Source organism: Paramormyrops kingsleyae, chromosome 16, assembly GCF_048594095.1.
Source record: "Paramormyrops kingsleyae isolate MSU_618 chromosome 16, PKINGS_0.4, whole genome shotgun sequence".
Lineage (NCBI taxonomy): Eukaryota > Metazoa > Chordata > Actinopteri > Osteoglossiformes > Mormyridae > Paramormyrops > Paramormyrops kingsleyae.
The window spans coordinates 21,480,066-21,548,622 of NC_132812.1; the positions used below are offsets into that span (position 1 = coordinate 21,480,066).

The 68,557-nt window shown below is 44.5% G+C and overlaps 8 protein-coding genes across 11 annotated transcripts in view; 5 read left to right on the forward strand and 3 right to left on the reverse strand.

The window, feature by feature from the left end:
* The first annotated feature begins 3,580 nt into the window (after nt 1-3,580).
* On the forward strand, nt 3,581-8,322 carry gtpbp8 (GTP binding protein 8). Its single transcript, XM_023839956.1, has 7 exons — nt 3,581-3,685; nt 4,162-4,519; nt 5,492-5,590; nt 5,696-5,826; nt 6,001-6,100; nt 6,705-6,823; nt 8,093-8,322. The coding sequence occupies exons 2-7, from the start codon at nt 4,196-4,198 to the stop codon at nt 8,193-8,195; spliced, it is 876 nt and encodes a 291-aa protein (XP_023695724.1). The 5' UTR covers nt 3,581-3,685; nt 4,162-4,195; the 3' UTR covers nt 8,196-8,322.
* Nucleotides 8,323-8,607: 285 nt separating this feature from the next.
* On the forward strand, nt 8,608-13,902 carry slc10a2 (solute carrier family 10 member 2). The gene is made up of 6 exons (XM_023839937.2): nt 8,608-9,392; nt 10,672-10,790; nt 11,377-11,465; nt 11,691-11,866; nt 11,975-12,132; nt 12,265-13,902. The coding sequence occupies exons 1-6, from the start codon at nt 8,983-8,985 to the stop codon at nt 12,396-12,398; spliced, it is 1,086 nt and encodes a 361-aa protein (XP_023695705.2). The 5' UTR covers nt 8,608-8,982; the 3' UTR covers nt 12,399-13,902.
* On the reverse strand, nt 13,897-19,816 carry nepro (nucleolus and neural progenitor protein). The gene is made up of 9 exons (XM_023839936.2): nt 19,540-19,816; nt 18,861-19,015; nt 18,503-18,591; nt 18,031-18,159; nt 17,299-17,376; nt 16,859-17,172; nt 15,917-15,984; nt 15,235-15,461; nt 13,897-15,143 (listed from the first exon to the last, which is right to left on the reverse strand). The coding sequence occupies exons 1-9, from the start codon at nt 19,622-19,624 to the stop codon at nt 14,777-14,779; spliced, it is 1,512 nt and encodes a 503-aa protein (XP_023695704.1). The 5' UTR covers nt 19,625-19,816; the 3' UTR covers nt 13,897-14,776.
* Nucleotides 19,817-21,155: 1,339 nt separating this feature from the next.
* tex30 (testis expressed 30) lies at nt 21,156-23,104 on the reverse strand. The gene is made up of 5 exons (XM_023840135.2): nt 22,950-23,104; nt 22,461-22,697; nt 22,279-22,330; nt 21,766-21,977; nt 21,156-21,403 (listed from the first exon to the last, which is right to left on the reverse strand). Exons 1-5 carry the CDS (start codon nt 22,965-22,967, stop codon nt 21,227-21,229), a joined length of 696 nt encoding a protein of 231 aa, XP_023695903.2. The 5' UTR covers nt 22,968-23,104; the 3' UTR covers nt 21,156-21,226.
* A 972-nt stretch (nt 23,105-24,076) lies between these two features.
* Nucleotides 24,077-33,376, reverse strand: poglut2 (protein O-glucosyltransferase 2). The gene is made up of 10 exons (XM_023840149.2): nt 32,836-33,376; nt 31,879-32,084; nt 31,542-31,747; nt 31,223-31,300; nt 30,752-30,924; nt 29,704-29,941; nt 27,910-28,119; nt 26,661-26,750; nt 24,902-25,006; nt 24,077-24,395 (listed from the first exon to the last, which is right to left on the reverse strand). The coding sequence occupies exons 1-10, from the start codon at nt 33,069-33,071 to the stop codon at nt 24,378-24,380; spliced, it is 1,560 nt and encodes a 519-aa protein (XP_023695917.2). The 5' UTR covers nt 33,072-33,376; the 3' UTR covers nt 24,077-24,377.
* An 8,922-nt stretch (nt 33,377-42,298) lies between these two features.
* LOC111858293 (dipeptidyl peptidase 4-like) lies at nt 42,299-57,534 on the forward strand. 3 transcript variants are annotated; one of them, XM_023839933.1, is made up of 26 exons: nt 42,299-42,375; nt 43,175-43,259; nt 45,502-45,597; nt 45,861-45,955; nt 46,052-46,126; nt 46,222-46,274; nt 46,525-46,597; nt 46,764-46,884; nt 47,204-47,358; nt 47,686-47,783; nt 47,973-48,102; nt 48,226-48,264; nt 48,440-48,538; nt 48,836-48,906; nt 49,293-49,346; nt 49,551-49,675; nt 49,834-49,884; nt 49,990-50,088; nt 50,669-50,738; nt 50,933-51,127; nt 51,513-51,567; nt 51,967-52,066; nt 52,217-52,275; nt 52,571-52,643; nt 53,252-53,325; nt 57,024-57,534. In XM_023839933.1, the coding sequence occupies exons 1-26, from the start codon at nt 42,316-42,318 to the stop codon at nt 57,123-57,125; spliced, it is 2,307 nt and encodes a 768-aa protein (XP_023695701.1). In that variant the 5' UTR covers nt 42,299-42,315; the 3' UTR covers nt 57,126-57,534. The 3 variants fall into 3 exon arrangements, with proteins under 3 accessions (XP_023695701.1, XP_023695702.1, XP_023695703.1); XM_023839934.2 differs by lacking the exon at nt 42,299-42,375 and adding an exon at nt 42,702-42,960 and having other exon boundaries at nt 43,172-43,259; XM_023839935.2 differs by lacking the exon at nt 42,299-42,375 and adding an exon at nt 42,703-42,960.
* A 1,022-nt stretch (nt 57,535-58,556) lies between these two features.
* On the forward strand, nt 58,557-60,743 carry LOC111858394 (glucagon-2-like). Its single transcript, XM_023840146.2, has 4 exons — nt 58,557-58,808; nt 58,968-59,070; nt 59,273-59,434; nt 60,487-60,743. Exons 2-4 carry the CDS (start codon nt 58,976-58,978, stop codon nt 60,605-60,607), a joined length of 378 nt encoding a protein of 125 aa, XP_023695914.1. The 5' UTR covers nt 58,557-58,808; nt 58,968-58,975; the 3' UTR covers nt 60,608-60,743.
* Nucleotides 60,744-66,189: 5,446 nt separating this feature from the next.
* Nucleotides 66,190-68,557, forward strand: part of LOC111858323 (serine/threonine-protein kinase pim-1-like) — a 3,125-nt gene continuing 757 nt past the window's right edge. The window contains exons 1-7 of one of the 2 annotated variants that reach the window (XM_072700790.1): nt 66,208-66,570; nt 66,974-67,068; nt 67,212-67,256; nt 67,340-67,718; nt 67,920-68,096; nt 68,190-68,310; nt 68,443-68,498. In XM_072700790.1, the coding sequence (XP_072556891.1) occupies nt 66,390-66,570; nt 66,974-67,068; nt 67,212-67,256; nt 67,340-67,718; nt 67,920-68,096; nt 68,190-68,287 (975 nt within the window). In that variant the 5' untranslated portion in view covers nt 66,208-66,389 and the 3' untranslated portion in view covers nt 68,288-68,310; nt 68,443-68,498. Of the gene's footprint in view, nt 66,571-66,973; nt 67,069-67,211; nt 67,257-67,339; nt 67,719-67,919; nt 68,097-68,189; nt 68,311-68,442; nt 68,499-68,557 lie in introns of both variants that reach the window. The other variant, XM_072700791.1, reaches the window with a different exon arrangement.

The window sequence follows — 68,557 nt, forward strand, 5'->3', positions numbered from 1 at the left end:
CTGAAGATGGACTAAGTGTAGGAATGAGGATTAGTTCAATTTCCAGCTTAGGTACTGGAAGTCTGTTGGTACATGAAGGACCTTCCACGCAAGGATTAGCGTGGTGCACTGAGTGTTTCTTCCCTGACCCCAGGGGCACGCAGGTGGGGGAGGGGGGGGGGGGGTGTAAATCAGCGGCGTTCCAGGCTGACAGTGCGGCGGGAGGAGATCCTGAACTTTCCGGGGAAACCTGATGAAGCACAGAGACAATCTGGAGATGGAGATAAATTTCTGTTGGGGGGGGGGGGGGTCAGAAAGAGAACAGGGGATCCAGGAGATGTTGCACTTCAAGCCAATCTAAGGGGAAACCCTCAAGTCGCCAAGGCTCCTGGGACGGGCACATGGTTAAGGAGAGGACTGGACTCAGTGGTTTAAGAAGACTGCTGCTTCAGAAAGTCATTTTGAGTGTTTATCCAGTATGGGAAGCAAAGTGGTTCAGTGTGCAGCACTGTCGCGTCACACCTCTAGTGTCACAGGTTCAAATTTCACCTGTCTGTGCGAGTGGAGTTTGCATGTCCTCCTTGTGTTTTCTCCCACGGTACAGAGACACGCATCGGGAACCCGCCTGTAGCGTGTAACGCTGGGTGCGCCCCGTGACGGACAGGCACCCTGTCCAAGCTTGAGCATAATCGGATTCCCCCGCCACGCCCTCCCTCAGGTGTGTCATCAAACGCTGCTTACAGACACAGCCCCGCCCCACTAACCACCATGGCTTTGGTGTCAATGCTAGAAAGCCCCGACTCTTGGCAGCGGGGCTAAAATCAATAGACTGACCAGCAGGTGTCAGCTCTCTAATACCCCCACAAACAGCAGGGCTAGATATTTACGCTGTTTTTAAGTCAGTCGGTTTACGGAAACAAAGGGGGAAAAGTGAGTGTGTGCCGTTCAGAGTTATAAAAAGAGCCTTGCGTCGTACATTAGATCATGATTTATCAACCCCCCCTCAACTGACAACCTCTCCCCCCCCCCCCCCCCAACATCCTCCATTCCAGGAGTACTAATACTCAGAGCTTGGCTCTGGTACAGCTCTGAAGGTGCATTTTGAAGAGCTCAGATGCCAGATCTACTGTCTCCTCCCTCCAGGCCTTCTTATCTTCCCAAAAAACCACCCCCCCCCCCCCCCCCGGCCCGGTACACCCCCTCCCCCCCCCCCCCCCACATCTTTGTGAAACAAGATTATCCAGCATTACCGCTGTAAGGCACAATGATTTAGAGGCCTAGGTAAGTTCTATCACTTATAACAAGCAGTGGATATAGAAGCGGGGGTGTGGGGGGGGGACGATCCAGACGTGGTTTCAGGGGACAAGGGGCTGAGCATCAGGTTAGCTCTTAATCGCAGAGGCTGCTGCAGGAGCCCGTATGTTTTTCTGATGACAGAGGCGGCCTGCCGGAGGCGGGGCTGTGGAGGCGCAGGGGCGTGACCTCCCAAATCCTTTTACTCACTTTTGACAAACTGCCCCCCCCCATGCATCACACAGCACAATGGAGGGAGACTGCACTCACACGGCCGATTGTCACCGTGACAACACGGGGTGGCAAGGCCGCAGCGAGGAAACAGACAGCCACTCTGGTTAACATGCAAATGAAGCTGGTAATAGAGCAGAGGGGGCGGGAAGGGGGCGGGAAGGTCAGACAGGTGATAATTCAACGTCAGGTTAGCAGCGAAAACCACCGGGGAGGCGAGGGGGGGGGGGTGACCTTTGCACCTCCGTCACCAAAATGTCTGCAGCTGGGCACTTTCCCTTCATTTCAGCCTTGCGCCCTTTGCCAGCCCCCCTCCCCAACTCAAAAATCCAATAAATCTCCCAAAAGAGTGAGAAGCTCCCAACCAGAACCAAGCAACATGAGAGGCGACCGGGCCCAGGTGACTGTTGAGCTGATTCTATTTTGTGATTTATTCCATCGTTATTGATAAGCGCCCCACAGTGATGAAACACCTTCAAAGACCAAAATGGCCGCTTGCTGCAGAGAGATTGATTGGCCTGCTGTTTGATCCCTGCCGTTATGCGGTGAACCGGAACACCCGTGGCCTCAGGCTATCGTCTAAACATTTTCATATAAGGGTCGTCCTTAACCCTGCAAGAACAGGGAACACAAGCGGAACAGGGAATGACAAATCATGTCAGACCAGTGACCTCGGTGCCTCAGCATTTGGTAATAGTAAATTACTGCAAAGCATCATAACGTGTCACTGCAGGCACGGATTATGTGAGACAACTAATCTGCCGGGCTTTTCAGCAAGGCTTTTGTAAATTTAAAAACAACATTACAGGCGAATAGAAAACCAGATGCAACAGCCGAATCACTGCAAACACTCCTAGCTATCAATGAAGGCCAAGGCACTTACTGTAGATGGTTTTCTGGTGCTCCACTGCCATCTACTGCCAGGTCGTGTAAATGTGCAGTTGTAAAATGAATCACACCGGGAAGGTAGCTTTCGGTCTTGAAAAGCGACAGTGTGCCAGAGGAAATATCTTCAGTTCTTATAACAGTGGGTAGATTCAGGGAGGGGCCGTTTTTCCAGAAGTGTAACCTTTCCTGGGTTAAATTCCATTGCGGGCCGGGCAGCACTGGGGTCAGCCATGACTGGACAGCCAATACCTACATGGAATCTAAATGGTTCCTAAATCCACTGTTTAAGGGTACATGGAATCCCAACATGATAGGGTTACAATACCCCCAACACACACACACACACACACACATTAAAACGCCACTGAAATCAAACTTTAGTTCATCGGATGACTCGGGTTTGTGATAGTAGTACAATGCCTTGATAGTAAATGCATGATGATCTAACCCCCTTCTTGGCTTATTTCCCTGCCAGTGCTCAGTTCAGCTCATTAAATCTTCAATTTAATCCCTTTTCAAGGGCACTAATCCTATGTGAGGGGATACTGGATGAGTGACATGGAACGCGAAACTGCGCACTTGATAAACAAAACGTCTTTTGATGGCTTGAGTCATTTTTATGTATCGAGTTTCATTACGGGGGTATTATAAAAAGCTCAAGGAGGTTCTTTAGATTGATATTTATCAACTCTGAGAGGTCTAGTTTCCATAGTATTATCTATGTTTATAGTGCCATCATTATCTGTCAGTTTATGTTAGTCTTTTTTTCATAATCTTAATCGCTAAAACGCTGCCCTGCGATGATGGGAAAAATGTAAAAACGTTTTAAATGAACGGGGAAGACTTCTCGTCTACAACTAATGAAGTCAACCTTAACTGAGTAATTATCCATATATAAAATGGGAGTGCGTTTTGAAATATAACTCTGACAACTGTACATATGATTAAAAAAACACTTATCTTATGCAACTACAGTATAATATGTACTATACGTCGTGGCCCAAAACCATAAAGTTTTTTATACGCACTGGCTGATGCATATTTATCGTTTATGCCCCACATGTCTTGTTGAGTGAGGCATCTCTGTATATTGTACAATTCCGTTAGTCACTCTTTATTAAATAAAGTGACAGTGATCCATTTATTGCCGTTAGCAAAGTTCGCGGTACTATTATACGGTGTCGCTGTTTCAGGGGGACAGAAAAAAATGTAACACCGTCCACTGAACGCGTGAATGGGAGTCATGTGTGATAAGTGAAAGAGAGAGAGATGCGTGTGTAGTGCAGTGTTTCAGGTATCGTGACACTCTCTTTCTTAATTGTGTTCAGAGCAGTATTAAGTTTAGTCATTATCTCAGATCGATAGTTCGCCTTGCTTTAATGACATGCATGCATACGTCTAAAACAGCCAAAGACTGACAACCGGTTACATTCTTCAGTTAATTTAACGATGTGGTTCCATAATGGTATATCTCAGTAGAAATCTACGGACTCCTTGACGCGAAATTTGTCTTTTAACATGTTTTGAATTTATGCTAAGGCTGTCGAACATTCGGGTGTTGAAGCAAAGTAGGAAGTGAATCTAAAAACTCATACGTGACTTAGTGACAAGGTCACGTTGTTGACTCATTTGGCGTAACACATAACATCAGCTTATGTTTTCGGGCCTAATGTCTGCGTGACTTCTCCATACTGGTGACAGGGACGCCCATGACATGCTGACAATTGTCTTTCTGTACATCATGCTGTGCCCCTTGGTCTTCGTTTGCAGCGTATACAGCCCTGAAAGGGTGCACCCCTACGAGATGCTCACCATTAAGATTTGGGTATTGCTTCAGCCCAGGACTCTTTTAAGGGGTGTCCCTAGGTCCTGGGCCCACAGGCTGGCGTCCTTGCAGAGCGCCTCCAAGCTTCCTGAGAAGAAGCTGCAGGCTCTGCTTTTTCCGCTGAGTGCTTTGGAAGGTCAGCTCACCAGTGGGTTCAGCATAGCCGACTTGCAGCTGTTCGAGCCAAGCATGGGGGATATCGCCCGGGCCGAGAGGCTCTTCTGCCCGTCCGCCAAACACAAGATTGATTACTTCTCATCAGCAGTTAGGATGGATCACGCCCCATTAATAAGACAGCCAGAGGTACTCCTGGGGGCTGTGTGGGAGGGAGGGAGGCAAGGACCAGGCAGGTTGGGGTACATGTAGGGGGGGGGGGGTCATAGAGTTTTGACTTTCACGCCACTTGGGGGTTCTGGTATATAAAGTTTGCCCAGTTTTTCCAGTCATTAATCTGAGGTACCTCTCCAGAAATTAAAACCATCATTCAAGTTAACTCCTCCTGAGGATGACCTTGGTCCCCCCTGGTAGAGAGCAAGAATTCTCCTCAGTGCACGAAACATTTGCCTGCTAAGAGGGACTTTTCTGTGCTTCCTTTGACAGCACTTGGGTTTGGGCCTGATTGGAGGTACGATGTATGCGTACACTTTGATGACTGGTTTTACTAGTGTATTGATATGTTCCATTTACCATAGTACCAGCTACTGAAGTCATCTGACTGTGAGTTAGTCTGAGTGATGTCCAGCATGAACCCACCTGTTATATCTATTACAGTCTGTGTCAGGATGACAAAAAAACTCCAATGACAGAATTTACAGTTAGATGTCTTAAGCTGTAGCCAGTTAAATATCCAGTGTCATCTTTATTAGCCTACAGTTGTGTGTTGATGAAATGTTTTATAAGTCATCGCCCAGTAAAAAAATCAGCGACTTAAACTACAGTAATTAGCTATTATTAAATGCATGAGTGAAAAGAGCACTTATAAGACCTAATTATGGGGGAAACAAAGGGAGTTGCTGTGTCATTTGGCAACTAGAGGGTATCAACGATGCTTAGCTCAGTGGGGTAGGATGCTGTGGCCATGATTGTAAGGTCACTGGTTCAAATCCCAGGATCAGCAGAGTGATTTTACTGTTGGGCATGGAGCAGGGCTTGGGTAAAAGTATCTGCTGATTTAATGTAAATGCTGTAATGTGGGTAGTGTGAACATGAGCTGTGAACAGCTTGTTGGATAAAAGGAGTCAACTGGAAAACCTGGTGCCCGCTCCCAACTCCCAGGTGTGCTTCATCGGCCGGAGCAACGTCGGAAAGTCGTCCCTGATCAGAGTCCTCTTCTCCCTCGCTCCCGACGTGGAGATCAGGGTCTCCAAGACTCCGGTGAGGGAGACATTCTGTCGCCGGAGGGCCGAGGGAGGGTGGGAGTTCATCAGATTTCTGTGTCTCGGTATCTTGTATTCTTCGTTTCCTCTCATCCGCGTGCAGGGCCACACGAAGAAGATGAATTTTTTCACCGTGGGCAAGGCGTTCACCTTGGTAGACATGCCAGGCTATGGGTACAAGGCTCCCAAGGACTTTGTGGAAATGGTGGAGTCCTACCTGGAAACGAGGAGAAAGTATGAAACAGCACAGTTCATGGAAAGCGTTGCAGATCTGTCTTTTTTTTATTATTTTGTACGGGGGCAGCTGAAGGAGGCGGCCAAGCTGCAGATACTGGGAATGTCTCAGTTCTGTTCCATATGAGCATATTAGCACTTTTTTGCTTCCTGTATACTGTTTGTGTCTTCCAGCCTGGTGAGGACCTTCCTATTGGTCGATGGGGCGGTGGGAATACAGGAAGCGGACAGGGTTGCCATAGAGATGTGTAATGAGTTTGGCCTTCCCTTTGTGGTGAGTGACATTGTCACCTGTCTGTTTTTGTTACTGGAGTAGTTGTGTTCATTTGCCAGACCACATTTGTATGGCTACGAGAGACCAAAAATGCCAAGAAAAAGAAATTAAAAGGTTGTAGTTTATGTGCTTCTGTGCTTTGCCACACATTCAATTATCTTTTTTTCTATTTTTTTCCCAACTTTTATTTAATACCATCAGACTTGATGTTACTCATGGGGCAGTGGTGGCTTAATAGTTAGGGAAGTGCACTTGTAATAGAAATATTGCTGGTTTGAATCCCTGACCAGCAAGGTAACACTGAGGTACCCTGGGTGCTGAATTAACTGCCCCCTGCTGTCACGTTGTCACATATGAGTTAAATGCAGAGAACACATTTTGTTGTTTGTGGTGTGTCAACAATGACAACTAATCAGTTTCAGTTACGTGGTAATTAAAAAGTTTTAACCTAAATATAAATATGTCCACTGTCTCAGAGTTAAATGCCGCAGGTCAGTAGGATCCTAAGCAGTGCCTCTACCTGGCCAGCAGGGGGCAGAGCACAAGCACGTTCCTGGTTTTGGTTTCTCCATTGTACTGTTTTCCCTTTGGTTTAATGTCACAGATCGTAATGACAAAGATTGACAAGAGCCGACAGGGGGCGCTGCTGAGCAATCTGCTACAGGTGCGGGAAGTCATCAAAACTCACACGGTGTGCTGTTATCCCCAGCCGTTCCTCGCCAGGTAGGGGCAATAGCGGCACTCTGAGGAGGAGTGTGTAATCATTCTGTGGGAGGTGTGTATCTTTAGGGTTGATTGAGGTGCACTTCAAATACTGGGCATGTCCTGCTGATAGTAGTGCAGAGGATTTAGGAAAGTCTGGTTTTCAGCAAATTTCGTATTTTATGTTTTTCAGGAAGGGTATTGAATAATGTGAAAGGTTGTGATTTATTTAGGATTTCAAAACCCAAGGTACTTGATCCAAGGCAAGAGGGGTGATAGGTTATTAATCCCTGCATTCCACAAGGCCAGGGCAGTCAGTTTGGGGAGGTGGGGGGGGGGGGGTTGCCAGAAGGTTCCGTGTTCGAGGCCGTTACCCTTTATAATCTGCACAAGCACACAGATTCTGGTCATATTTGAGCGGGTGATTAAATCTGACGTCGACACCCAATTTATGGGGCGCTGCAAGAGAGTTATGAAAAGATCCCGACAGAGCGGGCAGATACCAAGTGGATGGGCCGCCGCGAGGATAAAGGCGAGGTGATTAATCTGGGAAGGAATGCGCCTTTGACGTGCCGTGGAGATAACAGCGGCGGCTTCCAGCGAGAGCCTGGGGTCTGCGCCACACTGCAGTGGGGAGCCAGAGGAACTGGGATACACCTGTAAGAAGGTCCATGCCAGGAAGACCTCAGCTGATCTCTGGTGCTGAGAGAAAGGAGGGAAACAGGAACGAGGCTGAAAGGGTTAGGGTTAGGCTTAGGCTTAGGGTTAGGCTTAGGTTTAGGCTTAGGCTTAGGGTTAGCATCGCCCAGGGGCGTGTTAAAAGCCCAGAGCAGATTCCTCGCTTGGGGAGGACGGGCTGATCCCATACGTCACATACCTGCTCCTAAGCGCTTTGGCCACGAATTGGGTGAGGAGGAATTTAGGGCAGCGCAGAAGGGCTGATACATGTACAGCAGTGAGAGTTTGAAATAATATTCCTAGGCATAATCCTTAGATTAATATGCGTCGACACTTTTATATAAACACCAGTTAAATATCCAGACAAGCAGGACTGGGGAAAAGCTTCCTGTCACAGGTGAAGATTTCTTATAATCTTTAGTGTGAGCGGTGAGTAACACAGGGGTCTGACGCATAGAGGAGCAGCACAGTGACGGGGATTCAGCCGTCTTCTGTACACTTATCTGTTTGTATCTTTGTATACATCCACCCCCATCTGTCCCTCAGGATGTGTGGTAAATGACAAAATTGACAGTCTGACATTAACTGCTACTGCTGTTTGTGGTTTAACAGCTCTACCCAGTACACGGGGGTCCATGTGCTGCGCTGCTTCATCGCCCATGTGACCGGCAACCTTCCCCTGAGCGGTGATGCTGAGCAGAAACCTTCTCATTGACTAATTACAGCAGAGATTATTTATGTCTGTTAATTTGTCTTTTATCCCATCAATAAAGCTCTCCCTAGAGGAAATGTCATGTAATGAATATATGTTATCTATTTTTTCCAATAAAATGTAAAGAAGATTTTTGTTGGGTGATGAATTTTAACGTTTCTGATGGTCGTTGGTCACATGGGGGCAGTAGCGTGCGACTCTGAGGTCTGAATGGGATCTAGCTGCCTGTTTCTGCAATGAGTGACAGGATTGAGTAAGTGGTCATTAAACAGTGTCACAAGTTTGTTTCCCACACGGAGAGAGGTGTCCCTGAGTCTCGTCACAGTTTTATGTTTTTTTTTTCACTTTACTCATCTTGCTTCCTGCTAACTCCTGCCGCTGATGTTCGGCTGACCTTCGGCTCGGGGGGGGGGGGGGTGCAGGCAGAGTGACAGCAGCGCGACACAACGAGGACAGTAAAACCCAAGGAGATAGCTGATAAATGACGACATAAAAGCGAAGGTACGAAGCGGTCAAATTTTTTTGTGAACTCTGTGACAGTGGCCTTGTAAAATGACACCGGTTAATTTTTAGTTTGGATTGTCGCATATATACACATTTTGCTTTAATTGTGGGCGGGCAAGTGGATAAAGGGAGACGGATGCAGGAAGATCTTTGCAGGGCATAGAGCTGTAGATGTCAGACACCAGCTAGTCGGAGCTTGGGTGTAGAACACACACGGTCAGCAGAAGATTCTGGGAAAAAAGTCCCTAACCCCTCAGGCTCTGAACTACACGCCCACATCTTCAACATGCGGGAGTACGCCACCTTCCAAACGAACGCTTCGACGCCCACCATCTGCCCCGTCAATGCCACGGTTTGCCAGGGCTCCGCTTGCCTAGAGCCCACCGGCAGCAGCTTCAACGAGATCCTGGGCAAGGTCATGGGCATCGTCCTGACGATCCTGCTGGCCATAGTCATGTTCTCCATGGGCTGCAACGTGGAGCTGAGCAAGCTGTGGGGCCACATCCGCCGGCCCTGGGGCATCATGGTGGGCGTCCTCTGCCAGTTTGGCATCATGCCCCTCACCGGTTACGCCCTGGCTCTGGCCTTCAACGTGATGCCCATGCAGGCCGTGGTCATCCTCATCATGGGCTGCTGTCCCGGCGGAACAAGCTCCAACATCCTCACCTACTGGCTGGACGGTGACATGGATCTCAGGTAGGATTCAGTCTGGTAGTAAAATGGCTTGTCTAAGATGTTTGCACCATGTGAACTTTATTCAGTTAGTCAGTCACCTTCTATCTGTTTCTGCCCGCCAGTTTGTGTGCTCGCAGTGGTACGAAAGCTAAACTATATTTTTGCCAAAACCAGCAATATTTTGGGTGGGGGAGACTTTGGCCCTTCATAAGAATGTTTATACCAGTTTATGATGGTTTTTAGTGGCCTGATAGAGAGTCACTGATCACTTTGAACAGTATAAAATAATTGGCTACTCAGCTAATTGTTCAGTTTTTTAATATAATTTCTAATTAATTTGATTACAAAGAATTTCTTTCTTTTTTTTTTAAGTTTTTTATTTTAAATAGTCTTTTGGAGATCATAGAACTTGACTTTAATTCCAGCTTAACCCTAATTAGAATTTAGAGATCAGTTGTCATTGTCGACACACCACAGCACATCATGTCCTCTGCCTTTAACCCATGTGACATCATGACATAGCAGGGGGCAGCTAATTCAGCACCTGGGGAGCAGTGCTTGGGGGGGGGGACCTTGCTCAGGGTACCTCAGTGGTGCCTTGCTGGTCGGGGATTCAAACCTGCAATCTTTCAATTACAAGTGCACTTCCCTAACCATTAAGCCACCACTGCTGCATTAATGCAGCCATTTTTTAGTTGCAAAAATTTTAAATAATGCCGTAACAACTGTAACAAATTTTACTTTTTAAAATCTGTAGGTTCATTAACATGTAAATCATTACCTTCAAACAGTCCAAACTTCAACAGTCAAAGATTAATTTAAGAGCTTTCTAAGTTTCCCAGTACCTGACTGTATAGTGAAACCACTCCTAATTTAGCCGCCCAGGTCTGTTCTAACAACCAGGTGATTAAGCATGACCACGCATGACTGAGGTGGTCGATAAGCTAGGTGGTATAGGTTCGAATCACCTCCCTGTCCTTGTGTGTGCAATTTGTCTGTGTGGGTTTCCTCCCCCAGTCCAAAAACATGCAGTTTAACTGGTGTCTCTAAATCGCATTTAGTGTGAGTGCATGCGCGGCGAAGGAATGGCATCCCATCCAAAGTGCTCCCTCTTTTGGGACTTTTTGCTTCTTGGGCTGGCTCACCAAACCATGAAAGGGAGAAGCAGTTATGGATGGATGGATGGACGCATGCATGTTTCCCAGAGATGCACCATTTCAGCATATCCTGCATATAGACTGCCTCCTCTGGTACCCTGGCGATCCGGGTGATGGAGCAGCTGTGTTTGCCTTTGGTTTAGTGTCAGCATGACGGCCTGCGCCTCCATCCTAGCCATGGGTATGATGCCTCTGTGCCTCCTCATCTATACCTCCTCCTGGACCTCCTCTGATACCATCCAGATCCCCTACGACAGCATAGGTATGTCTGCCACTAACACCAGACTCAGTTCATGGAATATAGAGTGTATTTTTAAATAGTGCCCAAGGCACTTTACATGTGTGTGTTGTGATACATCACAACATCAGTAAGACAGAAGTATACAAAAACAGGGAAAAGGAAGGAGAGAGGGAGAGGGACAAGGAGAGAGGGAGAGAGAGAGAGAGGGGGGGGGGGGGGGACAAGACAACGGAGGAGAGGAACCAAAAATGCCCAAGCAGGGAGATTAAAAACTTCTGGGGGTCCAAGTTCAACTACCCCCCCCCTTGCTAAAGGCAAGGTTTAAACTGTGGTTGTGGTCAAAGCCAAAGGCTCTCTATGACTCCATTCACCATGCCGGCCTGTGTAAGGTGGCGCATTGAAGGCTGCACCCACAATCCATCTAGATCTTCCACAGGAATATGAACGTCCAGTTAACACACTATTCAAACGTATTACCTGCTCACAGCACACATACCCTTCAACTCTCCCGGGACGTGGTACGTATCTCCTACCCGCCATTATAGTTGGCATTTTCCCTTTGCCACATTAAGGTTTCTTATTCCCAGTATGTGGTTTCTTTGTTCAGGTATCACCCTGGTATCGCTGCTGATCCCTGTCAGCCTGGGCATGTACGTCAAACACAGGTGGCCCAAGACGAGCAAGAAGATCCTGAAGGTGAGGTTCTGCCACCAAGGGGACGGCGTCTCAGCATCTGCGGTGGGCTGGATGACCCCATAATGTTCAGACATCTGTCAGAAACCTTGAGCATGTTTAAAGAAGAGTATCCCACTTTCAGAGTGCCCCACTTTTTGTGAGGGACACTGTTTAATAATCCTGGAGGCTTTGCCCCCCCCCCCCCCCCCAACTGGGTGGACTAGCAGCATGTGCGTTGGTCTGCAGGTAGGATCTGTCTTGGGGTTCTTGCTCATCGTCATCATCGCAGTGGTGGGAGGCATACTCTACCAGTCCTCTTGGGTCATCTCTCCTGCCCTGTGGATCATCGGCGCCATCTTCCCGCTGCTGGGCTTCAGTCTGGGATTCCTGCTGGCACGCCTTGTGGGTCAGCCCTGGGTGAGGTAAGCTGCCCCCCCAGGTCCACCTCCGCTTACCATAATGATGTATGCGGCCATACCGAGTTTATTTCTTGACACCTACACTAGCTGACCAGCTGTCCGTCTCCCTAGGTGTCGCACCATAGCTTTGGAAACGGGCTTCCAGAACACCCAGCTGTGCAGCACTATCGTGCAGCTCTCTTTCTCCCCAGAGGATCTCGAGGTCATGTTCTCCTTCCCACTCATCTACAGCATCTTCCAGATAGTGATGGTCATCGTGGTGGTAGGAGGTACGTAATAATCAGCTGTAGCACTGACATCGTTACGTCCATTCAAACGTAGGATTCCGCACACATGGGTTCCAGGGAATGGAGACATTTAGAGAAGCATGGCTGCAGATTTCGGTTTTGTTCTTCCTTCAGGTTACCGGCTGTATTTGCGGTGTGCGGCTCAGGACGCGACAGGCAGCACAGAGAAGCAGGCATACACCATGGAAAACGGAGGATTCCAGCACGACACCAACGATATCCCCACGGGCAAGTTTACACAGCTGTGACTGGAAGGTCCCCTGCAGGGAGACCCTGTGGCAATGGAGCATGAGTATCACTACCCTTTCAACCTCACACTGCCCCCTGTTGTCTGGGAGGGTGTACTGCTAAGCAACTTTCATCATATCATTGCCTGGCATTTACCCAGAAATATAATTAGTTGCAGTTTGCCAATTTATGCAGAATAAATTTAGGTTAAGTACCCCCTCCTCAAAGGCACAACAGCAGAGACCCTCTGGGATTAAAATAAGCTAGTTTCCCTGAGTCATTTTCTGCGCTAAATTTAGCATTTGTCTCGATCGCAAGCATGCAGGGCATCAGTCGGTAATCAGGGCATAAGGGTGGTGGAGGAACAAGCCAAGCCTCAGGGTCACATGACCAAAGGCAGAGAGACGGGTGCCATCGCTCCCTACTCAGTGTGCATTCTTGGAGCCCCAGTCCCGATCACATGACCTGTTACCGTAGTGTGAGACATTTAGAATTATTAATGGTGGTTTGAATAATAATACACCAGAAGTTACAGTTTTTCTGAATTGCTAAAGCAAAACTCCGGAAACCTTCCATCCTTTTCTCAAAACTCATTCTTGCAAAATCAATCTACTCAAGGTCTTTTGCATGCCGAGTTGCAAAATTGGAAACCAAAAGACTGTAGTGTAAAAAAATGTTTAGCAAAAATGTTTGTATACAATTCCACGTAAAGCAATATGCAATGTTTGCATTATTCAGCACTTCAAAAAAGTTACTGCAAAGGAGATAGTAAATCATCCAAATGAGAGGCACATTATGGTAAAATGTTGTACGACTGCCAAGCCAAAGTCAAGGAGGAATATTCATTCTGCCCCATCATGATGTCTCCGAGCTGGATCAGGCCACAGACCTTCGTCTACAACACAGACAATGTTCTTCTTTGCTAGGCAACGGAGGAAGAAACCTTTGGTGTCATCCATCCATACCTTGACATCAAAATCTGACTGGCTTATGGCAGCTGCCCTTCTCACCCAGGACGTTTCATCTAGTCACTCCTCTCATTAGCATCAGCTTTAGAAACGTGTGAAATTTTAAGCCATTGTGTTCAAATGATGCATGACTGCTGGCTGCGTTTTCCATTTTGCATCCGAGTTCATCACAGTATTTTGATGAATCGGGACATATTTAGTTTTGCAAATAGGGCGACTGAGATATGCAAATTGTGTCTAACTAGGTGAGCACTGCTTACCACTTTGCCAAATGAGTGGCTGACTCAGTAAGTTTTGGCAATTCAATTTTGTTCCAAGAATGGGGTTTGATGTTCTAGCAATTCTGAAAATCTGTTAAATTATTAATGCATTACCACAGGAAGGATTTTTATTATGGGTATTTATGTATTTTGTTCTCCAGAATGTTATATGACACTTTGTAAATTATTAATCCTTATTTAACAACTATCCAAGGCAGATATTTCAGTTCTTTAATGAAAAAAAACTATTTTTAGAATGTTTACGATTCAGACTGAAACACCAATTGTACTGGTTTTTACAAAGAAGCAATTTAATTTAATGTGTTAATATATCCAAAGTACAGAAGAATAAATTTGTTGTGAACAGTTGACTGTATGCTTGATATTCTATATTTAATATTCTCCTTCAACTGGTATGATGGTAATCAATAAAAACTGCTGCTGTTACACTAACTGTGTAACTGTGGCATGATCATCATCTGTCGGTGTGGCTGGATGAGAATCCAAGTTAGTCTTCAGACACACTGTCTGAGTCGTACTGAAATACCAGAATCTGCACGGCCATCTGTCCCCCTACTCATTACTGCTGTGGAAGGTGCACCGGCAGCTGGTCACAGGATACAGACCGCGCCTTGGCTGCTGGCACAAGTGAAGGACCCCTCTGCTGCATGCGGCTACAGGGGGTGGGCAGGGGGGTCTGAGTGTACGAAGTCCATTGGGGAAACAGACACCGTATGCAGAGTAATCCATACCACAGTAAGAATTCTTATTGTATTTCTGTATTTTCTTCTACAAAATGTTATTTCCCCCCATGACATCCTGTAAATTATTATCCTTATTTAACAACTATTTAAGGCAGATGTTTCAGTTCTTTAATAAAAAAAAAAAAACATTCTATTTTTAGAATGTTTATGATTCAGACAAACATCGATTGTACTGGTTTTTATATATAAGCAATCTAAAGATTTAAAGTGTTAATGTATCAAAGGGGGGAGGCTTAGTGTGTGCAAAGTACAGTGGGGAAACATACACAGTATGCAGTTGCCCAGGGCAACCAGCCCAGTGCCGATTCCCAGAAGTAACAGGCGGCACCCGCTTCCCTGCATGCCAGGGCGACCAGTGGCATGCCCCAATGCTGACGGGGCGCCGCATCCTCACAGCTGGCCCTGATTAGAATCCTAACGAGGCAAAAATGTCATCGATCTCGCCGCCGTTGCCCAGACTGGGGTCTGCGTCGGCCTTGCTGCCTCCCGCCACCGCGTCTCCCTCCTTGCTTTCCTCTCCTCCTCCTACTCCTCCTCCTACTCCTCCTCCCGCCTCAGCGTACGCCTTACTCGCCACAGATGGCGTCCCCGGTGTGACTCGTCTGCCCCGTTTCTGAGACCAGCGGCGCCACCTCGCAGACGGGAACCCGGCCCTCAGGCGCGAGTTCCTCCTCCGCCTGCAGGGGGTGCTGGATGGCCGGCAAACGACGGGAGGAGGGAGGAATAAGGCTTTTCGACACGCCCTTCTGAGAGCCATCAGCTTGCCCTCCACTCTGCAAGCAAATAAATAAAAAATAAAAAATGGATGTTCATATCCAGGAAATAAAATCAGAATAAAGATGCGGAGGGGCCGGCGACTCCCACCTGAAGCCTCTCTCCTCCAGGAAGCGGAGCCTCCCGCAGGTCAGCCTGAGGAGCTTCAGCCGGCAGCTCTCCCTCCGCAGCCTCCTGTGCCGGCACCACGCGGCTGCCTCCGTCAGACGGGCGGCCATGTCGGAGGAGCAGGATGCTGCCGCCAGCTGCTTCATCAGCCTCCGTTTCTGCCACACCAAGGTGGTGTCGCCTCCAGGCCTTGGAGGAGACCCGGCAAGCTGCATAGTAACGAAGTCAATCGTTTATCCAACCATGCCATGCTTTGCTGATCCATCACAGGCCGGCCACACACACACACCTTGTCATTGGAGTGTGAGGACCCCAGCTTACCCACAGAACACGGAGCGAATGGGGGATCCTGATCCCCAACTATCCACAGAGTAGTGATGGATAACATGACAAATCATGAACCATTTGCTGTATTTTTGACCCACCCCTAGATGGCGGTCTTGGTTTGCTTTGGGACATGCTTAGTGCCCTTTTCTGAACAGAGAGCACCATCTAATGCAGTCAAAAAATACAGCAAATAGTGCATGAAGCATTTTGTCCAACACCATTCCATGGCTGCAATTATAACGACCGTTTGTGATTCAGTCACATATACACGCTGTACATCTGCTATCCCAGTCGCCTGCAGTGATACCCAAATATAACACCCGAACTGGGCACAGACCTGAGCAGCATTCCTGTTTCCACTCCCTCGTCTGAGCAGAGCCTTCACATCAAACCTGGCGGCGTCACCTGAAGAGCCAACACAGGAGCAGCTGAATGATGCCGACCCAGGAAAACCACTCCGGACAAAATCATAATTTAAAATCACAGTGATTACAGCTGGCAATGGAAAAAGCTATGAGCCTGTTCAATTAAATATAAAGTAGCCGAGACATGCATCTTACTCATTTTAGGACAAAGAAACGAAACACAGATTCAAGTGTCTGACCAAAAACAGCTGCTAATTATGCAACTGAAGATAACTGCCTGTCACTCGAAACACACTGTCACACATCTTGTGTTAATATCTTAAAGGTAGATTTAAGGCTGCTGTTTGCCCAATCCATATCTCTGCCAAAATAAGATAATTAATAAACCTATTCAGAAGTTATAAGTACACAAATACCACTTTGTGCTATTTAATGTTCTACTTAATGCAGGTAACAGTTTTATTAAAGTCAGATTGTATTTAGCTTGAAACTAAAACAGGAGGATTGCTGAAAGTGTTCATTTTATCATCAGAAATTTAGAGTATAATTTAGCAAACAGCAACACAAGTTACGCAGATCAGTTATTCTCGAAGTCTAAAACCATCAGCCTGTTCCCTGATCAGGCGAACTTTCGATTATCATCCCGGGACACTAACCACTGTGCTGTAGGCTAATGATAGCCAAGACAACACTTCATGACCCATGAACCATTTGCTGTATTTTCTGATCCCACTAGATGGTGCTCTTGGTTTGCTTTAGGGCATGCTTTGAGCTGTTTTGTGAACAGAGAGCACCATCTAAGGGGACAGAAAAAATACCAAATGGTTCATGAAGCATTTTGGCCATCACTACCGTTGGCTCTCGGACTACAATTTCTCAGATCATCCCAAAATATAAACACCAACCAAGCATACCTACAACTGCGCTGGGGCCTCTCTGGAAAAACAAACTCCCAAGATCCTCCATGCCGCTCTTCTCAGCCTTGGGGTCCACCTGCACCGGCACCCGGCTCCCCATGCTGGCCCCCTTCTTACTCCTAGTGGCGGTCGCGGGAAGCCCCGCCTCTATTTGGGCCCAACACGAGGGCCCAAGAAAAGCCGGGACATCCTCCGGGAGGACAAAGCCGCTCAAGGAGGGCATAGGGCAGGCCTGGCACACGTCCTGCAGCAGGGCACGCACCGCCCGGTACAGAGGATCCAGGTTCCTCAAGACGCCCTGGAAGAACACCCTGCGAAAGCAAGAGCAGCAACTACATAGGACCACCGACCACAGGGGACTGCATGGTTAAACAGCCCTGAAAATACAGCCCAGTCACAAACAGGACTCCGCAAAGACCTCGAGGCATCAGACTCACCACAGGCGGCTGAGCATGGAGCTCAAAACAACGTTGAGGACGATGTATTCTGCCCAGAAAAGGTGCTGCCTCGTCATTCTGGCCACGGGTGAGGAGTCAAGGCCTGTGTCATTATAGTTTTCATTTTTAATTTTAGTTTATTTATTTATTTTAGTTTAGGTATTACTCATTTTATTTCTAGGAATATACTGAAAGGCGAAAAGAATTTTGTGTATCTGATCTGATTAAAATAGGCAAAACTTTCCAGGAAATATTAATGGTAATTAAAGGTAAATAAATAAATAAAAAATCATTACCTTAGGTAAACAGTATTAAAAACTGGTAACGGAAAGTAATTTACGTTTTTATTTTATTTTCAGTTAATTTTGGAAGTGATATTAATAGTTTTTGTTTAATTGTAGTTTTTATCTTGGTTTGTTTCAGTTTACAAAAATGTTTTCTTATAATTTTCCTTTTGTTAATGTCAAGTCCTAAAACAAGTCAAACTTACCTGGACGTCACACATACACTCAAATACGCCTGTTATTGTTTTACCATTATCATTACTATTAATACAAATAGCTGTAGCTATTGTTATTAGCATTCATACTATTATTATTATTCACATTTATGCTAATAAACTGTAAATAATTTGAAGGCCACTTAAACATTAACAGCATATCTAAAGTGTTTTTAAAGGAGCAAGACTTGAGTTGACCCTGTGACGAAACAGCAGCTCGTCACCATGGATACGAGAAGGCCTTGATGGAGCAGTCCAGCAGGCAGGCCAGTAGCTTACTGGCTCCCAGAACTTTCAGGCTTAGCCATTCCAGTGTGGGCTGACTGGGCACTTCACACTGGCCCGTCTGGGACGACACCTGTCTGAGAGGGGGGGCAGAGCCATGGGAGGGGGCCATAAATGAGACATTAAATCAGCAATCAAACAGGCACCACAAATGCTCTAAATAATAAAGCCAGAGATCCTTCATAATGGAAGGAGACACTATTTTAGGGCAGGTCATGGGGGCAATGTGTTTCTGGTTCCAGTCCAAGGAATTCAAAGCCATAACCTTGTCAGAGACACTAAACCCAAATCTCTGAACTACTTATCTCACTGTGTAAAGCAGTGCTGAAAATGGAACAGCTTTTACATGTGCCGGCCCATCGGGACACAGAAGACCCCAGGGAGGAGAATGACGAAGCAGACAGGCGGCTGAACTGCTACCTCTGAGATTCCGTTGGACACATGGCCTCCGCTTCCAGGAGCGCTGCGGTCAGTTTCATCTCCTTCAGCCGGTTTAGGCAACGTTCAACCTGAGGGTCAAGCACAATGTCAGGATGACAAAGGTCGCTTTTGACCAAAGTCCAGTCATTTCCAATCTCTCTCTGAAGTAACGACCTTATGTTATGCATCAAGTAAAAGTCCTGGCCAAACTGGTTTTACAGCTGGGCATTTTCTAGGGTTATGCTTTGGTTGTGAGATGATGATTTTACAGATCACTGCTGACATGAATTCAAGGTCTAAGACTAATCAATCTTTTGGTTATATGGTGTTCCTGGTCAGACGGTTTACTACTCCTGACCTGTTTTATGGCTCTGAAAGGCTTGTGTTGTCGGAGCGGGTTGTTCGTCACATAAAGCACCGAGTAAAGCACCATGATCTCGGTGTGGAGGATGTCGCTCTGCAGCACCTTCAGCACCCCGGCACACTCCTCCAGAAAACATTTAACGAGGTCGCCTTTGAAGGACACAACCGGGTACAAGCATGAAACGTCTCGGAGCTTGCTTTAGAAAAAAAAACGATTCCCAGTGCCAATAGCATTTACATTCTCAGCGTTATATTACATTCACAGCGGGACAATACGCAGCAGTGCATGTAATAATCCTATGGGTATCGTGCTTTAAAACACTATGGTTAGTGGAAAACGCTGTGTGAAACTAAATTATAAAAGACGGTCCAGCTCCAGAAATGAAAATAACGAAAACACTGAGATGAGTGAACATACCCGACACGCAGTGTCAAGCTGACAAGCTACAGAAAATACATGCGATACAACAAACTATTTATTTTCAGCCGCATTAAAGTCAAAGCAGCATCCGGGAGTATTTTGTGATGCTTTCTAACTGTATGCGATGTGTCCCATGGGTGCCCACGTGTGTTTGCCGCTCCGCATGTAAACAAGCACAGCCGCGATCGCCTTACGTTACACATTAAATTAAACCAAACTGCAAGTTGCATTAAATCTCCATTTCCTTAGTTACCTGTGTGTTCTGTGAAAGGGATACGGACAGTGGAGACGGCCCCGGGACGGGGTACATCTATCTTATTCCACGGCTCAGCAGCCATGTTCTCCCATAAGCCACCGCGAGCTGGGAACCACGTTTCCTCTCCCCGCCCCTTCTGTCCATCAGAAACCACCACAGCGCGTCCGATTCTTACACAGCTACACAGATCTTAAAGCAGTTATTTGTCTTTACCTACTAATAGACGTCAAACGTTCGTTTTGCGCTGTGTAAACCAAACAGAAAGAAAAGTTGCTTTCAGAACTGAGGTAATAAGTGTGTTAAACTATGAAATTATTATTACTGTGTTAATTAAAACATATAGTGAAACATTACTGGCACCAGTGATATTCCCTATATTTTAAAAGTGACTTATTACTCATTACCGAGAGCATAAAATTGTGTGTATGCATATCCTGCAGTTACTACTATAACAATGTAGCTATTTTCTATTTATTTATTTGTTTGTGCATGCATGTGTGGTTTTCTGATTTTCTACTGCATCTTTTCACCCTTGCATTTTGTAGTGTGGTGATCAGTAACATCTCGCTCAATCCCTAGGTGAGGTCAGTATAGGGGGACAGTGGGCAGCAGTGCCTGTGAGTGGAAGATCGCCAGTTCACTCCCCGTCATCAGCAGAACAGGCACATGTCTGTGGGCCCTTGAGCAAGGCCCCCAACCCCCAGCTCCAGGGGGGCCACACATGACTGTGCGCTGACCCTGTGCTGGGACCCCCAAGCTCCAGGGGTGCCTCACATGACTGTGCGCTGACCCTGTGCTGGGACCCCCAAGCTCCAGGGGTGCCACACATGACTGTGCGCTGACCCTGTGCTGGGACCCCCAAGCTCCAGGGGTGCCACACATGACTGTGCGCTGACCCTGTGCTGGGACCCCCAAGCTCCAGGGGTGCCTCACATGACTGTGCGCTGACCCTGTGCTGGGACCCCCAAGCTCCAGGGGTGCCACACATGACTGTGCGCTGACCCTGTGCTGGGACCTCCAAGCACCAGGGGTGCCTCACATGACTGTGCGCTGACCCTGTGCTGGGACCCCCAAGCTCCAGGGGTGCCACACATGACTGTGCGCTGACCCTGTGCTGGGACCTCCAAGCACCAGGGGTGCCACACATGACTGTGCGCTGACCCTGTGCTGGGACCCCCAAGCTACAGAGAACAAGATGACGTCAGCGAAGAGAAGCATTCCAATGTACTCATACTCGTGCAAATGCCAAATAAAGGATTTATTTATTTAGGCCTTTCAAGGAATACTTAATTTATTTTGTTTACTATAATCAGGGTCAACACAGGCATTTTTAAGGTGTGTCTATTTATGAAGGACCTCAATAGGAATATACACATTAGCTACAATGCAGATTTGACTTGCATGCACGGTCAGGGGGAGGTGGCACGGTCAGAGGGAGGTGTCAGGGGGAGGTGGCACGGTCAGGGGGAGGGGTCAGGGGGAGGTGGCACGGTCAGGGGGAGGTGGCATGGTCAGAGGGAGGTGTCAGGGGGAGGTGGCACGGTCAGGGGGATGTGGCACGGTCAGGGGGAGGGGTCAGGGGGAGGTGGCACGGTCAGGGGGAGGTGGGAGGGGTCAGGGGGAGGTGGCACGGTCAGGGGGAGGTGGTACGGTCAGGGGGAGGTGGCACGGTCAGGGGGAGGGGTCAGGGGGAGGTGGCACGGTCAACATGCTCCAAGATCCAGGTCACAATGCAGGAGTTCACCTGGGCCAGCACCTCGTCCTCCGCCCGCCCCTTCACCACCAGCCCATGGCTGCCCCCCTCGATCCACTGGACTGTAGTTGGGCTCTTCATGTGCTTGGTCACATCCTCCAGGAGACTCTGCATTACATCAAGAAATATCATTTAAGAACCCAGGACAGAAATTTTCCTCAAAAACAATTAAAGAAATTGCAGCAAGGAATTTATTTATAAAGCTCAGTTTGATCGATATGGCAAGATTCTAAAAAAACAGAATCTGTTTGAATCATGAATTTTTTAAATTATTTGGCTAGTGGACCAAATTTCATCTCAATAACACTGAGTTTCCACCCTCAGTCTGTCTGCGCTGTGAAAAACGTGGAAGACCTCAATCAGTTCAGGCACGTTCTGTCGCACATGACCATGTGAGATGAACACGGTGCCTTTGGACTGTACCTGGACCTTGCAGACCTACCCACTGGCGGTCTGCGGCGCATCCTTACCCGCTGACACATGTCGTCGGCAGTGCCGGACACAAACAGCACAGGGACCCCTGCCAGACTGCGAAGGTCCTCACTGCGTTGTCGGTGTGTGTGCGTCTGGCCCGGAGGGTGCAGCGGGAAGGACAGGCAAACCAGGCCGTGTGGAACGTCACCCACCCCTGTGCTCAGCTGATTGGTCAGGCATGCTGCGGCACGAGCCCCCATCGAACGGCCTGAGCGTTGACACACACAAAAAACATGCATTTCAGGGAGACATTTAGCATGTAGCATGTGGCTAGACAGGCAGATCTAAAACAAATGGCCGCTTGTTTGAGTTCCAAGTCACTGCTAATTAAAGTATGTACAAAAAGAACAGCATAAATGCACACTCTTCACACTGCCTGCCCCCCGAAATAAATTTTCTCTGCTGTGCCTCCTCTTCTGCAGTTTTAATTTGTTTCGATTTTGACATCTCAAGGACAAAAGCAATGCATTATGGGTATTGTGAGTTCGACGCGTTTGTGTTCTGCTTACCGCCCACAAATATACTCGTTAGGGTGAACTTCTCTTGATTTCTCAGATATTCCTGCAAAGCAAAATATATTATTTGACACTATATATCATGAAACAAGATCCCAAGTAAATAGAAAAACCGTACTGAAACCACCAGTGTGCCTGTCAGTCATTTTGAAAGTAAAGGAGTGCAGGTGAATTACCATAACTGCTGTGTAGGCCTTCACCCTGTAGCTGAGATTGAGACCTTTACATGTGAACCGCAGGCACAGCAAACCGGCGGCGGCAGCGGCCTTGGCCAGAGAGACCAGGTGCTTGACGTTCATGTCTCCGCCAGCCCCGTGCGTCAGTACCAGCGCGGCCCGCACGGTGGTGCTCTGCCCGGGGATGCTCAGCACCGCATCCAGGGACCTGCCTCCGAACGCGATTCTGACATTTTCCTGCAAAATGCACCCAAGTACATATATACGCATTTACTTTCTGATTACTGATTATTTAATAACCATTTTGCGCATGATGTAAACTACCTATAAGAATTATGTACATCAATAAGAGCTCCAACTGTGGATCACGTACAAATAAACTTTGGCGGTGGCACTCATTGTAAACGCCATGTGTTTGCACAGATGATGCAAGTAATAAATATGTATCGTGGCTGTCTTTTGTCGCAGATCCGTATTTAAGTAAGTTACCTTATGAAAGGTTTCCATTTCAAACCAAATAACCAACACCGGTAGGACATCGCAGGATTCCGCTGGACCGGGACTGTGTAAAATTAACTTGTGAAATGTTCGCAAAAACAAAATACCGCCATCTAATGTCTCGGGGTTTTTTACTTTGTGACGGTTTTTTTAAAGGATAAGGTTCGTCTTTTACATATCATTAACGTTCCTGAAAGTCATTGACAAACTATGCAGGCTACTTATACGGGCAGGGATCCCTATAGCATCCTGAAATTTTTATTATTATTGCACTCCATTGCAGAGTTTATATACAGCATAGTCACTTTGCGCACTGTATACGTATTTTATGAGACCAAAAGGCTTTCAGGGAACTAAGTCTAATGCGTGAGGAACTCAAGTTCAAATAAATGCAGGAATTAAATGTTATTGTTCGCGCGACCTTGTTAGTCTTATTGTAATTTTTGTTGTTTAATTACTATTAGTTATTATTAATGTATTTGCCGCAGTGGTACGTCGTTTTAGACAGAAGCGTCTGGTAAATAAATGTAAATCAATTAGGTATGAAAATTAGAAAATGTCCACCTTTTGTAAACTTGGAAAACACTCAACGATCTCTGTCACTGTGTATAGAACATATATTACGGTCAAGTGACCGAAGAGGCCAAAACCGAATTTAAAATGTTTAGTCTACAGATATTCCGGATAAATACATTTAATAGCGCCCAAATGGTCTACAAAAGGTGCTATGATTAATTGATAGTTATAATTCGCTTGTTTTATTAAGACAGATTTTCTCAATATCTTTTAATAGGATACCATTTCTGAACAGTAAATTATGGCATGATGATGGTATTCTTTAATATCGGATTAAAACATTTATTTTGCACCAATTTTAAATGTAACTGTGGTAAGCACAATTTTAGCGTTTTACTCAGAGAACATTTCAAGGTTAAGGTATTTTTATGAAGCTAAAATTTATGATATATTCCATCTTAGTCTTTGCCTTATGGTGACTCGGCAAGTTCAGGACTTCGCCGTACTGCCAAGAGGAATTACTCAGAATGTGGATGAAATTCAGATATTCAGTTCACTAACACAATTCAATAATAGGTCACTGAGGAATTACAGGGAGGTCGTTTACAACATATCAAGAAAACACTTTATTAAAATATATTAAAAAACGTAGAATTCACTGTTGATCACAGGCCAAAATGACTACTGCAGTTTCCACAACAGTCTAATAGTGACACAGACAAATACTATGTGCAAATGAATCAAAATTGAAATGTACAAGAAAGTTCATAACAGTGAAAAACAGTTTATTATAAAATATAGTATTGTGCAATGTAATAACAAGTCCTTGCAGCATGTGTATATAAAAAACAGGTTTGCAGCAACACATACAGAGTCCTTCATATTTGTGTGGTTCTCCATCAGTCAAAGCTCATCATTGGCCTGTAAATCCAAAAACAAAAGAGTTTTACACATACACATAGGTATATTTGTTTCATATGTTCATGAAAGATGTGAGGAGGTGGTCCAAGGCCCAGAATATCCAGAATCCTGTGTTTTTATTTAATTTTTTTTAAGAGAATCACTACAGAGTACAAAACGTGTCCTAAGAGACGTAACGAGATAAACCCGCCTGTGGTCGTACAAGCAAACAGACAGGAACTAAAATAACAGAAGGAAGATCTTCACTCTCCAAAGGACATATCTCGTAACTGTAATCAGCAAAAAAGGGGTTTTAGGAACCAGAAACTGAGAAAAGATATGGAGAGTTTTGCGAAAGATGGCTGCAGATTAAGGTTTTTAAGAGGCAGAACTTGCTCATGTTTTCATCACCATTCAGACAAGTAGCTCTGTGATGAATAACAATGGCAATGCTCTGGCTCAGCACAGCCCGCTCTGGCTCAGCACAGCCCGCTCTCCCGCATGGATGATGCTGCCGCCGTTCATACCCTCTGTCTGTGACAGGAGCAGGGGAAAAGCTCCTCATTCGGCTGCTGCAGCCGCTCCATCCCTTCTCGCACCTTAGGCTTGCTGATCTGCAGAGCAGCGTAGGCCTACAACAAGAGGGGGTGGAGGTGAGGGAAGGCGTACTGTCCCTTTAATTTAATTTAATCAGTCAATCAACCAACAAAACACAGTAAATGTGTTCTTTAAACAAGAATAACCGTCACTACGGGCACTAAATATCCACATCAATTTAAAAAAATTAAACAATGTCTCAATGTGAAAATGTAGGTGCTCACCGCTGAACTCCTGTAAATAAGTCTGAAATTAATTCAAAATGTTATAAGAATACACAAAAACGGAATTTCTAAACATATGTCTTGGTCAAGCAATCCCAGGAGTCTATACACCTTTGAGCGCTGGTTAAACTGAGAGATAGAGCGTGTTCAACAAGCGAAGCAAGGTGTTAACACACTTAAGTCCATTCGCAGACTATGCCTGGTTACACAGCTTGATATTTACAGATAAAAATGAAATGCACTGCAAAAGACCAGCAGTGGTAAAACGGGCGTGTCCATACTGGGATTTGAACCCATAACATTCTGGTCATAGACCCTGTTCTATGACAGATACCTGCTGCTGTTGTGCAACTACTGCTTAAAAGCAAGTTTGATCTGTGCCCGTGCAGATGCCATAGATGGTATTTGTGTGTGTGTGTGGAGGGGGTGCTGTTGTTAATGCACCATCCAGGAGGGCAATGCCACACACATCACCCACACCGATGCCAGTCCGTCCGTGTCAAGGTTACGCAGGAGCCAAACCTATAGATAGCAAACATGTCAATGGCAATCAGGCCCATAAAAGAAGCCACTTTGCTGTGACACAGTCCTCGAAGCAGGTTTAGTACCCAGTCGCATTTAACCCCAACACATTAATGTTATATTAAATTATAAATTATGCAAAGATTAAGAACATTACGCTGGCTAGGATTCAGAGTGTAGGAGGCTTTGGGTACAAATGGTGAGAGCTAGAACTGTGTCAAAAAAGGAGTCTGATCAGGACCCAAAGGGTCTGCGTGACCCGCATTCCGACAGACACGCCTTCAGTACAGCGCGACCTGAGACTACAGCTGCCGTCCTCATCTGTGTCCTTGACAAAATCTTGTTAAAGTGAAGGAAGAGATACAAAAGATAAGATAAACTGATAATGCGGAGAATTCCTGCGGAGGCTGAAAATGTCAAGCTTTTTATTACACTATAAAAGTACAGAAGACACAGGATTGCAATGTGGCATCACCAAGAATATTCCAAGAAATAACTAAGCTTTCTTAAAACTAATCATGTAGGGGTTTTACCCAGTTACAGTTATATAATAATCAATCCATCCATCTTCGACTGCTTATCCAGTGCACGGTCACGGCGGCCTGGATCCAATCAGACAGGAGGACACCCTGGACAGGATGTGAGGTCATCACTGGGCACCCACACATTCACATACAATCAGACACTACGGGCAACTTTAGGGACACTACTGTTTTTCGACTGCAGGAGAAAACCTGCCGACACCACACGCAAGGTGGGGGAGGGATTCTAAGCCCCAAAGCTAAAGGTGTGAGACAGCAGCACCCCCCAACCCACCCCCCACCCCCCCCACTGCACCACCATGCCTCCCCCATGCCTCCATGTATGAAACAGCAATTAATTTCCTAAGTCATCAGTTCAGCCAAGACGCGAGAAGAACAAAAAATGGCAAACAGGCTGTCACCTGGAGGAGCTTGAAGTAATAGCAGAAAATGTCGTCCCCCATGAGGTGAGTCCGTGCAAATTGCTGGCCAGCTGCTGCGATCTTCCTGCTCTGAAAGCAGAGACAGGACAGGAAATGAGGTCATGGCCTCCCTGGAGTCAAATGCAAAGGGTATTAATATGAAGACGATCAGCCCTTTGTTGCTGTAGTGACCACTACTTGTCTATGGAGGCTTTCCATTAGACGCTTTGACATTGCTGGTGGGATTTGCTGCCATTTATGTTTGGTATTGATGCTGGGTTATCAGTTTCCCTCCTGTGAGCTTATGGTCGACCACTTCACCCCTGACCTTAGTTCCAGATGTGTCCCCTTCACCTGCAGCAGACCAGAGTGGCTCTAGGCTGGACAGAAATCTAGTAAACTGACTTGGCGTCCTGTGCTGGTGCCAAGTGGAAGGTCACTAACCTCTTCTGTACAACCACCCATTCTGCTGATGATGGTTGTTGCAGGAGATCGTGAGACTGTGCTTAATTATACACCTGTGTCAGCAGTAGGTGTAGATTCATTAGCAAACTGCTTTAATTAGTAGGGGCATCAATATACTAATGGACACATAGTGCATTAATATTCAGGAATGTAAATGTCCATTCCAAACTGGACCTGCCAGTCAGTCACGCAAACAATGATCTGAACCTTTGTTCCTTCCCTATCATTCACAAACGCATGGTATTAATGCTGCGTTCCAAGTTCCCAGTTGAATCGGCAGCTCAGAATTCAAGATGGCTGCACCATTTACCAAGAGAAGTTAAGGCTGTAGTTTTATACTTTTGTCTTATCTGTGTCTCATTCAGTTGCTCATACACACAGTACTGTCCAACCGCTATCTGTGGACATGTTGCTACAGTGTTGCTAACAATGGCTAACAATGACCCTGGCTAGAACAAGGGCCTATTTCAGAAAGTAGGTTTTCTTGCTTAGCTGGATTTAAGGTAGTTCAAGTTAAATGTAAGAGAATGAAGACAAAGGCTGTGTAAACTGTGGTAAATTAATTCTGACAAGTTATCCGGCTAAGCAAGAAATGTTGCTTTTTGAAGGAATTGCTAAATGGCATTCTGACTTGCTATACTGGAACGCAACAAATTTGTGTATGATGTCATTCCCAGCTCTGACCTACGAGGTAAATGGAACGCAGCAAAATTAAGCAATTTGAAGGAATGCCACCCCCCAAGTGCCAACGATCTGGCCTCCTGCTGGCAGCTCGGCAGGGTACCTCCTCATCGTGCTCCCTGGCCCAGCGGATCTTGTCCAGCAGGTCGCCGAGGTCGCGTCTGAAGGGAATGTAGTGCTCCCAAGGCCGCAGCTCGCGGTAGAAGTGCTCGTAGTATCCGGAATCCTGCTTCAGCACCACGCTGCCCCCGGCCAGCAGGTACGGCAACCGGTAGGCCGCCACTGTGCCATCCACGTTGATCTGGTACTTGAACTGGTGGGTGTTAGTGAGAAAATGCATTCCTTAACTCTGAGTCAATGTTATATTTACAGTATATTGAATACTATTTTTTTTGCAAAGAAAACACACTGGGTATCAATCTATCCATCTTCCAACTGCTTATCCTGGTCAGAGTCCTGGGGGGGCCTGGAGCCTACCCCAGGCTGCACAGGGCACAAAGCTGGGGGGCACCCTGGATGGGATGCCAGTCCATCACATGCCACATCCATTATATAAGCTAAGTATCCTCATACAAAAGTGTACTGTACATCTGATAATTTGATAGAGTGGCCAACATTAAAGGGTCTGAGCTTTGAATTCATTGTTTTGTGTTTGTAACGTATTATAGATTGAGTCCCCAGATCCACCATTTCCCTAAATACCTCTGACTAGGGCTGTACGGTGTATATAATTTCAGCACTGTCATCGTGATGTAAGCAGGAGTAATAATCACATCTGTCAGCACTGCTTTGTGTCTTAACACGACTTGCAACAATACCACCAACTTATTTTACACACTCTACTATTAGATAAGTTCTATTTCACTGTCATTTACTTTGGGAGATTTCAACTTTCTCCTTTTTTGTTTTATAAATACCACAGTGTGATATTGTGGAGCCCGATTTATGATTTTCGAAACTAGCTTAAAAAAATCTGTTCTGAAGGAAGGTTCACATCCACCAGAAATCCAAAGATGTGAAATGATTCATTGTGGTTCGCAGGTTCAGCGACTGGCTAATACGCATCCTTGTTCCCGTCCACATCCCAGCAGGCCGTCCGACTGCACAGCCGCAGCGGCATTAGCCTTACACATCCCCGTCACACTGGAAAACGCTCGCATCTCATAATGGGGCACTTTGCACCGAGTCCCTCACTGCAGACGCCAGGGCCGTGGCAAACGTGCTCCGCGCAGCAATGACCGACTCAGCAGGGAGGTCGGCACAGCACATGGGAAGGTTCATTCACCCCGGAATACTTCCAGCAGAATTCCTAACCCTTCCCTAACACACTTCCATATAGATACTGCACTCCTAAACTGCCTTTTATATAAAAACAGTCAGACATTTTAAAGATACCAAACATCTACGATAGTTAATTTAGTTAATTCTCCATTTTGCGTACAATCACACAGATTCTGTGACTTTCCGATTGGTGGGAGCTCTGGGTAACACTCTGGAGAAGGAAAGGATCGTGTCACTTCCCACATCCTCTGCAAGATCTCATAAAGTTAATATCTCAAGGACAGACTTTATTCGTACTTTATGGCAAAGGTTTTATTATAATTGCTACCTTGTATTTACTCATTTTTTTATTGCGAGCTTCATGTTTCCACTAAAAAGGAGGTGGCAGAGAGAGACTGCAAGCTAATGAAAAAGGCAGCAAAAAGCCACCCTGTAGAGTAATCGCACCTAATATATTACGATCGTCGCCTTCGTCGTCGCCTGTTTTAACTGGTCTAGGTCACTCAGCTTTTCACTATATCAGCTAACCAACCAGTCTGTCACAGAGCCAGAGACGTTTTGCGGCTTTCACCACACACGTCTATCCGCTGTGCTTCTCTCAGCCTCCTGCTCTCACCTTGAAGAAGTCAAAGAAGGAGACGTGCTTCACCAGTGGTCCGTAGAGGCTCTCGTCATGTTTGAAGAAGAAGAAGTTGGTGAAGGCGGCGTCAACGAGGTCGGGGTGGGCCCGGCTCAGCTTCACCAGATCCAGGCGCTCCTTACGGCTATCCCGCCCCCTCCAGAAGGCCGTGGTATTCTTCTCCCCCCATGGAGGGCCTGTGTTGGCCTGTACCGACATCATGTCTAAGCTGACCCTGGAGACAGCCAAACACACATCACTTAAGGTCAGCTGCTCATAAACCCAGCCATGCATTTTCTGTGTCCACTTATCCTAAGTCACAGGGGGTCCAGAACCCCCCAGAGGTTATCAGGTGCAAGGCAGAGAACAACTCAGGATGGGGGGCCAGCCCATCGCAGGGCACATTGACACACCCATAAACTTACAAAATTTGGTCACTCCAATTAACCTCAGCATGTTTTTGGACTGTGGGGGGGAAACTGGAGAACCCTGAGGAAACCCCATGACGACACGGGGAGAGCATGCAAACTCCACACACATGGAGCTATGGTAGAGACTCGAACCCTGGTCCCAGAGGTGTGAGGCAACAGTGCCGACCACTGCAGCACCATGCCGCCCCTAACAAACTCATATTATAATTAATACAGGCAGGTGACCTTAAATCCATAAAATTAATAACTAATATCCAACATTTCTATCCATAGTGCCACACAAATCTGCATTTTGGATTTATGGGCAGGGCCATAGGAACCAGGGGCTACCTGTGTCCCCCCCAATATTTAATTTGGGTCCATTTGTCCCTCTCCATGAAAATACTTTTGGATTTAAATGATTAAGTTGTGACAATATCAAACTACTCCCTTGCTCAAGGGTACAACAGGAGAGGCCTCTGTAATTTCTGATACCGTCACATACACAGAGCTGTAGTAATTTGGATTTATATTATAATGTTATTTTTCTATTCCAAAATGTGACAGCATTGATTGAACTTGTTTACAGAGACTCTATATACACATATATAATAAAACATATACTGGAAGCCTGCCTGCTCATGGTTTCCAGGACGGACTCGGTGAGGTCGTAGGTCGGCAGGACTATGTCCCGCGTGTCGTTGGAGCCACACCAGGAGAAAATGGGATGCAGCCCCTCAGAGGGCGTCCTCTTCTCCAACGGCCAGTCGCCAAGGTTCACAAAAAACTCCACGTCTGGAACATTCACCTGCACCGCAGGGCGCCAGCATGTTGAACATGCAGATAATGCCATACTCCCGTTACTGAGACCCGACATAATACTTAATACCGTCAAAATGCATTACTGCCCTTCAGCCAAATACTCAGCTACACAAGATGTCCGTATATCAAAAAGCTGTTTCATCTCCAATGCCTCTGTAGTGACAGTGGTCTGATATCGCCACCTGCAGGTCATGTTAATATAAACAACAAAAAATCCTACAGTAGCTGTGCTTATGCTAATTTTCTCCTGTGTAATTAAGAGGTAAAGAGGTAAATTGACCCACTTTCCTGGTGAGGGAGAGCAGGAAGGCATCCATGAAGATCCTGAAGCCCACATGCTCTCCGTGAGTCTTAATATAAATCTAGAAAAAAAAATACACAGTCATGCGACGGCATGTTGGGTTTGCATCGTTAATACAAGCTATTTGTGCTTTTACTCATTATGCCACAGAAAGGAGAGTCAAAAGGCCACTGGGACTAAACACAGGGCAGATGACAGACATTAGGACACAGACAGAAATTTCCAGCCAACCAAGCAGATTACAGGCAGATGTGGGCACAGGGATACTTTGTGTTTTACGTTAGCAGCGTAGTCGGTCATACCTGGTTGTCTTTGATGGTGTAATGGCACAAGCTCTGTCTCTGCCCAAACCGGCGAGGGATCTCCTGGGCATTGTGGTCAGGGTCCACAGTGGGGAAGTAGGACAGGTCCTCCTGAATCTGGGGAACAGAGGCCGGGCAGCCCATGTGCTTCAGCCACATATCAGCCGAGGCTTGGGGGCAGATACAGGCCTCGTGGTACACAGGTCCTGTGTGAGTGTGTGTGTGTGTGTGTTGGGGGGGGTTTCAGGTGAGGAAAATCAAACAAGACCAATGTAAACATAAACAAATGTTAATGTATTTTTCAAAACTATAGGTCAGCCGCACTTTTAGCGCTCACCATTGAGGACGTACGGGGACCTGCCAACGTGGGCTCCATTGAGAAGGACGTCGATGTGCAGCGATGAGTAGCTAGCATACATCCTGTAGCGCACCAAGTAGGAGCCATCTCTGCGGTCCAGGACCTGCACCCAGATACGAGTGAAGTGTTCGCCCGGAGCGGTGATCTTCACCTCGAAGGCGGTCTCCCCGGGAGATGACGTGATGCTGTAGGTTTCCAGGTGGGATGCTGGTTACGTTAATTGGCATGACCAAGCATTCGCTTCCCACCAAAACTGGTGCTATGACATTCAAGAGATGTCTATGGAATATTTTGAGAAAAATATCATAACCTTTTTGTCTCGTGTAATACTTATGTCTGAAAATTGAGAACACGGTGTATCTTGCTTGTTTGTCAGCTTGATTGGCATAAAATTATAGAGCTTTTTAAATGGCATTTTCATGCCTGGGCAGGTGGTATAATGCTTTCATATAATGTATATGGAAATACAAATCATGTTCACAGATAAAATGCAGGAGAGTAATATCCCATTTATTTATATATAATATCCCAGTAATTTGGGGACAACATATTACACAGATTAGGGAAAATATCTTTTTTGTTAATTCTTCCATAGTATTCAATAACAACGTTTTCACCCACAAATTTCACTCTTCTAAAGTCACAAGCAGTCGTCATTTGCAGGCATAGTCAACCTGTCCTACACAGACAAACGGGTTCGTGGCAAAATGTTCTGACTGAGGAAAAAAACTACGCAAGACACGTTTTTAATTATTATTGCATTGATCTGAATGAGTCATGGTTCTGAGCCCTAACTATTTGCCGTATTCGCGTAATAAAAACGTCACCATTAGGTTACATTGTTCCGATGTTTGAACTAACAAACAATAATACATTGTCACTGCAACAGGCAGAAAAGAGGTGATCTGCAGCCGGGGTTAGTATGCATGTACTCACTTGGTTCCAGCACTGTCCGCAGCTTGTATGAAGAAGTACCGAGCGGGAAGAACAACGTTAGCTTTCAGTCCCGGTCCCCAAACCAAAGTTCTGGCCGGGCTGGGGCTGGGGCTGGGGACAGCCGCCTGGGTCTGGCCGCTCCCGCTTAGACAAATCACAGTTATCCGCAACAGGAGAACACTTAACGTGACCGTATGGGTATGGGAACGTAAGGGGATGCAATTCGGGCTGGACATACTGTTTTAAATAGGAAAAGGAAACAGTAAGTATACTGAAATTTCACATTTATCATGCAGAACTAAACCGATAGACAGTGGGGGAAAAAAAAATATTTACAGAGGTGAAAACCTCATTGTCGCCATGGCTACATTTATGTGTGTTTTATTTACTGTATGTCTAATTTTATTTACAACATTTACCAAACTAATAATAATAACGCAATCGTTAGACCGCGTTAAACGTGTACACTCACTTATAAGGCCGATAAGAAAAGGATCGCCTCTTTTGCGGCCAGATTAACAGGAACAATCGATCGGATTCGTTGTTTCGACCGGAGCCGTGATTGGAGAACACCGGGGACCTTGAAGCTGATTGGTTCAAACTATTGGAATTTGGAGGTTGGGGGCGTTTGCCGGTGCGGTCCTTGCAGCCGTAAATTCTTTTAGTCCCCCAGTTTATTCCCATTTTTGAATTCCATAATTTTCGTGTCATATAAAACCTGTCATACTTAAAACCGTTAATTCTCGCGTGAATGCTATTATTTTTTTTATTATTTTACGTTTACGTTTTACATACCGCTATAGGCAAACATCTAAATATTTTTGTCTTAAATTAGAATTGATTATGTGGAAAAATCATATCAGTTACTCTAAATACATCATAGATTCGCTCTACTTTGGCAATACGTTATATACTCATCTGTAATGCATGCACTCACCGGAAGAGGGTAGGCTAACATAATTTATCTTTTAGTCGGTTGTCATCCCGTCCTGTCCTGTCCTCTGCTTCTTGGCTTAGACTCCATACTCACCGCCGCTCTGTCCCCAGTAAGGTTTTAGCGAAAATAGTATGCATGGTTTAAAATATACGGATGCTGCACAATACTCTAAGTTTCTTTATTAGTGTTTTTACATGTAATAGTTTCATGGTGAAATTTTTATTTTATATAAATATATATACACATGCACACACTCATACATACATACACACACAATTTTCCAAAATTTTCCAAAATTCAAAATCGAGTTACAGTTTACATATTGTATACTATATGTACTGCTAGCAATACAGTATTGAATGTGTGGTATTCAGCGCTTGCATTCAGTAAAAATACAATACTGCAAAAAGCCAGACAAAACTGTAAATGAATAGTACATTTTGTGCAACTGCCAAATCTTAGTCATTCTGCTTTGGCATCATGTCTCTGTTCTGGGTCAGGCCAGAGGACCTCATCTACGTCACAGGAAATGTTCTCCCTAGCCAGACACCCAGGGGGAACACCGGCACGCAGGATCCAGCCCTGACATGACGCCACACTCATGTCAGCACAGGCCAGCTCCATTGCCTGGACAACATCTTCCCCAGTATCGGCTTTTCGGTCAGACCTTCCATTGCCATGAGGAAAGAGCAGTGCAGTGGAAGGCTGACATTTATGAATCGATGGGTGATGTTGACCCACTCCTGTATCTGGACACCACTGTGAAACCATCGCTGTCCTGAACTACGGCATAGACAGGATGCTCTGAATGATCAAGATCTTGCTGCTCATGCTCAAACGACATCCTGAACACAACATAGAAATATAAGATATTCAGTGTTGTAAGGCCCCAAGGTGGCATGACAGTGGAAAATCCCCTGGTTACTTATGGCTGGGTGGAGTGTCACGTTGCCACCAACACGGTCAGGGACTTTGACAGTGATACGCTGGTCAATTATCCCCCCCCCCCCCTTTATATTGGCACAGTGATGTACATCTGTGTACAGTGCACTTTCAAGGACCATAACAATTGCTTGTTCTCATCTCTGAATCTCCTGATTATGGTGTCCACAGAGATCTGCTCAGTTTGAGTTGTACTCTTTGTCCTGCTTCCCTCATTGTCATTCCATGAACAAGAACATGGTCTAGCACAGCTGCTCGAATTTCATCTGAAATTAGTGTTCTTGGACTTGCTCTTCCCTGTCTTCAAATTCCCCCTCTGCCTCTTTGACATGCCCTCTTCCTCCTCTGCCTCTTTCACATGCCCTCTTCCTCCTCTGCCTCTCAGATTGATACAATGGATAGAAACAATGTTCAGCAAATGCCACCATCTCTGCACCCTGAGCTGGGTTATATTCTATATAATTGATTTCATCACATCATTAGAGACAAGTGTGAACAATTTTGAGTCATTGGGTGTCCTGTTCTGCAGTTTTGTTTAATTGCTGTCACCTATGTGTACCATTTTGCAGTACAAATGCATCACAGTGCAAAATGTTTTAGTGAGTAACAATGTGTTTGCAATGAGTTCTGCAAATAGAGTGATCAATTTGATTCACAGGTTCAGGCCACTAAGCATTTGGTTCAGGAAATGGGATTTATTGTAGCCGTTCGGAAAAACTGTTTGACGATGTTACTTGTTTGACGTTCTTACTTGTTTGTTGTAATTACTATTTCAGTGTGGATGAAGTTTACAAAATGACAGCACTAGTAAAAGGGAATGACCAGTATCAAAAACAGCCCCTCTCTCTGGCTGTCGATGCCTGCTGAGTTAACGGGAACTCACACCATCGGGGGGTGTCACACAAGACCAGATGCTGCGATCGATAAACACCATGATCACCATGCGTCTCAGGCAGATCAGAGGGACAAGCCTCAGAAGGCAGAAGGCGGAAGACACAAAGCACACTGGAGCTTACGAAGGCTGCCTCGAAATCAAATCCAAATGTCCAGCGCAGATCCAGCTGTTGCAGAATCACATGCAGCAATTTCACTTTGTTACACACCAGCACATTTCCATACTCAAGTCGTTCCTTAAGCACAAGCATAATGATAAGTACGCAACCCCTTCAGAACACCAATTCTCAGCAATCTTGAGAGAAAGAACTCAAAATCAAATACTGCGAACAAACATTTGCAATTTAAATCTAAATTCACAAGAACAAGAGGATATTTACCAGTCTTTAAGGCAAGAAATGTAAAAGGTAATGAATTCATTCCAAGAAGTACTGCTTTTGTTTTCCAGTGCAGAGCCAGTCAATCCTATAGGTGACACAGACGGCCACCTAGGGCCCCACCTTCTGAGGTGGTGCCGACTTGCCTAGGGCTCCATACCAGTCAGGACTGGTACTGTGCTCTAGTAAATGAAATATGGAAATGATAAGAAGAAGTATGATTGTCAGGCCTCTCAATGGCCAGAGAAGCAAAACAGAGAGGAAACAAAGTGTAACTGTGCCTGAGGTTGGGTTTAACTGCTTCAGACCAGGTTTCTGATGAGTTTCAAATGTGCCCACATTCTTTTTTTTTTTTTAAACAGCTACGAAAACAGATCTCTCAAAATCAATCAGCGAAGGTCAAGTTGACATAATGCTATTTTCTTTGTAACTGGAAATCTCAACAAAGAAAACACGATAAAGCACAGCAGCTTGTATCTATGATATTTTCCCTTCACTAGTCCATCATCAAATGTCCATATTACTGAATCACTTCTTTAAAAGGAAGATGCCCTATTTCAATTCTCCATATAATTTCTGCCAGTATCCTTCAACGTGGGAGGGACCCCCCAGCAACCTAACGCCACCCACAGAGGAAGCAGCCATTTCCACCCCTCTGTAAGTACTATTGTCCGCGTGCCACGGCGACATCACTAATCTAAAGCAGAGGATCGCTGATGCCAGTGCCCCCATTGATGAGGGTATGTTACAGCGAACGTGGCGACATCACTAATCTAAAGCAGAGGATCGCTGATGCCAGTGCCCCCATTGATGAGGGTATGCTACAGCGAACACGGCGACATCACTAATCTAAAGCAGAGGATCGCTGATGCCAGTGCCCCCATTGATGAGGGTATGCTACAGCGAACGTGGCGACATCACTAATCTAAAGCAGAGGGTCGCTGATGCCAGTGCCCCCATTGATGAGGGTATGCTACAGCGAACGTGGCGACATCACTAATCTAAAGCAGAGGGTCGCTGATGCCAGTGCCCCCATTGATGAGGGTATGCTACAGCGAACGTGGCGACATCACTAATCTAAAGCAGAGGGTCGCTGATGCCAGTGCCCCCATTGATGAGGGTATGCTACAGCGAACACGGCGACATCACTAATCTAAAGCAGAGGATCGCTGATGCCAGTGCCCCCATTGATGAGGGTATGCTACAGCGAACACGGCGACATCACTAATCTAAAGCAGAGGGTCGCTGATGCCAGTGCTCCCATTGATGAGGGTATGCTGCAGCGAACGCGGCGACATCACTAATCTAAAGCAGAGGATCACTGATGCCAGTGCCCCCATTGATGAGGGTATGCTACAGCGAACGTGGCGACATCACTAATCTAAAGCAGAGGGTCGCTGATGCCAGTGCCCCCATTGATGAGGGTATGCTACAGCGAACGTGGCGACATCACTAATCTAAAGCAGAGGGTCGTTGATGCCAGTGCCCCCACTGATGAGGGTATGCTACAGCGAACATGGCAAGAAATCCAGTACCGTCTTGGTGTGCTTCATGCAACTAATGGTGCCCATATAGATGTGTATTAAATGAGGCAAAAAACTTAAATATATACGTCTCATTTAGTAATAATTTCCGCATATCTGTCTTTTCATTTGCCTTTGTAATAATTTTTTTAAATTGTAAAAAGACTTTATGGACAGCCTGTGTATTGCATTTCAAGAACAGGAAGGAAGGCTTTTATGTGTTTGTGGAGGAAAAGCGATCCTGTGATTGGGCGAAGGGTCTGCCTAAGCTGTTTTAAACAGCAGACATTTGTTTGGGTGGCAGCAGATGCCACTTCCTGCAGGGTCCCATCAGAGCTCACAGCTGTGTGTGGAGAGCACAAGTCATCAATTCAATTCAGGTTATTTTGATATAACGCTTTCTACAGCAGAGTCGCCCCCCAAGGCTCGTTACATGGGTGTGCAGCATTTTTACAGAATAATTGAAACACTGGGAAAAGGGAAGGGAAGGAAAGAAAGAATGAGAGAGACAGAGTGAGTGAGTGAGTGTGAGAGAGAGAGAGAGAGAGAGAGAAAGAAAGGAGAGGAGAGGAACCAAAAACTGCCAGGCAGATAGAAAACAAATGTTAGGGGTTCTAGGTCAACTGGCTGCCAACTCCCCAGACATGCTAACATGCTTTATAGGGAAGCGAAGAGCCAGAGGCCCGAGTTGGGAAACACTGTCTTACAGCAGAGTTCGCAAATCACCATGTCTCTCATTATTAGGCCTCCTACAGAAATCCAGCGACTGTTACTGAACTCATTAACGAGCAGAAAATTGCTCTTTTTGGTTATATTTTGTGTATTGTTGTAAGGGTGTGAGCTTCAACACATTTGATTTAGAGAACTGTAGAATAAATTTCCAAACTTCACTCAATCCACGGTATATTTTTTCCAAGAAAAGTTCTGTAGACTTGACGTGTTTTGTAAATTTAGCAAAAGTGTTTAGTTGCATTAGTCTCAGTACTGCAACATATGAAGCCTGACATTAGATCACTGGCAGACTCATCTCTAAAATGACAAAAAGCATTGGATATTTCCTCTTCAATTCACAATACAATCTGGAAAGTGACCTTTCTTAACCCAAAGTGATTCCTGTCACACATCATCCAAAACCAGAATTACAATGGGAAATCCCTCTTATCCCACCAGACAGCTGTGTTCAGCTTGTTTCACTTACTGCCTCTCAAAATTCACAGCTCTTCCGTCAGAGCATCCGTCACGAGAGCCGTGATCTCAGGCTCAGTGCCAATTAAAACTTCCATGTGCATCCAGAAAGATTGCTTGTATGACCATCTGGACTTAGAGGCTTGTATGACAACCAGAACCAGTGCTGCTTCAGCTTCTACTTTCATATTTCAGACCTGCATTCCTTCCTTCCTTAGAGTATATCGCAATATTTAATTAAACAAGCAATGCAGCCAATCAATTTTGGCCAGAAAAAAAAAATGTTTTCTGTGATGTATGAGCCAAAACAAAACCCAATCTATACTCTCGGAAAAAAAGTAAAGATTTGTACCTTTTCTTGTCACTGGGGCTGTACCCTTATAATTTTACCTTTTAAGGTACAGAAATGGACTCTGAGGAACATCCCAAAAGGTACAAACATAATTAATGTACCATCAATGGTACAGAAATGTTCCTCAGAGTCCATTCCTTTACCTTAAAAGGTACGATTACCTACAGCTAAGGGTACAATTGGCAGACCCTTGAGGGTGCAGCCCCAGGGACAAGCAAAGGTACGTAAAGAAATCAAAACTAAAATATTTTTACATTCACTTAACTTTCTTGTGTTGGTGCTGTCCCCCAAATTGTCCAAGAATGCTACTCAGGAATGCTTAACCTCAAGAAAAACAAGTAGCCTCTGTGGCCTACCAAAACCAATACGGAACCAATGAATAAATCAAAGCCAACTCTGAGTATGTCCGCCCATTGGCTTAAGAAAGATCCAATCAGAAGACTGGATGTGAAATGTCAGTAACTGACAGCCTCATATAAGGGCGCCCATGGAAAACAGGCTCTGTGCCATAAGCATCGGGTTGGTTTCCGGAAACCCACTGTCATGTGACTGTAGGGAAGAGATCAACACCAGCTCAACACCGGCAGCCAAATACCAGACAGCTGGGAAGGTACCACCAGATTTATCCAACATCTTCAATTTTTTTATTAATATAAGAAGATTTCTCAAACAAAGGGGGAATAGACATAATAAAAAGTAACTAACACAAGATTACGACAGCGTTCATGTTTTGGGACATACACCCAAAATAATCATTACAGACTTATTATACTGAGTAAGTACAGTCACCAGTACGTGAAAAAGGTTATGGTGACAACAGCTACAAGTGCAAAATGCTCCTCACATTATTGCCAAGATGGAAGAATGACTGTTTGAACTTGGCAGCAGCTCAGGAGGTCATCACCTGCCCACGATTCTGATGTTTTCCTTCAATTACTTCAAGAACCATTTAGCAGCCTAAAATGTTTAATTCCCCGGCTGTTTGGTGACTCTGCCAGCCCATGAACTGCTGCCTCTAAATTCATCATCATGTTTCAAGGTGTGCCTTCCAATAGACTGCAGTCTTTGGTTCCCCCCTGCCTCCGTCTCTGAATAAAGTATACATCCTGGAACAGGCTCCAGCCCCCTATCCCTGTACCCCTTTATTGGAAGATGGACAGATGGATGGACATCTTTAATTAATGTCCATGCAAGAGGGGTGATACTGTTTCACCACCACCAAAAAAAAAATTGTAAACGAAGAAACCACCTTGCAAGGGCAGCCACCACTGAACATTTAAGCACACACAGATGCACCGTAACTTTGCATTTTTGCATTTCTCTAGCTGCCATAGGTTTCTACCCTGAAGGAACAAAAATGTTGGCCCATTTCTTTCAAAACAAATGTCACTCCCCACTGCCACTCGGCAAAATTGACCGTGGGGGACCACAAAGCCCAGGGCCGAATTTTAACCACAGTCAAGCCCTGTGTGAAATGATATGAAAGTGAACTGAAAGATGAAGAGTGTAGAAACTAAAGTGTTCACAACCTTATTTAAAATGAAGAAGTTGAGAAAGTACATTGAATGAAGAACTTGATCACATACAGTACACAAGACTGAGAATACTGGTGATTATAGCTTTCAATGGCAGAAGACTGATGACTGGGCAGGAAAGTGTCACATTGTAGGATTACTTTCTCATTTCAATTTTTACATTGAAATATGAGATAAATGACCTTTATTGACACAGAGTTTTAACTACACTCTCAGAATAAAAGGTACCAATTTGTACCTTTGCTTGTCACTGGGGCTTATAACAATTAAGGAGTAGGTAACTGCTGTAGGTAAATGTACCTTTTAAGGTACAGAAATGGTCTCTGGGTATGTTTCTATACCATTAGGGATACATAAAATGTTGTTTGTACATTGGGGAGTCCATTTCTGTAATTTAAAAGGTACATAAGTGTAAGGTACAGCCCCAGTGATGAGCAAAGAGCAAAAGTTCAAACTGCTACCCTTTTTCACTGAGAGTGTAATTGTGCACCGGAGTGAATAATGATTGACCTTTATGCTGTAATTATCACCGCTGCTGCACTGCCTCAGCATTTTCCACGCATTCACCATAAAACCACCTCACTGTCGGTAAACACGCGCCACTAGTGGAGAACTCAAGTATTTTGAAAACTGAACAGGACCTGCGGTGCATTTTGAATCTTTCACAATACAAACGGGACCTGGCTTGACTTTCTTACCGCTCTCAGTTTCCCCAAAGGAAACATCTAACATCCCGGTCGCTTTTCCGACTGAGAGCACCTGTCAGTACTCACCATATGATGACATGTGAGTCATATGACAGGTGACACTTTTTTATATTGGTACTGCTGCGTCAGAAAAGCATAAATTACCTACCTGAATGATATGTCATGATTGTGAACGATACAAAAGAGATAACAAATAGATAAATTAAATTTACATAAATATGTTATGTAAAAAGTACTGTAGGCATAATGGCATTGGCCATGGCAAAAATCCATTTAACACAATATATATATATTGTATCTGCATTTTGTATTTATTTATTATTTTCCCATTTTCCACAGCATTCACTTAGTGCACTATTTACTCAAATTTACTAGAAGTACAGTGCCAGCCACAAGCTGCTAGGCATGGGTGAAGGGAGACAGGGATGCAGGGGCCAGTACAGGGGGACTAATGGACAAAGCACAGCTAGGGTGACCATCTAATCCAGGGGTCTCCAACTCCGGTCCTGGAGAGCTACTATCCAGTTGGTTTTCAATCCTACCTGGCTTCTGATGAGCCACACCTGTTCTCAGGTAAATACCAGGGCCTGGTGTGGCTCATCAGAAGCCAAGTAGGATAGAAAACCTACTGGTCGGTAGCTCTCCAGGACCGGAGTTGGAGACCCCTGATCTAATCCATATCAGGAGGGACACTATAAACCAGGGGTGCCCAAATCCAGTCCTGGAGGGCCAGAGCCCTGCACATTTTTGGGTTTCCCCTCATTTAACACACCTGATTCAGCTCCTTGTGCTAATTACCACACAGCTCTTGAGCTGAATCATTTATGGTGGAACAAGGAAAGAACTAAGCTACACAGGGTTCCAGCCCTCCAGGACTGGAGTTTGGCACCCCTGCTATAAGCTATGACAGGGTAACTAATGTTAATGTGAAACAGCTGGATGAGTCTGTCAATCAAAGAAACAGACCAGTAAAAGTACAAGACGAAGGCACGACACAAATCAATAGGGTGACAGTAATAACGCGGTGAATGGTGGAGCTGGGGGTCCAAACCCCCTCACATGAGATGGGGAAAACACAGATGCAGCACGTGAGGGCAAACGGCAGTTTAATTGGCAATTCCTTTTTTATAACAAGCTAACAATGAGCAATACAATCGGAATGCCTGATTTAACCAATCTCATAAGAATGACTTTGGATACTTTTACAATGAAATCGAAATACATTGTAGCGGTGATGGTGAAGACGATGTTTTGGAATGTCTGTGATTTATATTTTTGTGTGGCGTCAAACATAAACATCGTTAAGGGAATATCCTACGTGTTAATCTCTTAAATGTTTTAAACACAATCCAACGTGACCTTTACAAAAGGTTCCTGCGAAACATGATAAAATAAGCCGCTCGTGTGACTAGTAGCAACTTCTGCTTTCCTTACTGGGCCGCCTTAAGTTAAATGGTTTCGCAAGAAAAACACATTTTAACTCGGAGAACTTTAATCTGACGCGGCTTTATCCTCCCCTTTACGAGCATAGTTAGGATAATATGTAACTCGGATTGCGGGCGGACGCGCTCCTCCTGGTCACTTTTTCAGCCGCTATACGCCACTGAAACTCGAGATTTTCAGCCCCGCTTTATTTCCTCGGTTCACTACCGACCACCCCCGATGCAGTTATGGTTAGTAACGGTTTTTTATAAATTTTTGGAGAAAAATTCTAAATGTGAATATTTGCGTGGTTTTAGTTTGATCAACACAAAGAATTATCTAAATTTGCTTGCGTTTTCATTTAATAATAAGTGCATTCACTGAAGGCGAAACTTGAAAATGTAATGATCTTAACTTTATATACTTGTAGAACTATTAAGTCTGTATTTATTTCTTTTAAAGCAGAATTGGGGAAAGGCAATTCTAGCGGTGCTAGGGGCTACCTGCGTCGTCGTCTTAATAGCAGTGCCAACGTCAATTTATTTAAATGGTAAGCCTGTAATTTACCTATATGTACGTATTTATTTGTAGACAAACATGGTTCGTGTTGTGCCAAAAAAGTGTACTCTTACTTTATTCTGTACAATGAAGTATCCGGATAGATAATCCCGTTGGGTTTAGTAACCTTCTTTAACTTTCTCTTACTGTATATTAATATAAAATTAATGAATTCTATTTTGAGTAACTGGATTTAAATTAAAGTAAATTACAGACCGCAGCTAAGCCCCACGAGCTGTAATTGTAAGACGGAGCCGATCATTCTGCTAGTCCTTAATCATGGAGTTGGTCTCATGAGGTCCTTAAAGAACCCAGAGTAGAAGCAGGAGCGCCGGAACCGCGGGGGGTGGGGGGAAATATTTAATTTGGCCTCATTCATCCCCCCAGTAAACAGACCTTGGTAATTAAATTATTTAGTTGTGTGGGCGCCCCACCTCCCCCCTTTCAATATCAGACTTTCTCATACGCCACATATTAGAAGAAACGACACTCGCCCCCTTGCTGCACCACATGCAGGAGAATTTAGCTCTGCATCCATGATGTGGTACAGACCCAGACTCTGGGTCTAGGATATGAACCAAAACATTTTGTCTTGCTTTTTAAGAAGTAACAGCATATTCTAATAATAATAATAAGAAGAAGAAATGACATCCTGTAATAAATACTCTGTATAAATTTGGCACCGAATGACCGATCGACTCTTGGTATAAGTTTAGTACTGGGGTCTTTAGTAAAGGCCGACCGATAAATCGGTGTGCCGGTGTTACACCAAATTCTGTGACCCTAGTGGCGCTGCTGCACATGTTCTCGAGGTTCCCGTTCATGCGCACGAGCACTCCAGGCATTTTATGGAATGCAATTTAACTGCGTGTTCTTGCAAAAATATATAGGGAGCTACGAGAGTGAGTATTTCTGAGCTCAGTTTCATCATCTTACTTTAGGCTATTTAACTTCTGTCTCACATTCAGGTACACAACGCTTACGGAAAGATTTCATTACTGGATTGCATCATCCACCTGCAGCGGAGGGGTCACAATATTTGATAGCAGCCACCAGATCTTGTGACCCCAAAGCAACAAGGGATAAACAAGGACTTGGCAATCAAAAACACTTCAGGTGCATCACCATAAATAGAAACTGTAATCCTGGAAAGATTTCGTATCTTGGGTGTTCAGGTTATCTCTGTCAAAGAGGTGACTAACACCGCTTTCATCAGATTTTGTGACCCAAGCGTGGTTACTGAACAAGTAACAATGTGCCATTCATTTACAGGCGACAATGTGATGAGTGGGTCTTTACAAAGACATGTTCATCGTGTCTACACACTTCAGACAGCTGTCGTCTTACTATATCCAGCATTCCTACATTTACTGACACTTGAAAATAGTCTTGCCATCCGTCCGTTTTAATACGGGATGGTCCAGTATAATACGGTAAGGAGCATTTTATGTTCCAGTAAGAGACGATCACGCATTATACGAGACGTGTGGCGACGCTGTTTTTAATTGTGACAGTAAATGCAGTGCTACAGTGCATACAGAATGTGGTGCACCACAAAATTGGCTGCATCATCTGATTTGGTAAGAGTTGTGTAAGTACTCGAATGTGAGCCAGCAGTAAAGTAGCCTAACAAACTAAGAAGCAGAACTATCGTGTTGTTTTTCCACAGTTATGTCTTTGAAATTTCCCTTACAGGCATTGTAATGTGGAGATAAAATAAAAAGAAAAAAGTAAAATTAAGTAAAATACTTTACTTTACTTTCCTCCAAACAAGCGGGGAAATTAGACACAGCACTGCCGATGTGTTTCGGATCTCAGAAATACCCACCGTCATAGCCGCCGATATATCTTGCAAAAACATGCAGTTAAATTGCATTCCATAAAATGCGTAGAGTACTCGTGCATGTGAACTGGAACCTCGCGAACAAATGTTAGGGAAAATTATGTTATGTGTTCCTGGGGAAAAAAATGAATATAGGCCTATACATCATTATCGGACTTTCAAATCCTCAAATATCGAAATCGTTTATCGGTCAGGCTCTAGTCTTAAGTGTGCGATTACATTAGTAAATCTAGAATGCTTTACATGGGGATCTTCGTTGTTCCAAATGTGAATAGCTTAGGGGAGAGAGTGACTCCTATGATCATTTTCCTGCGGGAGCAACCTTCAGTGGAAACTTGACATTCACTCCAATGCATTCGCCCACATTTTTTGTTCGTTCTGATAATTTCAGGAGGATCTTCAAGCGATTCCCAGAAGACGTACACGATTGAAGACTACTTCAACAGCAGCTTCAATTACAAGTCATATAATATGCGGTGGATATCAGGTAATACAGATGTGTCCGTGTAAAAACCATTTACCCATTTAATATGTTCATGAAAAATTCAGAGTCAGTTCCTTCTTCAGAGGGTTAGGGTTAGACGCAGAGTTAATCAGCCAGTGTTGATGCATGTGGGTTTCAGTTTTGTGTTGACATCTCATTACTGCCTCAACGTCACCCCCCCCCCCCCAAACTTACTGCAGTTAGAATCTGCCGGAGTTCTTAAAAATGAAGACCATCCTGACCAGCCTACTTTTTTGTTGTCACAGACAATGAATACCTGCACAAAACAAGCAATGGAACTGTGGTCCGCTACAATGTGGAAACTGGAGCAGCCACGAGCTTCCTGTTCAAGGAAACCTTTGTGAGTCGCCACGTCTCTGACCCCAACACTTTGCCTGTTTGGGTTTTAAGAAACATCCTGTGATCTATTAAACATTTTTTTATTGTTATTCCACAGGCAAAAGTAGAGGCCAGTGATTATTTAGTGTCTGCTGATACAAAGTTTGTATGTCTGGCGAGTAATTACAGTAAGGTATTATACCCTGAGAGCCTTCTTTGTTTATTATTGTTTGTTTATAAGGTTTATTTAAGGGCAAACATTTTGACATTCTCATCATGTCTTGGCAGATGTGGAGACATTCATTCACTGCCTCATATTCCATCTTCAATACAGAAACACAGTACGTCTTTTTCTTAATATCCCTAAGTACATGTGACGCATGAATACAGCAGGTAGACATTGCTAGTTTTGGTGATTGATTTAGTCAAACTAAACTGACTAGCTGTTGATATTAGCTGTTATTAGGACAGAGCACTCCGTCTTGTTGCTTATCAGCACCAGATTCTTCAAATAATTTCTAAAATATTCCGTATGTGTGCATGATATTTGTCAGGATGTAAGTCTAATGCACTGACCTGTTTTATTTTCAGGAGTTTTGTCGAGACAGGTGATAAGCTGGAAAATGTGCAGTTGTTGATATGGGCCCCAACTGGGAACAAACTGGTAAGGCAAGCCCAGTGCCGATCACCCATCCTGGGCAGGGTCGCGGGGCAGCACCGGGCGTTAGGCTGGGTGCATTGGACCACCCCTGGCCAAAGGCCGATCATTTACGAGCTGAGCGTGACTGAACACAGACTCACAGCAGTGCCTGTAACCATCTGTCCTGTAGGCCTACGTTCAGGACTACAATGTGCATGTGAAGCTACAGGCCATGTCCCCAGCTGTTAAGATAACCGCCGATGAGCAGGAAAACATCATCTTCAATGGCATTCCAGACTGGGTCTATGAGGGTTAGTTCAACATTACAGGAAGCCGCAAGGAGCAGCTTGTCTTTGCTCTGGAATTGCTTTGCTGTTGCATAATTAGCCATATGGAGTATAACAGAGGCAGATACTTAAGGTCCAGAAAATTAAAATCTAGACCAAGATTTTGTTTCAACCAACCAGTTGAGTGCTCTATGACCGTGACTCTTTATTCTCAACTGGTTGGTTGAAGCATAATCTTGGTCTGGATTTTTTCTTTCTGGACCTGAGATTCCCACCTCTGGAGTACAGTATTTGACTTTGAATGTAATGTTTGGATGTAATGGACTGTTCTCATCCAATACAGAGGAAATGTTCTCATCCACCGAGGCCATGTGGTGGTCACCTGGTGGCAGGTTCCTGGCATATGCCCAGTTTAATGACACTCAAGTCCACAATATTGAGTATTCTTGGTACGGTACAGGGCAGTACCCAGAAACGGTCATCATTCCCTATCCTAAGGTAGGAACTTTGAAAATACTTGGAACAAAATTGTTATGCATTATCTTGGCTTGATTATAAATCTCAATTAAAAATGTAATTTTTACCATTGGATACAGTGAAAGGCTGTTGTCGGATGCCTGTGTATAAATGGACCTTCAGGGAGATTAAACATACAACATTAAAGGCATCAGATGTGCAACAAAACATCAGAATCACCATTTAGTTTTTGCTTAATGTTCCACACCAAGGACCAGTCAGAACTGTCAACATGATAATCAGTCAGCCTGAGACCGATGGACTGAATGTCCCCATGAGTTCACCTGACGTCACCTTTCTGTCTCCAAGGCCGGTTCGCCAAATCCTGACGTAAAGCTGTTCACTGTCGACACCACAAATAACTTCACGATAGAGGAGGTTGTTGTGCCAAGTTCAGTCGGAGAAAGGTAAGCTATAATGCTGTTTAATTATATCAGCCTTTAACTAAGAATGGACCAAAATAACCTATAAGACAAAGACCTTCACAGTATCTGACACAACCCAAAATCTGATGTGTGAGATTTTTTTGTTTTTTGCTGTTTGTTGGAGTGCGCTGTGGATTTTGCGTTTGAAGGTAGCCTTTTGTCCCTTTGCAGTGACCACTACCTGAGCAGTGTCATCTGGGTCACCGATGAACGCATCGCCGTCCAGTGGCAGAAGAGGAGCCAGAATCACGTCACACTTCAGCTATATGACTTCAACGGCACAGCCTGGGTGGAGAAAGTGGTACACATGTGATACCTAAATGCAAATCGACCCGGGATCCATTCTAACCATAACCAGTCGCCCTCCGAATGTTGGTTAGCCTCGCTAATGATGATGACTCAATCATTTTCGTTTTCATTTCAGAATTACGTGGAAACAAGTCAGACCGGCTGGGTTGGGCAGGTAAGTCTGCTCGAGATGTAAGCGACTAAAAATGACTGATAACTGTCGTCCTATGGGTTGCTATGTGACACTACAGCCTTGTTTAACCAGTAGAAGCGCTTTAGCGTATTTGCTGCAAGCTCCATCATTCCATTGCTGCATTGACAATGGTGTGGGGTTATTTTGGTCTTTCTAGTTCTCACCACTTCCCCCTTTCTTCACGGTGGACAATATCAGCTTTTACCAAGTGATGAGCGACACCCAGGGGTACAAGCATATCCATTACGTTAATGCAGTAAGTGATCCCCCCCACTATATTTCAAAATAATACATAAGAACTTAGGAAATTTTGTAAGCAGGTAAGGTCCCTGCATTTACCCCCTTCTGTATTTCAAAATAATATATATATATATATATATATAGCTTCTAAAAATGTTGTAATCAAGAGACAGTTAGTCCTGCTTGTCAAAATAATTATGAAACGTGAAGAGTAGATGTGGGAGATTATAGTGCGGAAGGTGATGGTGGAGTCATGACGCGGTAAGGGAGTGAGTTTAATGATGCTGAATCTCACACGGGGTTGAATCTGCAGATTACACGGGTGCCCATCACCTCAGGAGCGTGGGAGGTGATCTCCATCTCCAGCGTGACCGCCGACTCCATGTAAGTCCCTGCCGTAGGGTGGGGGGGGGGTGACGAGCGCTTGGATAAGGCTTGGAAGCTCGATATTTGTCAAATAGCTGCCGGTTCATTGCCTCACAGCTGCTTAGCTCACTGTCCGTATTACGTTCTGTTACTTTTGCAGACGTTTCAGGTGGTGCCTTCTTCAGATTCACTGTAGGAGGGCTTCACCTGTCCTTGCAAGCCCCCTACAGCTATTGCCCCCCCTCCCCCACCACTGCAAGGCTTAAAACATATTGTTATGCTTGGAAATATGGTTCTGTGTTTCATATTGGTTTTGCAGAGCATTTAGTATGATTGTGAGGTTATCCTCACCTCGCCCACTAGTGGGAGCTGCAGGTGTTTATCACACTGTATTCTTTTCACAGATATTTTGTAAGCAATGAACACAATCAAATCCCAGGCCAGAGAAACCTCTACAGGTAATGTCAGCGCAGTGTATTTGCCTCAAACGCAGCTAATCTGCGGTACACGGTGGGCGTGGTCTACCGACTCTCATTAGCAAAGAGTATCCATGAGTCAACATCAGCGAGAAGCTGTCCATGTCTGCTGTGGTCTGTCAGAACTCGCTGTCATGACTTCAGCTCAGCCTGGACCCCCTCGCGGGGTGCTGTTTATGCTACCAGGGTTGCGACTGGAGGTGGATCACATGAGCGCCAGTGCCTCACATGTGACCTGGACACAGACAGATGTCAGTACAACTCCGGGTACTTCAGCCAGAAGGCCTCCTACTACAGAATGGATTGTTCTGGTCAGTCACCAACACCTATATAAGAGACACCTGGACAAAATAAAGATGCAGTCAATTTTACAGGGGATTGAACCCTCCTCTCTTCTCTCCTAGTAATGGCCTAAGGTGCCATCTGAAATGCCTTGTGACTTCCCTCGTTTTGGTTTGTGCCTCTACAGGGCCTGGACTGCCTTTATTCACACTCAGGGATGCCAGGGGTGCCGGCTCAGGTAACCAAAATTCACCAGGATGTGAAAACGGAGCACGTTGTTCTTCCAAGTAGTCACAGGCAGTGACAGACAGATCCAGTGCATTTTAGACGTGTTTGTTTGCAGAGATCATGGTTCTTGAGGACAACAGAGATCTGGAGAAAATGCTGGAGAATTTGAAAATGCCAAGCATGCGCCGGGACAAAATCAGACTGGGGGAGTTTGGTAAGAGCTTATAGAGTCCATCAAACTTCAGCTGTGCCCCCCCTACTGTCACCCAGTTCCCATGCCCCCTGCACAAATATTGTCATATATTACCACTTCACGTCACGCACTTTGAATACCGCACAGTATCACAATGCTCAAATTAGAGATTAAGGAGGAAGATTTGAATCCCATAGAGCAGTGTTTCCCAACCCGGTCCTCAGGGACCCAGTATCGGTCCATGTTTTTGCTCCCTCCCAGCTCCCTGCCAGACAGTCCACAAAAAGCTGGGAGGGAGCAAAAACGTGGACTGTCCGTGGGTCCCTGAGGACCGGATTGGGAAACACTGCCATAGAGTAAGGGATTGGTGTGTGCTGTCAATCACCGGTTGCTTTTATACACTCTCTCCCTTTGGGTTCTGCCTGCCATTGATTGACAGCTCAGGCTGCTCCCAACCACATGCTCCTTCCAAGCCTCATTGATCCCATTTTCAGCCCTTGGGCTTTGACGTAGTGATCAGTCAGAGCTAAACATCGCTGAAGGCCTGGCGCTGTACTTCAGCCAACTGCTTATCCACGTATCTTTTCGTGTTTTATTACAGACCTTTGGTACCAGATGATCTTACCACCTGATTTCGACAAATCAAAAAAGTACCCTATCCTGATTGACGTGTGAGTATTGTTTGTTTTGGGGCAATTTATCTAACTGGATCAGATGGCTAATCTGCATTATTGAAAAAAAGTGCAGTGTTCTGTACTGATTGTTAAGCACAGTCCGTCAGCACATTGCAGTTCCTCCTGATATGAAAGCTCTGTCGGGCTGTATCAGAACTGGCTAGCTGAGTGTTACAGGTGTCTTTTCACAGGTATGCTGGGCCATGTAGTCAGAAGGTTGATTACCGGTTCAGGCTGAGCTGGGCCACGTACTTGGCCAGCACAGAAAACATCATTGTCGCCAGCTTCGATGGGAGGGGAAGTGGTTACCAGGGCGACAAAATAATGCACTCCATTTACAAACGGCTGGGCACGTACGAAGTGGAGGATCAGATATCAGCCGCCAGGTAAAGTGAATCGCTGCGGAATGAAAGCTCAAACCCCCCCCTCCCACTTCGAAACCCTGTCTAAAAAAATAAAAGGAAAAGAATGTAAGTGCAGTGAGGCAGATGGACAATCAGACACGCACAACCCCCTGCCCACGATGTGCCGGGGGCATCCAGGAGAAAAGCCTGATGTGATGGCAGAAACCAGTGCCGATGATCCGGAATATTCTATTTTCCGCACTGCGTGCTCAGTGTATCACTGGGTTGGTTATCGGCTTAATCTGTTACCGGATCAGGCCAGTTTTGTTTGCTTCATTATTTGACTCGTTTCTCAAAAATGTATAAACAATGTATAAATGTATGAACATGTATAAACAACAACTAATAAAAGTATCTTTGTCTTAAGGAAATTCATTGAGATGGGATTCGTAGACAAAGAGCGCATCGCCATTTGGGGCTGGGTAAGATTAACTTTTTGTTTGTTAAATTCTGGGCCGGCCCACGCTATGGGCAACATGGGTGATCGCCCAGGGGACACAAAAGAGCGAGTGAAAGAAAGTCGGTAGTAATACCCCTGGTTACATTCCGTTATTTACACAAGTTTACACAAGACAGACACAAGCTAGCTAGTTGGCAGCCAGACACCCTGTGCTACTGAAATGTTTTTAATATAAATTGAACTGAAAAAATGTGTATCCTGCTGCTCAGGGTGGGGGGGCACGCTCAACAGAATCTTTCCTGGGGTGCCAGAACACCCAGTGTTGGCCCTACTTACATTCAACATCAACAATGATGTTTTGTTAATGAAATGCATGGAAAATACAGAATATTTCCCACCTGTAAACTCTCACCTGTTTCAGTCTTATGGAGGTTATGTCACTTCCATGGTTCTGGGTGCTGGAAGCGGAGTTTTTAAGTGTGGAATGGCTGTTGCTCCGGTATCAAAGTGGGAATATTATGGTATGTACGCCTCTTATGTCTGTCGGCTGACTGGAATCCCATTTTTACGGTTAAAACTTAACGCAAGCTTCTATAATTATAATAGTCTTTATTGTAGAAAACACATGGCAGTGATTTCAGTAATGTCTTATTTTTCACTGTCATTTCCAGACTCAATATACACTGAACGCTACATGACCCTGCCTGCGGAAAACGCTGACTTTTACCGGGTTAGTAGTGCTAAGTGTCTTAGTGGATTTATATGATATCATCTCTAAGGATTCCTAGTCGTTTTTATTTACCACTGTTTTTGAGCTGACTGAAAAGTTTATGAACTTGCTACTTGCGAACTTATTACTTGAACTTATTAATTTTATTTCTTTATTAAGTAAGGCTGGTAAAGTTTATCACAAGATGATATCTAATCATTTATTCTTATTTGGCCTTATCGTTGTCTGCGTTTCAGGACTCAGGTGATTGTTGCAGTGTTATCTAAAAGCTCTGTCTTGTACATGTGTTTTACAGAATTCCACAGTCATGGGTCGTGCCAAGAATTTCAAATCAGTGAATTATCTGCTGGTTCATGGCACTGCAGATGGTAAATTCCCTTAATTATGTTCCCCACTCCGTTTTTTTCCGTTATGTACAAGAACGGTTCTCCAGTTCTGTGGTGCATCTGTTTCCAAAAGTCACTAACGATTTTACATTTATTTATTTAGTAGATGCTTTTGTCCAAAGTGACGTTTAAATGAGGCAAATAGCATATTACAAACATATGTGCCGCCAAGGAGTAATTTAGGCATAAGTCCAGTTAGGCTGAGCTTCCAGTGAATGCCCAGATACAGTTAGGCTGAGCTTCCAGTGAATGCCCAGATACAGTTAGGCTGAGCTTCCAGTGAATGCCCAGCTACCAGTGTCAGCTGACTGGAGCAGGAGCTACACAACGACCTCTAACAAAGCAAGAACTTAACAAGACTATTTAAGGACCAGAAGTGCAACATTAGAACATTCAGGGACATAGAGAGACACTGTGTCACTTGGCAGACATTTTCTGTATTTCACACGGGTGTACAGCCAGGTGCCCAAAGAGTTCACTATGAAAGGCACAAGCTGGAAGACAAACACACAGATGAAGCCTCCAAACCACAGAGAGCTGGTGGTGTCACTCCTGCTGTTTGATTTCTCCGTATTTGTCATGTCCTTTAGACAACGTGCATTTCCAGCAGGCAGCAGCGATTTCCGAAGCACTCGTCAACGAACAAGTGGACTTTGAGGCCATGGTAAATGCTCGTTGGGGAATGGGACCGTGCTCTCAGCTAACAGGGAACGTTCCCAGAACTTTAGCTAGCACTATTTAAAGATCTTTTCAAAGTTGGCAGAGAACATTCTTTCTGTAACATTAATGGAACGTTATTTCCATATTTTATAATTTAACAGAGGTTCTGTCATTGTTGGGACAGTAACATATGTAAAAAAAATATGTTATTATAAAACTTATTTTTAAAAAGTGCTGTGGTTCAGATCCCGTGAATGCCCGACATGATTCTATTCTGTTGGGCCCTTGAGCAAGGCCCTTAACCTGCAGTTGCTTTGTCCTGGGTATAAAGTTAATCTACATCCAGCCCAGCAAGGAGGCCCTCCAACTTACAGGGAAAAACTTGAGGGTTGGTGGCAGGACTGGCACTCCAGCCACCAGAAAATAAACTCACACTGGTCCATCTGGACTGGTGTGGTGCTGAGGTATCACCCGCCACATGGCTGCACTCAGGTACTCACCCCTGAGGTGGTTTGTCTTGTGGTGGGTGTGGCAATGCACTGTATCAGTACATGCTCCTTACACACTGTATCAGTGCATGCTCCTTACACACTGTATCAGTGCATGCTCCATACACACTGTATCAGTGCATGCACCTTACACACTGTATCAGTACATGCTCCTTACACACTGTATCAGTGCATGCTCCATACACACTGTATCAGTGCATGTTCCTTACACACTGTATCAGTGCATGCTCCATATACACTGTATCAGTGCATGCTCCATACACACTGTATCAGTGCATGCTCCATACACACTGTATCAGTGCATGCTCCATACACACTGTATCAGTTCATGCTCCATACACACTGTATCAGTGCATGCTCCATACTAGGGCTGGGCGATATGACTGAAAACTGTATCACGATATGAGTGTTTCATATCGGTCGATATCGATAATTATTGACATTTTTTATGACCCATTTAAAATAAAGACCAGGAGAAAAATATATTACATTTAAACATTTTTATTTTAAACATGTCAACAACCATGGAAAATAAAGTGTTTTTAAAATATGTGCAGTGTTTTGTAAACATAAATAAAACTGACGTAGACTGAGATACAGTACATCTGTAATATAAAAAAACAAACCTGATACAGTACAGTAACATTGTTTGAAATATAAAACCTGCAGAAATATGAAAAAGTAACTCTTCAAGTTATTCTTACTCTAATCATACTTGAAGTTGAACTATTCAAGTATATTTTCAGTCCAGGTTTTGTGCTAGGAAAAGACACACATGCAAACACTAACGAGGAAGACGCGATACGTAGGGAGCCGGAACCCGGAAGTGCGCCGTAAACACAGAGAGGAAAGAGAGAAGGGGAAACAAAAGACACGGCAGACTCGAAACGAAACACGGGATACGCGAAAAACCGGACAACATGACACATACAAACCGAAAGGATACAGACCTATAACTTAATATTCAGGAGACGGGGGGCGAGCGGCGTTAGGGAAGGGCGAGGCGACCGTCACAGTGATTCACAAAAAACCGGCAGAACTTCCATAAAGCAGTTGTTTTTTTTTTTTTTTTTTGTTTGTTTTTTTTTTTTTATTGCAAGAAAAGACACAATACAAACATATACAAACTCTCATAGAGGAGAATAAAAACAAACCAACAAAACGAAACAATGCTAGGGAGCAACAAAAGACATATCAAACAAAAATCAAAATAGGAGCAACTTAGACATTCGGTGACTAAGGATTCGTGCATTTTTCCAATCTTTTAAAGTCCTTAAGGAGCCATAATACAATTTAAATTCTTTCATAAAACAAATGAAGGATGGCTTTCTCCCCTTCCACTTACAGCAGTGAATATGATATTTGGCTAACAGCAGTATCACATTAATAACATTTATTGATGAAGAGTATAAAGCAGTTGTTTTGCTGTGCTACGACCATTTATGACAGCTGCGTTTCCGGTGTTCCGGGCAATTCAGTTTCCCTATGTTTCCCCTGTTGCGCGCTGATTTGTACACGGTTTCGCTGTTGTTTTCATGTCTTTTTACGAAGCTCTTGAGGTAAACAAGCCACATATTTTAAAACATCACATGTTTTTTGTTTTTACTGATAATAAATGAAAGTATTTAATTCGCTGGATAGAGATATTTCTTGATGAAAACGGTATAGTATTTCTTATAAGACTATATTATGCGTGACGAACTACTGTATTCGCATGTAATACTGTACCTGAGTGATTTTCAGACATCCCACATACATATTTGCCTAAATATTAGGAGAAACATTATTTCCTGACATCCAGGATATTTGGTTCCCCCCTGTTAAAACAGGTATACAGCAACTCTGGGCCTCGGTACTAATAACAATACAGTATTCACATGTAATAATGTACTTGAGTGATTTTCAGACATTTCACATACCTCTTTGATTTAATATTAGGGGAAACATTATTTCCCGATAGACAGGGGAAACATAGGGAAACCGAATTGCCCGGAACACCTGTTCGGATCCAAACTAGCTTCGCAACCTCTGTTTTCTTCCGACGAAGAATAAAAAATATCGAACGTTTTATCGAACACATTTTTTATTGATATCGATCACGTGTCTATCGCGATACATATCGTAATCGTTTTATCGCCCAGCCCTACTCCATACACACTGTATCAGCGCATGCTCCATACACACTGTATCAGTGCATACTCCTTGCCTTAGCTCAATGTGTATACTGTTAATACACTGTCCAGCCTCAAACCCATGACCTTAGCAGTGTAAAGCGGCAGCGGCAGAGGTGTAGCAGAAGTTGTAGTAGTGGGATAATGTTCTGGGAGCGTCAGGATAACTGGACACTTTAAACGTTTACATACCTTAATCGTAATGTTTGATAAACGATCTCAGAACACAAAATTGTTGCCCGGGGTGACAGAGGACGGGTGCAGGGGCACAAGCTTAAAGAAGCATATAGCTTTGTGATGAGGATAAAGCCACAGCCTGCCCTGTATCGTATAAACCGTCACTGTCCAGTTAGAGCCCTGTGCTATTGTACAGATGCTTGTGGGTCTAGTGTGAACTTCAGTGTTAATGAGTCATTTACTGAGGGTCATTTACTGGTTAATGGTTGCCAGGCCTTTTAAGGTGTAACTTGACCCATGTTGCTTTTTTACTGCTGGGTTATGTGATTTGTGCTGAGTAACTGGCTGTTAATTAGTTAATGCCTTCTCCACTGGGCCCTTTGAGAAACCTTATCCAGCCTTACCTAGGAAGACCCACATACACCTGATTCAGACAATATATTTGCTTTAACTGGGTGACCTGACTCACAGGGCAGTAGCTGATTGAAATCCCTTTGTAAATCAGAATATGAGTTAGTAGTTATATGTCTTACCAAGTCTGCTCTGCGCTGGGATTCCAGGAATAGTTTCCTGGCTTACTCTGGGTGGCTGTGGATAGATTGACGGATGGTGGATGGGCAGATAGAAGGATGGAGAGATGGATGGAAAATGGAATGATGAACAAATGGATGGATGATGGCTAGGTGGATAGGATGGAGAGAAGAACGATGGGTCTTTGGATTGAAGGATGGATAACGGACTGATGGACAAATGCATGGATAGATACATGATGGATGGGTGGATAGAGGGATGAATAGATGGATGGATATCTGCAGTAAATATATTTTTCCTCTTCCCTGTTACAGTGGTACACGGACAGAGACCATGGCCTTCAAGGCTCCGCCCATCGCCACGTCTACACCCACTTGAGTCACTTCCTGCTCAAGTGCTTTGACAAAGCCAAGTAAAACAACATTAGGCCCCGGAACGGTCCATTCAGATAGAGGCGGACACAGAGAATGCGTGATGTACACAAGGGTAGAGACAGACAGACGGCTGTACTGGGGGGTAGCTTGACCCATTTCTGCATTTTTGTGTACAATGTAATTATGCTTTTGTTTGTCTGTTGATTCAGTGTGTAAAAATGAGTGTTGTTATTTATGCCTACATTCCAACTGGATGAAAAATGTCCCTGACCTGACACATTCAGACTGTTATGGACGTGAACCAACACTTTTCAGGATTTTCCCATGGTTTGATATTTATGTGATGACTTACAGTATAAACTTTGGCAAAAGGCAGACCAAAGACCAGCTGTGATGTATATTTACACAGAAGACCTGAGACTATATGAGGTATAATAAATTAATGAAATTATCTGTATTTTGTCCTTTGTTTGCATCATCTATTGGTTTGTACATACACAAACACTCTCTGTGTAACTGTTAACCAGTGCTGCTGGAGTGTTTGTGCCCAGTGCCAACTGGTAATAGTGGTTCAGGACCCGGATCACAAACCTTTAAAAACCACATGTGATAATCAGCCATATTGCCCCCTTTAATGTGGACCTGCTCATGTTTGGAAGTACAGGGCTGCTTAAGCATTAAATAATTAGTTAAGGGCTGGTTTGCCGTCCGGTGGGGTTTCACGCTGCCTTGGACCTCCATGGTGGGGGATGCGGTGTGGCCCGTCCTGGCTGTGCGTGGAGCACACTCTCTCTCTCATAGTTTGGCTTTCCCCAGATATGACTATTTTCTCTCCTAATCCCAAAGCGTACGGTTTGCAGAAACCATGTCTACAAGTTGCCTGTGTACGTGTGCTGTGTTGCACTGGCACCCCAAGCAGAGAGTGGCCTCCCAACTCAGCAAGACCCTGAACTGGATAAGCAGCCATGGAAGATGGATGATGAATATATCATAAAAAATGTCCACATAAGAGAATAAATACTGAATATATAGAAAAATCTAAACCACTTTATATTTTGAGCACCTGTATGCCTATTCAAATTCATAATCTTCATTGAATGTTTCAGTATGGTGAAAATGTCAGTTTGGTTAATTGAAAACTAAGATGCATAAATACAACAATGTTACCAGCTATAAAAATGCAATTTTAAAATATTTCCTGAAATATAATATTCAAATATAAATATATTGATTACATACTTCAGAGGTACTCAGCTGAATTTTTATTTCATTAATTTGTTAATTGTTCGTATCTGGACAGTATCCGAGAGGAAGCCACTAGGTCCCTTGGGAATCACTGGGCTGAAAATAAACCCGCAGTTTCAGCCTGGATGGCCCCGTTCATCTGTCTGTAAAATTCTGATCCTGGAGCAGCCGAGCTCCATCCGGAACGTCTGCTTAGCTCGTGCTGCGGAGCACCGTTCCCGCTTCCGCTGGCTGGGCGGTGCGCCTTGGGCATGCTGTGTCCGGCGCGGTGTGGTGGATCGGGAATAATGAATGCACCACGCAGCGTTGGAGAGGCTCACCGCCTTGCACCCCGCCACTATATAAGAGCGCCATGCAGGAGGGGGGGCCGCAAAGGCAGCCCGGGGCGCCTGACGATCCTGTGCAACGCCAGCACTGCGCTCAGCTCTCCTCCAGCACTGCGCTCAGCTCTCCTCCAGCACTGCGCTTAGAAGCCCACAGGTGAGTACCTCCCCACCCCCCGTCTAACTAAGTCCCCTGTTGTGTGGGGGGGTGGGGGGAGTTGCCATTCCATCCTGTTTCCTGGCCAGCAGAGAAACGCACGCGGTTTGGAAATCAGTATCCGGACAGCAGGGAACCTGTGTGTGTTTTACCCACCAGCTCTCAACATGACAGGCATCCATTCCACAGTCGCACTGGTCCTGCTGGTCGTTGTTCAAAGCGGCCGGCAAGTGCTCCCACAGGAGACAGAAGACAGCTCCAGGTAATGTCTTCCGTCACCCCCCACCTTCAAGCTTGTAGGTTCAACTGCCAGAACCATGAGATCATGTCTGAAGATCAACATTTGAAAACTGAACATTTAGCCACACTTGAACGTGATGTCTGAAGATCAACATTTGAAAACATAACATGTAGCGAGTATTTTTCAGAATCCAAGAAAGGGATGACATGTTTTTTTTTTGCAGTTTCCTGACAGAAAACGTCATTTTAGAGGAACCCAGGGACTTCTCACACATGAAGAGGCACTCTCAAGGAACCTTCACCAACGACTACAGCAAATACCTGGAGACGAGACGGGCACAAGACTTCATCCAGTGGCTGATGAACTCAAAGAGGAGTAGCAGCGGGTGAGTCAGTGTGCTCTACTTCCATGTGAACGGCGTAACCACGATGTAACCGGATAATAACTGATACATGGATTAAGCCTTAATCTGTATATCGTGTTTCTGATATAAAATGATAGATGTGTTCCCATAAAACCTTGTGTTATGGAAAATTGCACTATTAAAACAACGGGGTTTATGGAAAAAATAAGGATGGAGCAAACCACTGAAAACATAACCAAAGCATCGACCGTTAAGTTCATTACGCTGAGGATGAGATCAAACCCTTCTTAAAGTGTTCTTTAAGTTCAGTTTCTGAGATTTTACCCACACACTTCTTATACACATATACAATTTCCTGACACACTGTTCCCTCATATTTATGGAAACAGAGTATAATTTGTGAAAATCATTAAGGGTTTAACGCTGCAATTTTAAACTCATCAGGGTCAAAATGGTGTATAAGCCAGTGGGAGAGTCTTGTATAGACATCTTAGTATATCCAGTAACTTTACGGAAACAGGCATCATAGCAAAACTGCATATACATATAATGCCCCCATCTGGGTGTTTCGGGTACTGAAAGTGTGTAGGTGATGACTTTCTGGAATTTCTTTAAACAAAAGAAACTCAGAGCTATATTTTCAGTGTTGTTAGTTATAAACACTAATACATACCATCAGTTGATACAATGGTCCTGTAATTTTGTATTGGTAATGAATAAATCAGTTAGTCTGAAAGATCTGATGTGAACAGCGGATCACCCGCAGAAGTTTAATTATGAATTTTGAGATGTTATGAAAATGTATTCGTTTATGAAAGATATTTACAGAGATTCAGTACCATCCTGACATGTCAAACAGGACAGTGGAGACAAATTGCTTATAAGGTGCCGAAATGTATCATCTCTGCATGAGTCTCTGGGTATTTCTATGGCATCGAATATCAAATGATAAGCAGGCTCCATTCCAAGAAACAATGCAGTTAATAGGTGAGAAAATCAGACTCTTCCTCCATTTACGTTCCACTGGAGGTCCTCTCACCTATGGCAGGTACCTGGCGTCTGTCCCTTCACAGGGGTCTGGTAGGACGTCATGCAGACGGCACCTACACCAGCGACTTCAGCTCCTACCTGCAGAACCAAGCTGGCAAGCAGTTCGTCTCTTGGCTGAAGATGGGGCGAGGGGGGCGACAGTAGAGCCTCATGCTCGATATCAACAGGAGAGAGGAAGGAATGGGTGAAGGCAAAGTCAATCATCTGGCACATAATTATTCTGTATTATACAGTTTTCTATGATCTGCACTGTGACTTCACTGGCAGTGTGGTAAATAAATCCCCTGAAACCGACATGCCAGTTTTTTTTTTTTTTATTCATTTTCCATGGTTTGGGGTTTGATGGTTTAAGAGGGAGAATTTTGCACGCAGCAGGGATGAAGGTCCCATGGTGACGATGGTAATGTCAGCAGAAAGCGTCAGAAGCAGGCATAGGTGTTGAGGTTTTCAGCAGAGTTGCTTCAGTTCTGAAATGTTTTGTCTCAGAATTTGACTTCCCAGTTTGTAAAAGATCCTCTAAAATCTTTTTGAGGTATCAGACTAACGAGGAAGCGGCTGCAGCGGCGGACTGGGCTCTAAACCATATGTATGGCCCTTCCCTGTAATACAAAGTTACAGTACTGGTCTACACTGCTAACTGTCTCCCAGTAAGTTCACTACTAAACATTGAAAACCAGTTCAAACCATTCCCAATCCCACAGCTGATTCCAAGTGATAAAATGCACTGGTTTTACCTAGAGGATGCAGCCTGGTATGTTCACACTCAGTACATTCAGTATACTACCATACAACACTCAGAGTGTAATTACCCTGCAAGATAACACTGCAACACTGCATAGGCTGGCTGCTTTTAAACTGTTAGGATGAACTGCTATGGCATGAATAAATATTTATATATACAGCGATATTCCCATTTGACCTGACCCCACTGGCATGACCAAAAACGAATGCTCACATCATTCATGTTCCATCCATCTGCCAACAGCTTTATCCAGCATATGACCATATTCTCATTACTGAAGAAACTGCCGAAAGAGCAGACTGGACTGAGGTCCTGCTCATGATGTAAATCACTCTATTTCAAGCAGTGTCCAATATATTACAATATAATAAAATGTAGCGTAATTAAACAAAAACTTAGACATTACACACCCATAAATATTCACTTCCATTCATTCTTTCAGCATTCAGTCTTGCATAAATTAAATGAAGACAGAGCAGGTTCATGGAAAAATGACAGAACATAACAGTATTTCATGGTGATGGAAAATGTTTCAGAATAATGATAAAAAAAATCATGTGAAATACATTTAAGGCAAACAATTAATTGGTGACTGGCCAGGCATTGGTGACCCAACAGGCATCAAAAGGCAGGAAAGACTGTGAAATTAGTCCCCCCCCCCCGTTGTGGGACATGCAGGGGAGCCTGGGGTTGGCTGTGGTGTGGAGTCGGTGATTCACCACGAACCGCGTCGTCAAGTGGCTCATCCACGAAACAATGCGCCGTCAACCACACTCCCTGAAGCCGCATCGCCAGCCAGGTGAGCCGAGAAGAACCAGGAGGAAAGGCGTCAATCAGCCAGATGCATCGGGGGAATCGGCAAAACCGACAGCGACTGTCTGCTCAGATTTTGCTTGAGTGATAAGAAGTAACGCGATTAGGGACAAGCAGAGCTCCGGGCTGTCACTTAATCTGACGTTGAATGTTTAATTGTTTTCAGCAGCTGTGTCCACATACAACGCTGTCTCATTACACTATGTACATCTACACAGCAGCTGATGACAATAAAGTACCTAGAACCCTTAATTATAACATGATCTTGTTTTTGATCTTGTTCTCCAAACATCCTGGATTAATGAATGCTTGAGCCATAGCTGTCCGGCAGAAAGATTTTGAGCCTAATGGTACCACAGTTCACTACAGCTGTCATTTCAAGGCCGATGATTTTGACAGTCTGATTGTACACTTTGTATACGACAAATAAAATGCTTGGATCCATAAAAGACCTGAATCGAGCAGCTCATGTGAGGAAGTCCACCAATGTCCCTGAGTTGAAATTGTTCTATAAGAACAAATAGACTAAAATTATTCTATCCTGATATGAACAATTACTGAAAATGTTTAGTTGAAGTTTTCTTACATAAGGGGGTACAACAGTTACTGACTGCAAAGGTTCACATATTTTTTCCACACACAAATATACTGTATAATACCAGATCATTTTTGTCAGAATCAGTCTGTCATGTCCCCATATGACCAGCAGAGGTCATTGCTGGCAATTCCGTTCCTTTCCGTTTGTGTCTACTGGTATCACATGCCTCTCCTTTGCGCTTCGTTGGTCCAAGTATATTAGTATTTGCTTGTCTTATGCTCCCCAGTCCAGTCATTGTCATCTTCAGTATCATCACATGTGCGATTCCCTACGTGAATGTTTTCCAGTGTTTCAGGGTACGTCTAGCCTCCCCCATAGGTGTCCGTTCTTTGGTGTAGTACGTCTCTACTGGTCCTTTATTTTCATGTTTATGTTTACCTTGGTTATTATAGCCACCTTTCATTTCACCCTACGTCTGCATTTTGAGTTGTCCCTTCCTTACATGACAATTTTCCTCAACATTTTCAGAGATTTTCACAGTAACTTCAAACTAGATAAAGTTCAGATTAGATAAAGAGAAGTTAAACAAATGGCATAAAAGAGAAAAATGTTCCATTTATTGATTTATTTATTGGGGAAATTTATCCAATGTTACATATTTGACTGTGGGAAAAAAACAGTGACTCATTGTTATCAATAACTGGTGGCACCCAGTTAGGTGACAGTAACCTCAGCAATACATTTCGAGGTCATATTTATGCAAAAACAGAGAAAAAATTAAGAATCATTTGTAGAACACATTTAAAACAACAGAGGTTGGCCAAAGTACTTGCACAAAGAGAAACTAATATTATTTTTCCCGTAACCACTGGAAACCGCATTTAGTGATCATGTCTGTCAGTGTAAAAATTATCGCCATAAGCAGGTGATCATTACAACCGATTTTTAAAATTTGTCTTTATATCTCAGCCACAATACCACTGTAGTGGAGACTACGATAGGGGTCACTCTCCCAGGGCGCTGGGTCTGATTCAAGTTGTGCATATTCCGCAGAGTCGGCTAGAACACCACTTCAGGATCCTGGAGAATCTTTATTTCTTAACTCAGGCGCAACATCCCTTATCCAGTTCTCGCGCTCATGACACAGAGGTTTTCTACAGGTGTGTGTGGTCTAAAGTAAACAGAGGATCGTTAGAGTGCACTCGCAGCGAACTACTCATAACACTCTCAGTTTTCAAATCACAAATGAAACATAGCGACCTTTCTCTTCACATCACAATCCATATCCACGACAGATTACTTATATAGACACAGCACTGCACCGCATGATACATAACACATTGTACAATTATCAACTCTGCCCATTCGCGACAATAACACAGGATTATATGCATATGTAGCCTACATATATAATTCAACATTCAGTTACACATTGCAACACGATAGAAGCGAATAAGGCATTCACTAATTACTTCACTAGTTATTTAAACAGAAGGACTGCAGAGAAATCCTAAAGTTAACCTTGCATACAGTATAATGACGCTGTAAACATAAATGCAACCAGACATAATAGGCCTATTTCTCTCACCTTCGGTCATTTACGCACACTACAGAAATTAACTGCCAGTTAGACACGCATTATCCTTAATAATATTAATATGAGGGGGGGGAATGCAGGAGACTGCAACTAAATTCGCACCGTGTGCCCCACGTGCAACCATGGAAACAAATAAACTAATGGCTGCACCCGAATAGTGTCATAACTGATTTAATGAAGTTTAACTAAATAACAAGAGTTTCTGTCACCAAATCCTTATAACAGCCTGAGGGCGTTTTGTACAATCATCTAATTGACATTTGTAGATTTACTTTATGAATATGCGGTAATAATAATGGGGGCAGCGTGTGGCTCAGTGGGCGAAGCCTGTGTACCTGTAATTACAAGGTTGCCGGTTCAAACCGAGCCTCAGCCCGTCTGTGAGTCCTTGAGCAAGGCCCTTAACCCCCAGCTCCCTGGGCGCCCCAACAGGTGACTGCCCTTTGCGGACAACTTACTCTTCAAAGAGCAAGTTGAGGGAGGCGTAAAAACAATTTCCCCACGGGGATCAATAAAGTATCAGTTATTTAAACGGACAGCGTCACTGTTCACTGAAATTTATTGACTCTTTCAAAATAAAGCAAGCTGCTTCAAAGGCTTTTCAAAGTATACTGTATGTAATTCCGCTGCCGCATCTCGTTAGCTCGTTTTTGGCAATTTGTCATAAGCTTCGATGAGTCTATATAGCCTATTTGTCATTGAGAGAACACTACTCTCTGTGCACGCAGCATTAGCCTCAGGAAGCTACCCAGAAGCAGACGGGTTACCTCAAGGCAAAATAGACCTATCAAAGTAATGTAAAGAAAATAAAAGAAGTACTGTAGTTTTCATTTTTCCATATGATGTTATGTATTTAAAAAAATAGCGCAGTAAGCGCACTACTTCATTGCTAAAGCGAATTATTTAAACAGTGGCTATTTGTACAGAAATGATTGCGTCCCGAAGCGTTTTAGATCATATAAGAGGTTAATCACTATAACCGTGATCACTATTGGCGGTTTCCACCGTATTTGTTTTTATTTGCAGTAGTTTGTCACTGCTGTAGTGCACTTGCCAACATTTTTTCTCACTCACCTGTACCATACCAACTGTCAAGTGACGAGGCAAATAAAGTGATTTCACATCACAATTGGAAATGATCATGACAGTCATTACGGAGTTGAAGGCAATCCAGGCAAAAAAACTTATGTGCTCCACTGGAACCAGAGTGGTGTAATATTTTTAAAACAAAAGAAACTGAAAACATACACACAAAACAACACTATAGTCAAAAGTTGCTGTTGTTCATGGTATCTTGTTATTATTTACCAGCAGAGTCTGTCTTTATAGTGACAAAGGCAAGTCAATAGTGCACTGATATTCTGATTAACTCTAACGGAATTTTGTATAATAAGTTGGGAGCTGTTGCCGCCAGTTGTACCAACAGGCACGAGGCAGTGCCGACAAATCGCTTGTTTTTGCACCGTATTGTCTCGGGAATAGGAAATATTTCCATACAGCGCAAGAGGACTGTCGTGTGGTGACCAGCTCTTGTTCGCTTTTTTCATTTTCTTGCATTTTTGTTACATTTCTCACAAACGTGCCACACCGTGTGTGACCGTCCAAGACACTTAAGACTGGATTTCGTGTCGGCTCAGTGTTTTCCTAATTGTATTTGTCACCGAACAAGATGGCAATGGCAGAATCCTTGCCACTCCGTCATTTACGGTGTACTTGGTGGAAATACTTTCAGCTTCAGAACGAATAAAACACAACTTATTAGAGAATGGATAAATAATAATTATCCATCCATCTATCCATTTTCAATATCCCCGAGGCAAGTAGTAACCCAGGAAGGGACGCCAATCCTTCGACGGGGACACACACCATTCACACACGCCTTCACACCTATACGGACAACATGACGTCACCAATTCACCTGTTTCTGGACTGTGGGGGGAAGTCGCAGGAAACCCAATCATGACAGCGCGAGAATCTGCAAATTCACCGATAAATAATATTTTTCAAACGCCTTATTTATTTTTAAATATTACTGACGCGGGTGGGGTCTCTGGGCTGCAGCCCGTTTTGCGTAAGGTTCTAGAATCTAGGCTACGGGACGCAAATGTTGGTCACATATATAAGCAACTGCACAGCCACATCACAATCATTTGCATCCTGCTTGGCTTGGTAAAGGACCTCTTTGCTTTCTTTGGAGAACGTAGCATTTTAACTCTTAAGGTATTCTAGAGAAAAAATGGCTACCAAAAGGCCCCACTCCGATTGCGACGAGGAGCCTCCAAGGAAGAGAATGAGAGCGAGCCCCGAGTATGAAAGTACTGACGAGCTGAGCACGGCAGACCACAGTACCAAAGATCATAGTACTGAAGCGTCTTGCGGTGGCGCCGGCGACTGCGGTTTCAGGAGACCCTGCAAAGGTTTGAATGAAAAGATGATTGTCTTTGATGAATGAGAATTACAACAAAAATGCTATGTAATAATATTCCTTAATAAAGCTTGCTGCAAGAACAGTTATGAACACTGTCTGGGACGTACAGATTAAATAAATGCATTGATTGATTGATTGATTGATTAAAACTGTGAATGTTTTGGGACAAACTTGAAACCAGACTGATTTCATACTGTAGCTGAGATGGCTTTGAAACCAAGCTTATTCTGACTGCAGCATCTTTTAGGCAAACTAATGATAATACTGAATAAATGTGATGCATGTTGAATGCATGCTACTTAAAGTTAACAGTGAAGTTTCTGCATGTGTGTTATCATAGAGAATGTGCTGCATGGATTCTTTTTTTCAAGTTTATCTGTCTAATGTTGTAGACCGACTGGAAGACCTGTACCACCAGGGGGTGCTGCTGGGACAGGGTGGTTTTGGGTCGGTCTATGCCGGAACTCGAAAGAGCGACGGCCTCCCAGTAAGTCACCAAATGGTGTTGTCGCAATATGCATAGTAATATCTCTCCAGAGATCCATCTTATCACGCCTGTCACAGACATTTATAAAAGGTGACACCTCCTCAAAATGTACTACATTAAATTTGTGATTTTTCCCCTTCTAGGTGGCCATAAAATATGTGACAAGGGACGAGGAGGAGCTAAAAGTGGTAAGTGTTTTCATCAATGGAGCTGGGTTTATTTGCATGAATTTCTGCCTAAATATATGTACGTTCTGCCCTCCCATGCATAGCCTGGACTTGATGACCCCATCCCGCTGGAGGTGGCGCTGATGATGCACGTTAGCCACGAGACATCGTGTGCTAACGTGCTGAAGCTCCTTGACTGGTTTGAGGGGCTCGATGAGTACATTATGATTCTGGAAAGGCCAGATCCCTGCCAGGATCTCTTCCAATTCTGCAAGTCAAAGGGAGGGTTCCTGTCAGAGGATCTGGCCAGACACGTGGTGGCGCAAGTGCTCCAGGCCTTGCGCCACTGCGAGAAACATAATGTGCTTCATCGAGACCTCAAACCAGAAAACCTCCTCATAGAATTGCAGTCTCTACAGGTCAAATTAATAGATTTTGGCTGTGGAGACATTTGGAGGGATTCGGTGTACACCGAATTTGCAGGTTAGTGAGAGAGGCTGATTAAAAGTCTGTTAAATTAACCCAGGATTTAGTAGCAGGTAGTGGGTAACCTAGTGATCAAGAAGTCTGGATTTGTGATCAGACTCCCAGTATGGGAGCTGGATTTGTATTCTGGGGTCCTAACCTGACTCACTTCAGTAAAAATACCCAGCTGTATGAAAAAATTTCACCTTGTTCTTCCAGGGACAGAGGACTACACTCCCCCAGAGTGGTTCCTTAGCCAAAAATACAGAGCTGGCCCCTGCACGGTGTGGTCTCTGGGGGTGACCTTGTACCAGCTAGTGTGTGGCTACCTGCCCTTCCCCACCAAGAGGGCAGCCATTCGAGGCCGCATTAAATTTCCCCCGTCGGTCTCTCCTGGTGAGCAGCTTACTTTTTGTCCCGTGACTCGAGTCCCCCAAAAGGGAGTGTTGCATTATGACTATGTGACTCTGACAATGTATTCTCTCACAGACTGCCGCAACCTGATTAGGCAGTGCCTGAAGCGAAAGGCAGCAGATCGCCTTACCATGCAGCAGATCAAGCTGCATCCTTGGCTTCAGCACTGCTGACCAGGGTCTCTGCCTCTAGAAAGGTTCGCTAATCTTTCATTTAAAAATAATAGGAAAACAAAACATACAGATGATGTAGCAGCTGCATTACATCAAGGTAGCTCATAACCCTCGCCGACCGTTCGTAAAGGAACCATTGTTGTTCTTTGCTTTAGAAACGTAACATCCTTTGAGGCAAGGCAGTGGAAGGCACTGATCAGTCTTGGGGCAGGTAAGAGAAAATGGACATTGTCTCTCACTCCTGTGTCCACCATGAGAGGGTACACAGAG

Coding starts and splice junctions, on each gene's coding strand:
- LOC111858394 (XM_023840146.2), top strand. CDS start 58,976: ATGACAGGCATCCATTCCACAGTCGCACTGGTCCTGCTGGTCGTTGTT. Junction 59,071..59,272: donor GAGACAGAAGACAGCTCCAG/GTAATGTCTTCC, acceptor TTTTTTTTGCAG/TTTCCTGACAGAAAACGTCA. Junction 59,435..60,486: donor TCAAAGAGGAGTAGCAGCGG/GTGAGTCAGTGT, acceptor GTCCCTTCACAG/GGGTCTGGTAGGACGTCATG.
- LOC111858293 (XM_023839933.1), top strand. CDS start 42,316: ATGGTGGAGCTGGGGGTCCAAACCCCCTCACATGAGATGGGGAAAACA. Junction 46,598..46,763: donor CCCCAACTGGGAACAAACTG/GTAAGGCAAGCC, acceptor TCTGTCCTGTAG/GCCTACGTTCAGGACTACAA. Junction 47,359..47,685: donor TCATCATTCCCTATCCTAAG/GTAGGAACTTTG, acceptor TCTGTCTCCAAG/GCCGGTTCGCCAAATCCTGA.
- slc10a2 (XM_023839937.2), top strand. CDS start 8,983: ATGCGGGAGTACGCCACCTTCCAAACGAACGCTTCGACGCCCACCATC. Junction 11,867..11,974: donor GTGGGTCAGCCCTGGGTGAG/GTAAGCTGCCCC, acceptor CCGTCTCCCTAG/GTGTCGCACCATAGCTTTGG. Junction 12,133..12,264: donor GGTCATCGTGGTGGTAGGAG/GTACGTAATAAT, acceptor TTCTTCCTTCAG/GTTACCGGCTGTATTTGCGG.
- gtpbp8 (XM_023839956.1), top strand. CDS start 4,196: ATGCTCACCATTAAGATTTGGGTATTGCTTCAGCCCAGGACTCTTTTA. Junction 5,827..6,000: donor TACCTGGAAACGAGGAGAAA/GTATGAAACAGC, acceptor TGTGTCTTCCAG/CCTGGTGAGGACCTTCCTAT. Junction 6,101..6,704: donor AGTTTGGCCTTCCCTTTGTG/GTGAGTGACATT, acceptor TTAATGTCACAG/ATCGTAATGACAAAGATTGA.
- tex30 (XM_023840135.2), bottom strand. Junction 22,331..22,460: donor AGGCCTACACAGCAGTTATG/GTAATTCACCTG, acceptor TTTGCTTTGCAG/GAATATCTGAGAAATCAAGA. Junction 21,404..21,765: donor CCGACGACATGTGTCAGCGG/GTAAGGATGCGC, acceptor GATGTAATGCAG/AGTCTCCTGGAGGATGTGAC.
- poglut2 (XM_023840149.2), bottom strand. CDS start 33,071: ATGTCCAGCCCGAATTGCATCCCCTTACGTTCCCATACCCATACGGTC. Junction 31,301..31,541: donor ACACCATCAAAGACAACCAG/GTATGACCGACT, acceptor TTTTTTTTCTAG/ATTTATATTAAGACTCACGG. Junction 29,942..30,751: donor GTCCTGGAAACCATGAGCAG/GCAGGCTTCCAG, acceptor GGCTGTCTCCAG/GGTCAGCTTAGACATGATGT.
- nepro (XM_023839936.2), bottom strand. CDS start 19,624: ATGGCTGCTGAGCCGTGGAATAAGATAGATGTACCCCGTCCCGGGGCC. Junction 18,592..18,860: donor CTTTCAGAGCCATAAAACAG/GTCAGGAGTAGT, acceptor CTTGACCCTCAG/GTTGAACGTTGCCTAAACCG. Junction 15,144..15,234: donor CTGGAGGAGAGAGGCTTCAG/GTGGGAGTCGCC, acceptor ATTTGCTTGCAG/AGTGGAGGGCAAGCTGATGG.